Source organism: Salvelinus namaycush, chromosome 31 (genome assembly GCF_016432855.1).
Source record: "Salvelinus namaycush isolate Seneca chromosome 31, SaNama_1.0, whole genome shotgun sequence".
Lineage (NCBI taxonomy): Eukaryota > Metazoa > Chordata > Actinopteri > Salmoniformes > Salmonidae > Salvelinus > Salvelinus namaycush.
Window position 1 is genome coordinate 37,567,100 of NC_052337.1, and position 63,828 is coordinate 37,630,927.

A 63,828-nucleotide genomic window follows, 5' to 3' on the forward strand; every position below is an offset into this window, starting at 1 on the left:
GCAAACGTGCAATCTTGGGACAATAAAATAGATGACCTATGCGGAAGATTAAAATACCAATGGGACATTCAAAACTGTAATATCTTATGCTTCACGGAGTCGTGGCTGAACGACGACACTATCAACATACAGCTGGCTGGTTATACGCTGCACCGGGAGGATAGAACAGCGGTGTCTGGTAAGACAAGGGGCGGCGGACTATGTATTTTTGTAAATAACTGCTCGTGCACGATATCTAAGGAAGTCTCGAGCTATTGCTCACCCGAGGTAGAGTATCTCACGATAAGCTGAAGATCACACTATCTACCTAGAGAGTTTTCATCTGTATATTTCATCTGTATTTTTCGTAGCTGTTTAAATACCACCACAATCAGAGGCTGGCACTAAGACAGCATTGAATGAGCTGTATTCTGCCATAAGTGAACAGGAAAATTCTCACCCAGAGGCAGCACTCCTAGTAGCTGGGGACTTTAATGCATGGAACCTTAAATCCGTTTTACACAATTTCTATCAGCATGTTAAATGTGCAACCAGAGGGAAAAAAACTCTGGAACACCTTCACTCCACACACAGAGACGCATACAAAGCTCTCCCTCGCCCTCCATTTGGCAAATCTGACCATAATTCTATCCTCCTGATTCCTGCTTACAAGCAAAAATTAAAGCAGGAAGCACCAGTGACTCGATCAATAAAAAAGTGCTCAGATGAAGGAGATGCTAAGCTACGGGACTGTTTTGTTAGCACATACTGGAATATGTTCCGGGATTCCTCTGATGGCATTGAGGAGTACACCACATCAGTCATTGGCTTCATCAACAACTGCATCAATGACATTGTCCCCACAATGACCGTACATATATACCCCAACCAGAAGCTATGGATTACAGGCCACATCCGCACTGAGCTAAAGGCTAGAGCTGCTGCTTTCAAGGACCGGGACTCTAACCCGGAAGCTTATAAGAAATCCCACTATGCCCTCCGACGAACCATCAAACAGGCAAAGCGTCAATACAGGACTAAGTTCGAATCGTACTACACCGGCTCTGACGCTCGTCGGATGTGGCAGGGCTTGCAAACCATTACAGACTACAAAGGGAAGCACAGCCGAGAGCTGCCCAGTGACACGAGCATACCAGACGAGCTAAACTACTTTGATGCTCGCTTCGAGGCAAATAACACTGAAACATGCATGAGAGCACCAGCTGTTCTGGAAGACTGTGGGATCACGCTCTCCGCAGCCGATGTGAGTAAGACCTTTAAACAGGTCAACATTCACATGGCCGCAGGGCCAGACGGATTACCAGGACGTGTACTGCGAGCATGCGCTGACCAACTTGCAAGTGTCTTCACTGACATTTTCAACCTCTCCCTGTCCGTGTCTGTAATACCAACATGTTTTAAGCAGACCACCATAGTACCTGTGCCCAATAACACTAAGGTAACCTACCTAAATGACTACCGACCTGTAGCACTCACGTCTGCAGCCATGAAGTGCTTTGAAAGGCTGGTCATGGCTCACATCAACACCATTATCCCAGAAACCCTAGAACCACTCCAATTTGCATACCACCCCAACAGATCCACAGATGATGCAATCTCTATTGCACTCCACACTGCCCTTTCCCACCTGGACAAAATGAACACCTATGTGAGAATGCTAATCATTGACTACGGTTTAGCATTCAACACCATAGTGCCCACAAGCTCACCAATAAGCTAAGGACCCTGGAACTAAACACCTCCCTCTGCAACTGGATCCTGGACTTCCTGACGGGCCACCCCCAAGTGGTAAGGGCAGGTAACAACACATCCGCCATGCTGATCCTCAACATTGGGGCCCCTCAGGGGTGCGTGTTCAGTCCCCGCCTGTACTCCTTGTTCCCTCATGATTGCACGGCCAGGCACGACTCCAACACCATCATTAAGTTTGACGATGACACAACAGTGGTAGACCTGATCACCGACAACGACGAGACAGCCTATAGGGAGGAGGTCAGAGACCTGGCCGTGTGGTGTCAGGACAATAACCTCTTCATCAACGTGATCAAGACAAAGGAGATGATTGTGGACTACAGGAAAAAGAGAACCGAGCACGCCCCTATTCTCATCGACGGGGCTGCAGTGGAGCAGGTTGAGAGCTTCAAGCTCCTTGGTATCCACATCACCAACAAACTAACATGGTCCAAGCACACCAAGACAGTCGTGAAGAGTGCACAACAAAACCTATTCCCCCTCAGGAGACTGAGAAGATTTGGCATGGGTCCTCAGATCCTCAAAAGGTTCTACAGCTGCACCATCGAGAGCATCCTGACTGGTTGCATCACTGCCTGTATGGCAACTGCTCGGCCTCCGACCGCAAGGCACTACAGAGGGTAATGCGAACGGCTCAGTACATCACTGGGGCCAAGCTTCCTGCCATCCAGGACCTCTATACCAGGCAGTGTCAAAGGAAGGCCCTAAAAATGGTCAAAGACTCCAGCCACCCTAGTCATAGACTGTTCTCTCTGCTACTGCAGAGCAAGTGGTACCGGAGCGCTGATTCTAGGTCCAAGAGGCTTCTAAACAGCTTCTACCCCCAAGCCATAAGACTCCTGGACACCTCATCAAATTGCTACCTGACTATTTGCATTGACCCCCCCCCCCCCTCTCTCTTTTACACCATTGCTACTCTCTGTTGTTATCATCTATACATAATCACTTTAATAACTCTACCTTCATGTACATATTACCTCAACTAAACGGTGCCTCCGCACATTGACTCTGTACCGGTACCCCGCTATTGTTATTTTACTGCTGCTCTTTAATTACTTGTTACTTTTATTTTTTATTCTTATCTGTATTTTTAAAAACTGCATTGTTGGTGAGAGGCTCGTAAGTAAGCATTTCACTGTAACACCTGTTGTATTCGGCACATGTGACTCATACAATTTCTTTAGATTTTTTCAGAGATGGATGTTAAAATGAATTTCCTTAGTTCTTGGAAAGGGGAACAGTCAGAGAGATCAGCCAGTAGAATCTACATTCTAGCACACATGTTATAACATATTTTTTACACTTCCTGTACAGATTCAGTTATTCAAGAGGCTGTTTCATGTAATATACAAGTAACCAAGCTCCATTATTGTTACATTACTGATTGTTACAAGGTTGTAAACTTTTCATAACACCCAGTTACAGTTTCTGTGACCCTGATGCTTGGGTCACCAATGGTAACATTGACGTGAAGCACTACCTGTAGTATGCAGAAAAGGGATGTTGTTGTAGGTATGTTTTTACACTCTGCAGTTGTGTGTGTGAAAGAGATAAGCTCAAAGCTCTGTTTGTTTGCACAAGGCTTTGGCACTTTGTGAGATACATGACTGCCATATGCATATGGCGCAGCAAGTCAAATGCATGGCAGCTGTAATTCATAGTAAGTCTACAGTATATAATACAGTCCTATTTTTGTTAATGCAATACCATTTTTTGGGGCCAAACTGTAGAACGGTAATACTGTTGTAATTTAAGTTAGATACATCTGTTTTGATGCATCGCAAAACAAATTCAGAAGTGGATTAGAGTGCAATAAAATTACAAAAAATATGTAATGCAGACTTTCAGAAAAGGATTATTGAAAAAGTTTGTCATAGCTAGCTATATGACCCCTCTCCTATATTCACTTAGTGCCAGTTTCTGACATGTAAAATGTAAATGTAATGTTCTAAGATTTGATATAGTTGGGTGAAAAAATACAATATATCGATGGGGTACATTATTATATTTGGCCACTAGATGTCGGGCTTTACATTCAAACCAGGGTGGAGCAGGTATCAAAGCAGATGAGGATAGCACAGGAACCATAGAGGACCAGATCCATTCAGTGAATGATTTTTACCTGAACCGCTGCCATTGATCATCTCAACAACCCATCTACATTCTCACATCCCAGAAAACGACCACACAAACACAATCCAACATCAGGGACTTGTAGGAGAGGCACCAATGTGTTGCTGCCTCATCTGCTTGTCTGTCTACTAACTAGAGTAGTCTGAATATTATTTTCCTTTTTATGCCTACATACATGTTTTTCAGTGAGGAAGTGAGCTATAGAGACAAACAGAGAAGAGAAGATTGAGGAAGCGGGAGATGGAGATAGAGCGATGCCTGCTGTTAGATTTTATCTAGGTCAACAGGGGGAGTGCTCATTCTCTGATGCACGCCTTTGTACCAAATCTGTGATTGAACATTTTCTGTTACTCAGGCCTGCCACCCACTGCCTCTGCTCTCTGCTCTCATTGTTTCATGTGTCATCCCTGCTCATTAAATACCCATTCATCACCAGTACATCTGTCCTAGCTGCCATGATGTAGAGCATCCAAGCTCTGGTTGGGGATGTATCGCTCTTAACCATTTTATGTGGAAGAATCTTTCTCGCTCTCTCTGTCTAATGAAGGCCAAGGGCACAGGGATGAACTTCTCGAAGGAGAAGCACAATCAGAGTTATACCAATGCAGATCATTTTTGGAGAACTGGTGGGTGATCAAATGTGTTCGTCAAATATGTAATCATCTCACCAACTGCACTGTGCTAATTTCTGTTTCAAAACCCCCCCTGAAGGAAATGAGCAGTGGTTTGAAAATCATCTGAAGAGAGAGCGAGTGAGAGAGGGAGATGTAGAATAAGTTGTGATGGTGGGTCATATCAGATGCTGCACATCCTGTTCACAGCTGGGCGATAGTCTCTCAGGCTGATTCAAAACACCTGATTACATTTCTGAACTGATTATTAAAATGGGGTCTGAACGCAGTGTCAGTATTGTAGTGGATGCAGGGAGAGAGCTCCAGCCCGCCGATCATGTAGAGTAAGGGGAGCGACATCGCTGTTAACACTGACACACCCTATGTTCCTCTGTCTGATATCATTATCCTCTTTTACACCACATATCCCAGACCGTTAACCTTTTATGTTATCGGAAAACATGCATTACCCATTTACAGCAGCATTGGGTGCCTGACAAAAATTTGAGAGATTGGTTTTCTTTTCCATAGTACTAGTACATGCTTATGTTTTATTTATCACAATTCTTATTTACAAAGGCAGCCCACCAGGAATCAGTGGGTAAACTGCCTTGTTCAGGGGGAGAACAACAGATTTTTACCTTGTCAGTTCAGGGATTTGATCCTGCAATCTTTCAGTTACTGGTCCAACACTCTAACCACTATGCTACCTGCCACCCTGTAGACTTTAAACTGAAATGCTTGCTTACTAACCTTTTCCAATGATTCAGAGTGTAAAAAAATATTATAAAAAGTAAATAGTAACTAATACAAGGAATAAAATAAAATACACAAGAATTGAGCTATATACAGGGAGTACCAGTACTTGATCAATGTGCAGAGGTACGAGGTACTTGAGGTTCTTGATAAGGACAGGAGTCCGAGACAGGGAAGAGTGTGGGTGTCAGGGGGAAGCCGTTTGACACAGTACAAGCTGTGCCGTGTCTGGACCTTTCTCTGGTGGATGTCCTTAGCAATCCTGACCTTTACAGGAGTCTAGCTTTCCTGTTCCTGTCACATGTGCCACCTTACCCAACAGGTGTTGGGTGGCATCGCTGCCACGGGGCGGGCAGCAGATATTATCACTGGCTGTGCCACACAATACCAGACACCAGAAACTCATTCTCAGGGACGGGATCGACAACAACAATGGCTGTTTTACGAGATCCATACAGATTTGAGTCACATTGTCTAGGGATGGAAGATCTTCTTCGAAACTGAAAGCCACTGCTTGCCTTAAGTGAAAAAACAATGCAGATATCACGTAGTGAAATGATACAACAGGGTTACTCAGTTGTCACTGATGCCGCTGTGATGATGCAATGTTTGGAAACAGAGGCTGGTGTCCTGGTGCTGTGGCTGAGGTGGCAGTCTGCCTGTCTCCCAGGGCGGGCGGGCTGGGTGGCTGGGTGTGTCCTCTTGCTTGGAGCTCCTCGACTATGCCCTGCTTGGCTCCATACCGCTGGGCTCCAGGGTTCTGTGAGATCCGGGGGAGCCGACACTGTTACCACGTCTGATATGAGAGCCTGATCAAAGCTGCCCCGTTCCGCCTGACCGATTTCCACAGGATTAAGGATTAGAGAGACAGGAAGCTGGGAGAGTGGCATAGAGACCATCTGAGAGAGAAGGGGAGAGACAGAGGAAGGGTGAGACAGAATCAGAGGGATAGAGGGAGAGAGAGAGATGAAGCAATAGTGTTAGAGAGGGTAGACAGAGAGACAGAGGGGAGAGAGGGGATGGGTCACGAGGGACACTGGAAGGGACAATCATTATTATGAATATGTATCTAGTACTTGTATCTGTCCCTAAATGAGAGCAGCGGTGCACAGAAGGGACACAGAGGGTGGTTCATGATGACAAACAGAACAATGATGACAAACAATATTGAGAAGGTTACCTCTAGCTTTTAAATAAACAATACTAGTAAATTCATGTTTCTGACAGTTTGTCATGAAATACGTGAAAAATATGTTTACAGTCTACAAGAGGGCAAGTTGGAAAATACCACTCATTTTTTGTCATTAGCTGGATGTGTGCTTGTGCTTTGCGGTGCTGAAAAATGTTTCTGTCAATGATATGACATTGATAGCTGGTGATCATTTGCCCTTTCAGTTCATCCTCTATTACTGGAGATGATGCTGAGAAAGTGAGAGCTCTGCTAAGAGGATAAACACAAGATATACAGAACTGGTTGCATGACTTAAAGGTTTCTTAACAGATATATTTCCTGTATATGATCAGATATGCTTCTTTGTCAAAATGCTACTTTGTCAAAGACTGTATGTCTCAGTCTTTTTCCCACACACACACACTTTAATTTACTCATAAGGGCAAATATCTAGACATTCTAAATGTAGTTTACAGTAAATCCACAGGAAATCTTTCAATGACAGCCATTTTATCTCAGCAGAATCATCAGCATAACAGAGATTATCCTCTGTAGATTGAAGAAAGCCATGTGACTAACTCACACAGGAAGTCTCTTTAGCTTTACAGCATTGTGTCAGGTTCACTGTTGCCCTCGATACACACTTGAACATAAAACAAGTATGTATGGGCACCAGAGCAAATATTGTATGCCTTGTATTTTCAGGTGAAATCAGAACTAAAGTAACAAAGATAGACCACAATACTGTCTTAGGCATTCTCGGAACCTTTATGTACTTTTGGTCAACATCTGTGTTTTATTTCTCAATGAAAATAACTGTAGGCTATGCACTTTGTACCAGTGGCAATGTGTGATAAATCAGGTCACGTATGTCAAATCAACTGTATGTGTAAATGTAGGGCACTTATCTATTACATCCCATTAGGTATAAGATGACAAGATGCTATACATACATAAAGACTGTCACAAAGACCGGGTTCTATTGTAGGTGAACCACAGGAGGTTGGTGGCACCTTCATTGGGGAGAACGGGGTCATGGTAATGGCTGGAGCCATCCGCCCCTCAGCAGCCTCCTGTAACTGGTGAACGTGTTGTGGTGAAAGTTGCATGATAGTGGCAATGAATTGGGTCAAGAAGACATTGTTTTCATATGAGGTAACCTTGCCTCCAGGCTTGAATTGCTAGCGCGAGCCGACTGGTGCGTGAGATTACTTATGAGGCAACTTCAGAGAGGCTTTTTCATACCAATTTTTCATGTCATTACTCGAGAGATATTGGAATGACAGGACCAATTTTGGTGGCAAACTGTGGATTGGGTATAGAACCAGAAGGCCCACACACTGTTAAAGCTCCCAATTCACCGCTTTATTGACATTTCGAAACGTTGTCATAAAGCGGGGAATTGGGAGTTTTAACAGTGTGCGGTCCTTCTTGTTCTATACTAGTATTCTTTATTAGCCCAGCACCTATGTTTTTTAAAGATGTGCGTATGACCACAAACTTTTCTAAACTGTGGATTGGACCATATGCCCTCTCTATATTTAAGTTTTGCCACATCCCATTGTCTTATTGGAGGTTATAACTTTCTAGTAGAGAGACAAATAGGTTAAGCCCGTCTCATCCTCTTCATTTACATTTTTACATTTTAGTCATTTAGCAGACGCTCTTATCCAGAGCGACTTACAGTAGAGTGCATACATTTTTTTTATATTATTTTTATTTTTTTATTTTTTATAAACTCAAAATAGACATATACAGTATTCATGAAATTTACATTTTTACTTTTTTTTTTTTTTTTTTTTTTACATACTGAGACAAGGATATCCCTACCAGCCAAACCCTCCCTAAACCGGACAACGCTATGCCAATTGTGCGTCGCCCCACGGACCTCCCGGTTGCAACAGATCCTGGGCGCGAACCCAGCCCAGCCTGGGCGCGAACCCAGAGACTCTGGTGGCGCAGCTAGCACTGCGATGCAGTGCCCTAGACCACTGCGCCACCCGGGAGGTCATTTCTAGCTCTATACCGCTTTACCTCTTTTGAACTAAAAAAAAACACTGACAGATTACTGATTCTGAAATTGGAAGGATTATGAAGAACATGAAATTCCTCACTTTCAGTCTTCCTTACAGGGTGAGAGTGAGAGGCAGACAGAAAGAGAGAGAGAGACTAGAGAGAAACTGTCTGATAAGATCGAGTAGCTAGTATTAGCTCATCAATGATCCATAACTCAGCAGCCAACAGGGAGGGAGAGGCTATGGTGGGACAATGGCAAGCTTCCGGTCCCCGTCACAGCATCTGCCTGTCAGGCTGGATTATCAGAAGCTGTGTATTATCATGCCGAAATATGAGGTGATGGCGGCAAATTAATGGCACGACAATGGGCCTGTCATGCCAAATAGTGTCCCCCTCTACGTCACAATGGGATTCCACAGGCCTCAAGATCTCGTCATGGTATCTCGTTACGGAAACCGGGACTTATCCGTGAAGAGTATACTTCTCCAGGGTGGCAGTGGCCTTCGAAGGTGTAGGTGAGTGTTTGCCCACTGAAGTTGGTGACGATGCCGAACTGCAGTCAGGTCAAGACCCTAGTAATGACGACGAGCACGCAGATGAGCTTCCCTGAGACGGTTTCCGATAGTTTGCTCAGAAATTCTTCAGTTGTGCAAACCCACAGTTTCATCAGCTGTCCGGGTTGCTGGTCTCAGACGATCTCGCAGGTGAAGAAGCCAGATGTGGAGGTCCTGGTCTGGCGTGGTTACATGTGGTCTGCGGTTGTGAGGCCGGTTGGACGTACGGCCAAATTCTCTAAAATGACGTTGGAGGTGGCGTATGGTAGAGAAATTAACATTCAATTCTCTGGCCTCTAGTGGACATTCCTGCAGTCAGCATGTCAATTGCACGCTCCCTCAAAACTTGAGACATCTGTGGTATTGTGTTGTGTGACAAAACTGCACATTTTAGTGTGGCTTTTGTTGTCCCCAGCACAAGGTGCACCTGTGTATTGATCATGCTGTTTAATCACCTTCTTGAAATGCTCCTTAACCAAACACATTTGTGCACAACATGGAACATTTCTGGCATCTTTTATTTCAACTCATGCAACCAACACTTTAGGTGTCGCGTTTTATTTTTGTTCATTGTAATAGAATTTATTGACAGCATGGTATAGGTGTTCTAATTACAGTTCTCATTTCCTCACTACACCCCCAGCAATCTGATACTGGGTTTATTTCCCCTAGCCAGGGGGTATGTGTGTGGCGGGAGGAGACTCCTTACACACAACCCATATCCTTAATGATGGATGTGCAGTTAGCTTCATGCAGCGGCTTAACCACTATAACCTGTATGTATGTGTGTGTGTGTGTGTGTGTGCCTGTGCCTGTGCGTGTGCGTGTGTGTGTGTGTGTGCCTGTGTGTGCCTGTGTGTGTTACCTTATTATGGGTATAAGCAGGACACAAAAGGCCCGTTTTTACCAAAGATAGATGAGAGCTGAGGAGAACAGCAAGCCCTACCCCTTCACATCGCATAGTAGGTATGATTTTTTATTTGTCAGCATATCTATTTGTTCTTGGTTAGAGCCAATAGCAGTAAAGGAAGTGGTCCCTCTGTCACAGAAACAGTTGGCACGGAAACAGCACATTACACCATTATCCAATCCCCCTCCCAGCCCCATATCGTCATCACTCCTCTCCCTCCCTTCCTCTCCTCTCTTCTCCCCTTCCCACTCTCTTGCTCTCTCTCTCGTGCATGCTATTTCAGCCATCAATGAAATCACAACCAATCTTGCTGTTGACTTGTCATAGACCAGAGAAAGAGAATAAGCAGGGCTGTTATACATTGAAACACACACATAAGCTGTCCTTTCCATTGCTTCTCATAGGGGTCTCTGTCTGTTTCCCCTTCTCATTGCAGCAGACAGTTTCTATTGTATCCTGTTTTTGTCACAGCCCTGTGTTCTGTTTAGCTTGGTGCCCTTTTACCTCTTTCTCTGTTTCTCTCATGATTTAATCCTGTCCATTTTCCCCTTCTCTCTATCCCTGCTGACTCCTCCCTTCATTTCTCTCTCTCTCCGCTCTCTGACACACTCAAACACGCACACATACACACATGCACACACACCCTCCTCCCCCACCGCTGCAGTGTCTCAACTGCCTTGGAGCAAACAAGAGAGGAAATAGAACACAGACAATAATAAGAAAGGCGAGAAAGAGGGGAATAGAAAGAGAGAGAGTGTGAAAGACAGGAGGATGTTGGACTAAGGGTGGAGTGCACACAGCCTTTCTCTTCCAGCAAGTGTTTGTCTGCAGTATCCCTGGTGAATGGACGCTGGACGGTGAAACGGTAAGCCTGCCTGCTTTATTTTCTCACACACCCTTTTTTTGTCATCACTGCTAAGTTGGCCTCCTTTGGGCCCCCTTTGTTTTTCTGGGGTGGGGTGAGGAATTGCTATGTGACTGTATTCATAATACGGAGGAACAGAACATTTTTCCTCTCAGCTGAGCTCAGGATGGTGATGTTCTGAGATGGAACCAAGGCAAGGCTGCTTCTCCAGTCCCCTCCTCCACCCTCCCTGCTCTCTATGTAGATATAGACATGGACAAGGAGAGCTGGTGTCTGCCTATCTGTGGTGTACATCTCCTCCTTGATACATCCTTGATACATCCTTGATACATATGGTTGTCTGTAATGTTGGGTTTATGTGAAATCGGAAGGATACCTCAAAGGTGTATGTGTGCATGCTCTGTCCATCCCAGCGACCATGGAAGAGAGAGAAGAGAGCCAGTAAAAGCTCTGTCACGTAGGATCTGCTGTATGGCTCTCATGACTGCCTTAGTTAGACAGTGAATGTGACACTGCGGTGGGAGGAGCACACACCCCGTGGAGCGTTGCTCTGCAGGCAGGCACTGGACTGGACATTGGCTTCACATCGGCATTTAGCAGCACTCCGCCTGCCAGCCCACATCAACAATAACATCAGCACTTCGATCGATAACTGTTTTGACCCGGGATGGGTGTGTGTGGAGGTGTATTTGTGATGTGTGTGCATGAGTGTGATTGTGACAAAGTGAGAGAGTGTGTGTGTTCGCTGCTCTCCATCGGCCACAGCACTGAGGGTCATTTGTTTTATTTTAAAAATCCCTCATATCTCTAATGAGGCATTACCGTGGCTTGTGGAGAGGGGTCAGAGTCAGCAGTGCAGTGCCAGGAGTCTTTCTGTGTGTGTTTGTGTGTATGTGTGAGTGAGAGAGAGAGCGATAACCTGCGCAGGGAGGGGTCGAGGGGCTAGGGGGTTTAACAGTGGGGAGGCAGATGAGGTTGATGCAGTGGAGAGAGAGAGAAATGGGGAAAGAGAGAGAGAACGAGATTGGGAAACAGGAGGAAAACAGGACAAGAGAGGAGAGATGGAGAGAATGTAATGAGAAACATTGAGGGGACAGGGCTGTTTAGCCGAGTGTCACCGGAGATGATGGATGATGCAGACTAAAGAACTGGCTGCATGCGATAGTCTGAAAGAATGAAGTGAAACAGCCAACATCCAGGCCCTCAGACATCTAAAAATGGAGGAAGAAAATCCCACAATGCTTTGGGATCTCTGGAGGAAGACAGATCAAATCAAATCAAATTTTATTAGTCACATGCACCGAATACAACAATACAACAATACAATACAAATACAATTTCACCTTACAGTGAAATGCTTACTTACGAGCCCCTAACCAACAATGCAGTTAAAACATTTTTTTTTTAAATAAATATGAATAAGAAATAAAAGTAACAAGTAATTAAAGAGCAGCAGTAAAATAACAATAGCGAGACTATATACAGGAGGAACTGGTACAGAATCAATGTGATGAGGTACCGGTTAGTCGAGGTAATTGAGGTAACATGTACATGTAGGTAGAGTTATTAAAGTGACTATGCAAAGATGATAACAGAGAGTAGCAGTGGTGTAAAGGGGGGGTGGGGGGGGGGGGGGGGGTAGCCATTTGATTAGATGTTCAGGAGTCTTATGGCTTGGGGGTAGAATCTTTTTAGAGCCTCTTGGATCTAGACTTGGCGCTCCGGTACCGCTTGCCATGCGGTAGCAGAGAGAACAGTCTATGACTAGGGTGGCTGGAGTCCTTGACAATTTTTAGGGCCTTCCTCTGACACCGCCTGGTATAGACATCCTGGATGGCAGGAAGCTTGGCACCAGTCATGTACTGGGCCATTCGCATTACCCTCGGAAGTGCCTTGCGGTCGGAGGCCGAGCAAATGCCATACAGGCAGTGATGCAACCAGTCAGGATGCTCTCGATGTTGCTCTTTGAGGATCTGAGGACCCATCCCAAATCTTTTCAGTCTCCTGAGGGGGAATAGGTTTTGTTGTGCTCTCTTCGCGACTGCCTTAGTGTGCTTGAACCATGTTGGTGATGTGGACACCAAGGAACTTGAAGCTTTCAACCGGCTCCACTCCAACCCTGTCGATGAGAATGGGGGCGTGCTTGGTCCTCTTTTTCCTGTAGTCCACAATCATCTCCTTTGTCTTGATCACATTGAGGGAGAGGTTGTTGTCCTGGCACCACATGGCCAGGTCTCTGAACACCCCCCAATAGGCTGTCTCGTCGTTGTTGGTGATCAGGTCTACCACTGTTGTATCATCGGCAAACTTAATGATGGAGTTGGAGTCGTGCCTGGCCGTGCAGTCATGAATGAACAGGGAGTACAGGAGGGGACTGAACACGCACCCCTGAGGGGCCCCTGTGTTGAGGATCAGCGTGGTGGATGTGTTGTTACCTGCCCTTACCACCTGGGGGTGGCCCGTCAGGAAGTCCAGGATCCAGTTGCAGAGGGAGGTGTTTAGTCCCAGGGTCCTTAGCTTATTGTTGAGCTTTGTGGGCACTATGGTGTTGAATGCTGAGCTGTAGTCAATGAATAGCATTCTCACATACTGAAGGTGTTCCTTTTGTCCAGGTGGGAAAGGGCAGTGTGGAGTGCAGTAGAGATTGCATCATCTGTGGATCTGTTAGGGCGGTATGCAAATTGGAGTGGGTCTAGGGTTTCTGGGATAATGGTGTTGATGTGAGCCATGACCAGCCTTTCAAAGCACTTCATGGCTGCAGACGTGAGTGCTACAGGTTGGTAGTCATTTAGGAAGGTTACCTTAGTGTTCTTGGGCACAGGTACTATGGTGGTCTGCTTGAAACATGTTGGTATTACAGACTCAGACAGGGAGAGGTTGAAAATGTCAGTGAAGACACTTGCCAGTTTGTCACAGTACACGTCCTGATAATCCATCTGTCCCTGCGGCCTTGTGAATGTTGACCTGTTTAAAGGTCTTACTCCCATCGGCTGCGGAGAGCGTGATCACACAGTCTTCCGGAACACCTGGTGCTATCATGCATGTTTCATTGTTATTTGCTTCGAAGCGAGCATCAAAGTAGTTTAGCTCGTCTGGTATGCTCGTGTCGCTGGGTATCTTTTGGCTGTGCTTCCCTTTGTAGTCTGTAATGGTTTGCAAGCCCTGCCACATCCGACGAGCGTCAGAGACGGTGTAGTGCATTTTGATCTTAGTCCTGTATTGGTGCTTTGCCTGTTTGATGGTTCGTCGGAGGGCATAGCGGGATTTCTTATAAGCTTCCGGGTTAGAGTCCCGCTCCGTGAAATTGGCAGCTCTTGCCTTTATCCCAGTGTGGATGTTGCCTGTAATCCATGGCTTCTGGTTGGGGTATTCACGTACAGTCACTGTGGGGATGACGTCATCGATGCACTTGTTGATGAAGCCAATGACTAATGTGGTGTACTCTTCAATGCCATCAGAGGAATCCCGGAACATATTCCAGTATGTGCTAGCAAAACAGTCCCGTAGCTTAGCATCTGCTTCATCTCACCACTTTTTCATTGATCGAGTCACTGGTGCTTCCTGCTTTAATTTTAAGCAGGAATCTTGAGGATAGAATTATGGTCAGATTTGCCAAATGGAAGGTGAGGGAGAGCTTTGTATGCGTCTCTGTGTGGGGAGTGAAGGTGGTCCACAGATTTTTTCTCTTTAGTTGCACATTTAACATGCTGATAGAAATTTGGTAAGACCGATTTAAGTTCCCCTGCATTAAAGTCCCCGGCCACTAGGAGCGCCGCCTCTGGGTGAGCGTTTTCCTGTTTGCTTATGGCGGAATACAGCTCATTGAGTGTGGTCTTAGTGCCAGCATCAGTCTGTGGTGGTATGTAGAGAGCTACGAAAAATACAGATGAAAACTCTCTAGATAGATAGTGTGTTCTTCAGCTTATCATGAGATACTCTACCTCAGGTGAGCAAAACCTCGAGACTTCCTTTGAAATTTACAAAAATACATAGTCCGCCGCCCCTTGTCTTAAAAGACGCCGCTGTTCTATCCTGAAGATACAGCATATAACCAGACAGCTGTATGTTGATAATGTTGTCGTTCAGCCACGACTCTGTGAAGCATAAGATATTACAGTTTTGAATGTCCCGTTGGTAGTTTAATCAAGTCAAGCCAAGTCAATATGGAATATTTCAAGAACTTTGAACGTTTCTTCTTTGAACGTTGCAGTCGCAACAACCATCAAGAGCTATGATGAGACTGGCTCTCATGAGGACTGACACAGGAAAGGAAGACCCAGTTACCTCTGCTGCAGAGGATAAGTTCATTAGAGTTACCAGCCTCAGAAATTGCAGGCCAAATAAATGCTTCACAGAATTCAAGTAACTCAACATCAAGTATCTCAACATCAACTGTTCAAAGGAGACTGCGTGAATCAGGCCTTCATGGTCAAATTGCTGCAAAGAAACCACTACTAAAGAACACCAATAAGAAGAGACTTGCTTGGGCCAAGAAACACGAGCAATGGACATTAGACTGGTGGAAATCTGTCCTTTGGTCTGATGAGTTAAAATGTGAGATTTTTGGTTCCAACAGCTGTGTCTTTGTAAGACGCAGAGTAGGTGAACGGATGATCTCCGCATGTGTGGTTCCCACCGTGAAGCATGGAAGAGGAGGTGTGATGGTGTGGGGGTGCTTAGCTGGTGACTCTGTCTGTGATTTATTTAGAATTCAAGGCACACTTAACCAGCATGGCTACCACAGCATTTTGCAGCGATCCCATCTGGTTTTCGCTTAGTGGGACTATCATTTGTTTTTCAACAGGACAATGACACAACACACCTCCAGGCTGTGTAAGGGCTATTTGACCATGAAGGAGAGTGATGGAGTGCTGTATCAGATGACCTGGCCTCCACAATCACCTGACCTCAACCCAATTGAGATTGTTCGGGATGAGTTGGACCGCAAAGTGAAGGAAAAGCAGCCAACAAGTGCTCAGCATATGTGGGAACTCCTTTAAGACTGTTGGAAAAGCCTTCCAGGTGAAGCTGGTTGAGAGAATGCCAAGAGTGTGCAAAGCTGTCATCAAGGCAAAGCGTGCCTACTTTGAAGAATGTAAATATTTGTTTAACAGTTTTTTAGTTTCTACATGATTCCATATGTGTTATTTCATAGTTTTGAGGTCTTCTATTATTCTACAATGTAGAAAATAGTAAGAATAAAGAAAAACCCTTGAATGAGTAGGTGTGTCCAAACTTTTGACTGGTACTGTATGTCTAGTGTAACTTGCAGTTATTCATGGTAAATCTAAATGGCTATCATATGGCTATCACATACTTTCTTACACATTGAAGATGAAACTATCATAAGGTTCAGTTTACACGTAGAAGGTACTAGTACACACAGAAGGACCGGGTAGGGCAAAAATTAGACGTGGACCAAGCAAACGTAACAACGTCAGGTCAGACATTTCACATACTTTAAAATCTTGGTGTGCTTTACGTTATGGAGGTATGTCAACAATTTAAACTGGTAACTCTACAGAGAAGAAATGTGACCCATAGTGATGTCACTGTTTGGAAGGTTGGTGCTGCCATGTCAGACACAGCTCCTTCTGCACTATGGGAGATGTCCACCAAAGACAGAACCACATGCCTAATCAGTCCTACAGTACATTATATCACCTCAAACAAAAACGTCATGTAGCCTAGGACCCAGCATTCTGTGTCTGTATTTTCTGTTACACAATAATAAGTATATCTCAGGAAATAACTACCGGACCACAGGTCAGAGATCTGAAAAATATTTCCTCACATATCCCATTTTCCGACTTCTATTTGCAGACTTGCTTTTCAAGCTAACAGCCTAGATGACACTCTAATATGATGTAGTTTGATAACCCATGCAATTAGAGTGGGATTGAAGCCTGAAGTTGGACTGAGAGGAGAGGGAATTGGAAAGAGCAGTAATAGGGCTTAACACAAAGTCAGAGGTCTCTGGTAACCTTGGCTGTAAGAATGGATGACAGGGATCATATCAAACTAAATCACACCCCTTCATTGAGCGCTCTTTAAGGTTTTGCTGACACACATTGGTTAAACTCACACACTCACATGATGCCATTGCCCATGTGGTGTCATACAAGACACAAACTTATATAATTGCCATATTGGTCTACAATACATCACATGCTTGGAATTTGGGCACAGCAGTACTAGCATAGCACAACACATTTCTGCCATTTTGAATGGGGCTTTTAATAACCTGCCAGTAAAGTTCCCCAAAGAACATATCCAGCAGGAAAAACAATGGTTAAGTTCAATTTGACCCCTCCTAAACCCTCTGTAAGGTTGCCTCTGCCCCTCCATTGTGAGACATAATGGCTTGGGACAGCTGTAGCTTTAAAGTGACAGTGGCCGGTTTGTCTCTATGTTTTTTGGTCTGAGAAGGACACTGGGGTTGTATCATATGCTTCCCTCATCTATGCCCTTGTAGGTTAGAAGACTTGGCTGACTTTACCACTTAAATTGATTATATTATAGTACGGGAAATGATACAATATGTCCATCTCCTCTTACACTTAAGAACAATGATTTATGTGGACACATTTAATGTTATACTGTATCATATTACTCTAGGCCTGCAGGCTGTGGGAATATTCACCAAACCGGCCTCTATGAAATTGTTCTGCTAATTCCTTTAGCAATTGAATAACTCTGATAACCTACTCTGGAATGCAGTAAACACAGAAATAATGACTACTGTGAACCCTTTTTTAGCAGGATGTACCTTTTTTATTTGTTATTCTGCTAGGTCCAATACTGTGCCAAGGCTCTTGTGACCCATCATGCTGACTGGCTTCCTAGATTTCTGACTGTCAATTGGACTGAATCAAATTAGGGTGGGGCTTTATCTGTTTGTAGTAACGTTACAGTAAGTAAGCATTAGGTTATCGTTGAGTTTTATGTAAATCTACATAAATTAATTTATCTTTCTCTCCTTCCCTCCTCCCTTTCTCCCTCGCTAATCTGTGCTGGCGCTCAGAACTAGGACCCTGTGTGTGTGCCTGAGGACGATGGGCCCTCTTCCCAGCACTAATTACTGAGGGCAGAGCAAAGGAACTAACAGAGCATCTTTGTGTTCCATTCCTCACACATAACATCAGTCATATGACAGAGTACAAGGAGGAGGTGGTGGAGGAGGAAGTGGTGGAGGAGGTGGAGGAGGGCAGGAGGTAGTGGAGGAGGGGAGGAGGAGGTGGTGGAGGAGGGGGGAAAGAGGTGGTGGAGGAGAGGAGGAGGTAGTGGAGGAGGTGGTGGAGGAGGGGAGAAGGGGAGGAGTGGAGGAGGTGGTGGCGGAGAAGGTGGTGGCGGAGGAGGAGGAGGTGATGGAGGAGGGGAGGAGTGGAGGAGGGAAGGAGGTGGTGGTGGAGGAGGGGAGGAGGTGGTGGTGGAGGAGGGGAGGAGGTGGTGGTAGAGGAGGAGGAGGTGGTGGAGGAAGAGGGAAGGAGGTGGTGGTGGAGGAGGAGGGGAGGAGGTGGTGGAGGAGGAGGGAAGGAGGTGGTGGTGGAGGGAGGAGGGAAGGAGGTGGTGGTGGAGGAGGGGAGGAGGTGGTGGAGGAAGAGGAGGAGGTGGTGGAGGATGTGGTGGTGGAGGAGGAGGAAGGGAGGGGTGGGGATGCTCTGGACTGGAGGACCATTGAGGGTGTTGGAGAGGGTTTGAGAGGTGACAGTTTTTGAGTGTGTGTGTTTGAGTATGTGTATGTGTATGTGGGTGTGTACACTATGTTTGTGTGTGCTGTGACCATGGCTGCTACTGGCTTTAGGTCAGGAACCTCAACAGCACATCCAAAGTGTCCCAGAGCAGCAAATGAAGCCTGCATACTGATGGAAGGTGGCAAGTCTGCAAGGACACCACTGTCTGCAGGTCTAGTAATGGAATATTAAGTTGATGTGGAGGTCATGGGCCAACAGAAGTCTGTAACTGTGTGTATGTGTGTGTGTTTGTGTGTGTGCACACGTGCATGTGTACAGATACCCTTGAACACTGTTAAATTGGCATCATATCATTCTTTGTCTGAATCAGATTTTTTTTAAACGTCAAGGTTTGGAGGAAACAAAGTATGTCAGATTGCCTTGTTTTATGACTGATAGCCTTGTCTTATGACTGATAGCCTTGTCTTATGACTGATAGCCTTGTCTTATGACTGATAGCCTTGTCTTATGACTGATAGCAACTGCTGTCAGCAAGATCTATGGAAGTACTTATGGATACATTTGACTGAGGGCTTATCCAGTGTGGAATAATACGTTTTTTGTGAGTTGGTGTATATGGTGCAAGGTTTCCCTGTATCTTAACATGCCATAAATTTGATTTATACATATCTGATACTGCTCGTCAGTAACCTCTACTGCACATTGCAGTCTTTTCCAGAGGCTTGCTTGCCAGACTCATGGCGCGGCAGCTGTGTGGAGAGACTGCCCTACACTGACCAGTATTCTTTCAATACGGCACCCATATTGATGACCCTGCTGCTGTACTGGTGTTTCCTATTGCAGTCTATTCCAGCTAAGTTTCCTCATCCTGACCCAATGATGAAAGCACCAACTGCAGGATGTTAACTAACAGTCAGTGGCTTACAGCAGACACAAAATGGCTGTTCCCCCACAGTTTCCCTTCTGTTAAAAAAAAACTGTGGCGGCTGCTGAGGGGAGGACGGCTCATAGTAATAGCTGGAATGGAGTGTAATGGGCTGGTATCAAACACATGGAAACCAGGGAAGTCGTCCTCCCCTCAGCAGCCTCCACTGGTCATGAGAAAAATATAACTGTGTTTGTGCCTGTGTTAGTGGAAAGATAAGTAGCCTGAGCCTTGTCCTGAAATATGATTATGTTAAATAAGAATACTATCAACTGGTTTTAAGCAGGTTGAAGAGTGAATAAGCTACAAAGCAGCCTGACTGAGTGTTTGCTTTGTCACTCAAATAACTATCCCAGTTTTGTTTCACAGACATTGAGACACACACACACACACACACACACACACACACACACACACACACACACACACACACACACACACACACACACACACACACACACACACACACACACACACACACAGGCATAAGTAAATGGACAGACAGACATAGATACAGGCACAACACACGCACACACACACACAGATTGCTGGACTCGCTCCACCTTCTACCATCCTTTCCCTTGAGTGGGCTGGCTCACGGCTCTGTCTGTGCACAAATGTGCCATTGTCAGCGCCGGCTGGCCTTGTGACTCAGTGTGACCCGCTCCATCGGCGGGACGGGAAGGCAGAGGGGCACAGGCAGGCGCTGAGGCAAGGCACACCAAACACAGTCCCTTATCACATAGGATCTGCTAGTAACTACACTGAGCCCCCACCACTACCCTGCTCCCAACCCTCTCTACAGCCCACTGTTTTGGAGGGATGAAAAATGAACACTGCCTTTCATTGTTTACCATGATGTAGGAACAGTGTACCCATGTGACCTACTTGTTGAGTGTATGTACTGACATGTATGTGTAACTGATAGATGCGCACACACACACACACACACTACATGTTAATGTTTTTAAATGTATGGAAAACGTAAAGTATTTTGTCTGTAATGTATTTTTCGTTATGTGTCAGACCCCAGTAAGATTAGCTGTCAACATTGGTGTCGGTTATTGGGGATCCTAATCAATCGAAAACCTAGTGTCTGCCTCCCACCCAGGGCCAGAAAGCGAGAGAGTGAGTGTACCAAATCATGAACAAACACAATGGTCAAGGCCAGATCTTCAGTCTAAATTGTAAGTGGTCCATGCACAAATGTTCTCAAACAACTGAATGATTGTCGGGGTTAAAAACCAAAACATTTATCAAATAATTCAGTTAAATAACTATTATTACGGTTCCTGGGGATATGTGTGGCGCAAAAGCCCCCAGCATGCAGTGGGTGTTTTGAGAGAAGCTGAGCCAGCGTACTGTCTGAGGAAGCATTCCTTTATACTGTGTGCTTTCTGTGTGTGTGTCCATATTTGGGATGTGTGGGGTGAGGCAAGGACAACAAAAGTATTTTTTGTATTCTTAGTTTAAGACATGGGTTTGGTAACACTTTATTTGAATGTTTCATCCTAATCCCTACAGAAGATAATTATAAACATGGTTTAGTTATACTTGAATTGTAAGTCTAACAACAGTTCATGACAACAGTATATCACATTGTTAGTTTGTGCGGTAAACATGTTATGAACAAGTGTTCTGTCATTTCAGCAATGGCCATATTCCCTCCATGATGTTATCCCTGGTAGTAAAGAGTAATTGTGAAGTTGGCCAGAAGTCCTACCCCAGCAGCCTCAATAGGGGAGTAAATGCTCTCACTATGACCCAATCCCACACATCCTACACCCAGCTCCCAGAACACGGGAGGACGCCTGGTATTTCCTCAGGCCAATTAAAAGTTCTGGCACGAGTCAGGAGACAACAGAAAGAAACTTATGGGCGACCTCTGATGTACCCCAGAAGGTTTAGGAAATGAATGATTATAATACATTTATTGAACTTGCTGATTGAACACAAGGTCCCAGATATGGTTGCAGCACTGATTAATTTATCCATATAGAATCCAAGGAGGCTGCCAGAGGCCCCTCCCCTCACCTCATTTGACAGGAATCCTGGGTCATTCTGGGGGGACTTTGTCAGATGACACATCTTGGGGCAGTAAGTTTTATCAGCTAACACACACTCCCCCCTCTCTCCCCCTAATCACTGTCATACACACACTCCCCCCACTCTCCCCCTAATCACTGTCATACACACACCCCCTCTCTCCCCCGAATCACTGTCATGTACACTCTCTCCCCCTAATCACTGTCATGTACACTCTCCCTTCTCTCTCCCCCTAACCACTGTCATACACACACTCCCCTCCCTCTCTCCCTAATCACTGTCATGTACACTCCCCTCTCTCTCCCTCTAATCACTGTCATGTATCAAATCAAATCAAATGTATTTATATAGCCCTTCTTACATCAGCTGATATCTCAAAGTGCTGTACAGAAAATGCTGTACAGAAAATGTACACTCCCCGCTCTCTCCCCCTAATCACTATCATGTACGCCCTCCCCTCTCACTCCCCCTAATCACTGTCATGTGGGAGAGCGAACGCAGACCCAGTGATGATGATGGACTCATTTAGGGCTCTTTGAGAAGTCACTGGTGCTCTAAATGTACAGTCTAGTCAAATTAAGTGTTCTATCTGTACATATTCCACATCTACTGGGTGTCTGACAGTTGCACTAATGTCTGATAATGTGCTCTGATACTGTATATAGAGGCCTGTTTCTAACGGGTTGATCTATTTTAGCAGCATTCCATTCCTCAAGGACAAACGACATTGAGGGCGTCAGGATTGTGAACTGGGATCAGATCTGGGTTATTATGGGAAACCCATAGCTAGTAGGGCACCAACTAACCAGCATATTGAAGCAACAACTCTATTCAGGCCAAACTCTCAATCTTGTATAATGCAACACAAAGTGCTGAGTCCTGAAGATCACTCAGTCTGCGACCTACATCTACTATGGCTCTGACGTAGGATGGTATGAGTGAGCTCACCGGCAGTGACTCACTACAGCGATACAGGAAATTTTTTAGGTTGAAACATTTGCCTCAAGCATGCAAAGCATTCTCATGAAATGTCCATGTTTATTGAACATATGAAGCCAGTCATAATTTTCAGAGGCAGGAGGACATTGTGCTGTCTGTCTGTTTGTGATGGAAGGTTGTAGTGGAGTGACATTGATCTTTTTCTCTGCTGCCTGAGGGATATTAAATTGACTTTCTGGTTGTTGTCCGAGTTTTTTGAAGGCAGCCTGCTGGTATCTGCGTTTTGGTATGTGTGTTTTGCCTCATTTTAAAGCTATATTTTAACACATTTTTGAGTGAGCACTTCCACTTTATTGGATCAAATTCAATACACTTTGAATTATTATACAATCCAACACCAATGAAACCAAAGTTGAATTACGCCTCAGAACATCTAGGGTGGTCATGGGTCATTCCTCCACTAGCTCTTAACCAAATACTGTAAATCAATCATCTCCAGTTACTGAATTGCAGGCTATGCATTGATAATTAGTAATTTCTCAGTGTTCCAGTAACAGCGAGTTTATCATTGAAAGTTTCCACCACAATCTCAATCTCAGTACTTTTGACTCTGAATCAGTTTCAGTTATTATTTTGTGACTTGGTCTTGTTTTCTTGTAGCTACAGATCAAATCAATATTCGGGTTTTGCTCCCTCTAAATTCCCGAGATCCAGCACAGCTCCTAGTCTGTTATTAAACTGTAGTGAGGTTAACCCCCCAAATATTAAATATTAATCTTACCAGCATTATGTTCTTAATAATCCAGACCTTTTGTACCTTTAAAGGGATACTACGAGATTCTGGCAATTAAGCCATTCTCTACTTACCCAGAGTCAGATGAACTCGTGGATACCATTTGAATGTCTGTCTGCAGTATGGAGGAAGCTGAAGGTAGTTTCGCGAGCCAATGCTAGCGCAATGAATGGAAGTCTACAGGTACGGTAGCATATGCTAGAGTAGGCCTGCCTATAGATTTCCAGTCACGCGCAAACGCTAGTTAGCGTTAGCTCGTGAAACTACCACTTACAGTACTTCTCCACTAAACATGATAGGGGGTGATGCAACAATGGAACCCATTCATTTTTAATGGAGGAAAGCGAAGTGGGCGGGGGGACTGTTGGAAGATGCAAGCATGGGCAGGGCAGCGTGAACTGGGTGGGACCTAAATTGGGGAAAGTTGAACTTTACGCAAATACTCAGCGATATCGCTGTGTGATTGACCAGTTTGCTAGAATTGGATAGTGGAAATCCCCTGTAACGCAGGGATTACCTAGCACTTGTATTTCGCATCGCCACGCTAGCTTCACCCTCATGTATGTGCTAGCAAGCTAGCTAGCTGGTGCTTGGTATCAACAGCCAATCCAGTAGGGACTTGACGATAAAGTGAGCTTCGATTAGTCAATCGCTCCGTGATATTGAAGAATATTTGCATAAAGTTCAGCTTTCCCTTACAACAAAATGTATCAACCCTTCTGTCTTTCTCTAAACTCTATATGTATCTTCCTTTGCCTCCCTGTCCCAGAGTGCTTTGCTCTGAGCTGGAGTTATCAGGAACAATTAACTGGCTGATTTAAGTCATGTGTACTGTCTCAATCAGTCAGACGTCACAGTGTGCCTCAGAATCCCTAGCTTGTTGCGAGAAAGATAGAAAACTTGTGTCTTCAATCCAAAAAAGAAATGCTCTATAGACCAGAAAATTCCAGAGCCCTGCTTTTTCAAAGTAATTGAACAACATATACTGTATGTGCCTCAGTAGTATTGCATGGCCTCATCCCATTGTTCACAACTGATTTATCGGAACAAAAGGCCTGTGTTGGCTAAACTGAAGGCCCAGATCCGTCTCATGGGAAATGTCTTGATTTACATTTTTTATTGTATTACTAGTTTGTTAACAATGGTTTCATTGGTCAGTTGGTTGGTCACAAGGCTGGCAAGCCATCATCTCTGTGTCCTTTAGAGGTGTTAAACATTTAAATTAAATTGGGATCGTTAACATCTAGAAAATTTTGTTTTTTGGTGGGGTTTTACACAAAATGTAAATCAGAGTGCAGGGAGGTACTGTGAGACCCAAACCGTTGCTGGCAGCAGCACAGGCCCCCAACAACAGACATTAGACAGGCTTTTCACACAAAAAATGTGTGAGTGAGAAAATCACAGTGCTGATTACAGAAATGATTGCAGTTCAAATGCAGCCATTGTCATTGGTAGAGGATGTCGGCTTCAATGCCCTGATGGCATACCTAGAACCAGACTGCAAGATGCTATGTCGAAAAAAACTGTGACGGCCCAGATGGAGAAGTCCTCTTCTGGCTGTGCCGGGTGGAGATTATAACAGTACATGGCCAAGATGTTCAAACGTTCATAGATGACCTGCAAGGTCAAATAATAATAATCACAGTGGTTGTAGAGGGTGCAACAGGTCAGCACATCAGGAGTAAACGTCAGTTGGCTTTTCATAGCCGATCATTCAGAGTTAGAGACAGCAGGTGTGGTAGAGACAGAGAGTTGAAAACAGCAGGTCTGCGATAAGGTAGCGCACATCCGGTGAACAGGTCAGGGTTCCATAGCCACAGGCAGAACAGTTGAAACTGGAGCAGCAGCACGACCAGGTGGACTGGGGACAGCAAGGAGTCATCAGGCCAGGTAGTCCTGAGGCATGGTCCTTAGGCTCAGGTCCACTGAGAGAAGAGAAAGAAAGAGAGAGCGAAAGAAAGAAAGAGAGAGAGAATTAGAGGAAGCATACTTAAATTCACACAGGACACCGGATAAGACAGGGGAAATACTCCAGATATAACAGACTGACCCTAGCCCCCCGACACATAAACTATTGCAGCATAATTACTGGAGGCTGAGACAGGAGGGGTACCATGTACTGACTGACCACTTAGAACATGGAGGAGAGGCACACAGAAGAGAACGTAAAAACGGCATTAACTACTATCGTTGCTGAGTGGGAGGGGGACAGCAGTAAGGTGAGCGCCATCTGGTAGGCAGCCAGGACTGCGGTAGATTTGAACTGCATCGCCCCCTAGTGGTCATATGCATGACTATATCTGAATTGTCAATTCACATGTAATTAACGATTAAACGATAAAATAATTCTGTTTAAACGTTGAGAAAATGTGTACATTTGTCACTCAGCTCTCTCCCATCTAACCAGCTAGAATTCACAGGAATATTAGATACAGATTTAGTTCACTCTAACACAGGTCCTTGAATTTCTTGGTCGCCTAAGAGAAAAAAGATGATATGATTTTTGACTCTCAACATTTATTTATTTTACAGTGGTCTAATTCAATCACTTTATTCAATATGAAAACAATCTGATTGGCATCCTACTTTTAGTTTGACGATGACGACAAAGAATAGATTAAAGGACACGCTAAGCTGCTTGGATCTCATTTCTAAGTACAACTGCACCAGGGCAGTCATTGATTCACATGCCGCTGTATAAACGTCAAAGCCAGGTAAAGGCAGTTTGGACAGCCTCACACACACCAACATTTATCTGTCTAAATGATCACGAGTCCCATCAGGTCAGCTCTTCTCACTCTCAACTTTCTGTTCCCGTAATGTCGTTCACCAAGCCAAGCCTACTCACAACCTATTTAGGTTGCGCTGCTTTTCTTATTACGGTATTTTGGTATTTTATTAGGATCCCCATTAGCTGTTGTAAAAGCAGCAGTTACTCTTCCTGGGATCCACACAAAATATGGAACATGGCATACTACAGAACATTAATAGACAACAACAGCTCAAGGACAGAACTACATAAAACATGTTTTTTAAAAGGCACATGTAGCCTACATATCAATACATACACACAAACTATCTAGGTCAAATAGGGGAGAGACGTTGTGCCGTGAGGTGTTGCTTTATCTGTTTTATGGGGACTGTGAAAAGACCCCTTCGGGCATGTCTGGTGGGGTAAGTGTGTGTGTCAGAGCTGTGTGTAAGTTGACTATGCAAACAATTTGGGATTTTCAACACATTAATGTTTCTTATAAAAAGAAGAAGTGATGCAGTCAGTCTCTCCTCAACTCTTAGCCAAGAGAGACTGGCATGCATAGTATTTATATCAGCCCTCTGATTACAATGAAGAGCAAGACGTGCCGCTCTGTTTTGGGCGAGCTGCAGCTTAACTAGGTCTTTCCTTGCGGCACTCGACCACACGACTGGACAATAATCAAGATAAGACAAAACTAGAGCCTGCAGGACTTGCTTTGTGGAGTGTGGTGTCAAAAAAGCAGAGCATCTCTTTATTACAGACAGACCTCTCCCCATCTTTACAACCATTGCATCTATACGTTTTGACCATGACAGTTTATAATCTAAGGTGATGCCAAGTCATTTAGTCTACTCAACTTGTTCAACAGCCATACCATTCATTACCAGATTCAGCTGAGGTCTTGAACTTAGGGAATGATTTGTACCAAATACAATGCTCTAAGTTTTGGAGATGTTCAGGAACAGTTTACTACTGGCCATCCATTCCAAAACAGACTGCAACTCTTTGTTAAGGGTTTCAGTGATTTCATTAGTTGTGGTTGCTGATGTGTACATCAGCATACACGGACACACGTGCTTTGTTTAATGCCAGTAGCAGGTCAATGGTAAAAATAGAAAAGAATAGAGGGCCTAGAGAGCTGCCCTGCAGTACACCACACTTTACATGTTTGACATTAGAGAAGCTTCTATTTAAGAAAACCCTTTGAGTTCTATTTGATAGATAGCTCTGAATCCACGATATGGCAGAGGTCGAAAAGCCATAACACAAGTTCTCAACAACAGGTTATGGTCAATAATATCAAAGGCTGCACTGAAATCTAACAGAACAGCTCCCACAAATGTCTTATTATCAATTTCTTTCAACCAATCATCAGTCATTTGTGTCAGTACAATACATTTTGAGTGCCCTTCTCTATAAGCATGCTGAAAGTCTGTTAATTTGTTTACAGAGAAATAGTATTGTATTTGGCCAAACAATTCTTTCCTATAGTTTGCTAAGTGCTGGTAGCAAGCTTATAGGTCTGCTATTAGAAAGAGTAAAGGCCGCTTTACCACTCTTGGGTAGCGGAATTACTTTGGCTTTCCTCCAGGCCTGAGGACAAAGACTTTCTTCTAGGCTCAGATAAAAGATATGACATATATAATAGTGGCTATAGAGTCAGCTACAATCCTCAGTAGCTTTCCATTGAAGTTGTCAATGCCAGGAAGTTGGTCATTATTGTTCGTTAACAATCATTTTGTTGGTTGAAAACAGTGGAGGCTGCTGATGGGAGGACAGTTCATAATATTGTGTGGATTGGAGTCTATGGAATGGTATCAACCATATGGAAACCACATCGTTGATGTGTTTGATACCATTCCATAGACTCCAATCCACCCAATATTATGAACTGTCCTCCCCTCAGCAGCCTTCACTGGTTGAAAACACTATAGGCTAATGTGTCACACAGCTCAACCGTCTTCATGTCTACTGGGGGAGCCAGGTCAGGGAGGGCAACGGTTACTGACTGACTATTTAGTCTGGTGTCCTCAGTACCCTCAGTCTGCCAGGCTGCTCTGCTACCACAGGAACCCCAGCCTCCAGCAGGTAGTAAACCCTCTACCCTCCCTCTCTCCCAAAACCACTGTCCCTGTCCCTGCACTGTCATGGACCAATGGGTAAATGGAACATTAGAACCATAAGCGTTGTGCAAAACGATCCCTATTTCACAGTTTACTGTCTGTGAGGTTCACGGAGGACCGTTGGCAGAGAGAGAGAGATGGGAGAGAGAAAGGGAGTGAGAAAGAGAGAGTGTGAGAGAAAAAGAGACAGAGAGGAGGGAGAGGAAAGAGAGGGAGAGGGGGGGAAGTAACCTCAGCGTGATGTAAAGTAACCAGTGACTGTGATTGTTGGGAAGAGGCCTGGGGTGTTCATGTGTGTTCATGTGGTATGCGCGTGTGAGGAGGGGGGCATGCATGTGTGTAGACATGAGTGAAGAGGGACTGGGGCATATCGCACAATGCAACTGCTGGTGAGATGCTTTACGTAACAATAGTATTCATCAATAAGACAGAGATGCCATTGTGCTTTTTGTCAGGACTTACATAATCTATTTATTGCCAGAGCCAGGCCTGTTCAGTGGCAGGAGAGATGGAGCAGTGGCATACAAGGTAGGCATGGTAACCCTCGGCCTGGGGGAGCTGCTGCATACTCTCGGAACAACTAGTATGCAGAGTTTATCATATCTAAAACAACACACCTCTTCAGGTGTATTTTTGAATTTGAAAATCATACTACTGTATACCTGTATTTCTACTTGATTACTTATGTTTATTTCAACACATGTCAAGCTGGCTGTTGTGTCAGAAACCTTTGGACAATGGACAGTACAGTATGTTTGCTCTACTTTGAACACCTAACATGATCCCTCTTCAAATACAAAACATGAACACACACCTGTTCACCTCATTTTTAAACCATTGGTAGTTAACAAAAACCATACTCATCACACACTCCGCTATGAAAACATAATGACCTGAGAACAACATTACTTCTCTGTCTAGCAACTCTATCATCACTAAACATGACACTAGCACAAAACAGCACCTGCCTGTTCCTCAATTCTTAAATTGTCTGGCTTGGCTTTCATTGTCTCGCTCTACAATCTGTATGTGCCTCTCGATTAATTCTATTTAATTCAGCCCAGCCCATTGGATAAATGTCACGCCCTGACCTTAGAGATCCTTTTTATGTCTCTATTTTGGTTTGGTCAGGGCGTGAGTTGGGGTGGGAATTCTATGTTTTGTGTTTCTATGATTTTCTATTTCTATGTTTTGGCTGGGTATGGTTCTCAATCAGGGACAGCTGTCTATCATTGTCTCTGATTGAGAACCATACTTAGGTAGCTCTTTTTTCCACCTGTGTTTGTGGGAAGTTGACTTTGTTTAGGGCACATAGCCTTTGAGCTTCACGGTTTGTTTGTCGTGTTTATGGTTTTGTTCTGCGTCTTGTTTAATAAAGGAACATGTACGCTCACCACGCTGCACCTTGGTCCTCTTTTGTCGACAGCCGTGACAATAAAGGAAGGCTAGCAGACTGACCCCATTGCAACCTCTTTCATAGTCCTATTTTATTTATTAATTGTAAGGAAAAGATAATGTCCATACTACATGTGAAAAAGAGTGGTGATGTGTGGATAGTCCTGGTATCATATAACGTTACTGAACAAAAATATAAACACAACATGCAACAATTTGTTACAGTTCATATCAGGAAATCAGCCAATTGAAATAAATAAATTAGGTCCTAATCTATGGATTTCACATGACTGGGAATATAGATATGCGTCTGCTGGTCACAGAACATGGGCCTCACAATTGGCCTCGGGATCTCGTCACGGTATCTCTGTGCATTCAAACTGCTATTGTTAAAATGCAATTGTGTTCGTTGTCCGTAGCTTATGCCTGCCCATACCATAGGCCCACCGCCACCATGGGGCACTCTGTTCACAACGTTGACATCAGCAAACCGCTCGCCCACACAACGCCATACACGTGGTCTGGTCTGCGGTTGTGAGGCCAGCTGGACGTACTACCAAATTCTCTAAAACAACGTTGGAGGCAGCTTATGGTAGAGAAATTAACATAAAATTCTCTGGCAACAGCTCTGGTGGACATCCTTGCAGTTAGCATGCCAATTGCAAGCTCCCTCAAAACTTGACACATCTGTGGCATTGTGTTGTGTGACAAAACTGCACATTTTAGTGGCCTTTTATTTTCCCTGCACAAGGTGCACCTGTGTAATGATCACGCTGTTTAATCAGCTTCTTGATATGCCACACCTGTCAGGTGGATTATCTTGGCAAAGGAGAAATGCTCACTGACAGGGATGTAAACACATTTGTGCACAACATTTGAGAGAAATAATATCTTTGTGCGTATGGAACATTTTTGGGATCTTTTATTTCAGCTCATGAAACATGGGACCAACACTTCACACGCTGCATTTTTATTTTTGTTCAGTGTATATCCACAGTACATTAGGACATGGGACACAAATAACACAATTGCTTCAAGAACATCATACATAACATTTTCCATTTCCATTTGAACACCTACACATGCTGATGCAATGTCATGCATGTGTGGGTTTTACACAATTTGCACATAATGTACATTTTAACTAATTGTTCATGCAGGTAATAAAGACCTGTGCATGCATTCTGTCCGTTAACCAGGAATCTTCTATTACCCAACCCTCTGAGGATTACCATCACCTCCCAAACTAATATGATTGACCTTTTTCTGATGGCAAATTGGTGCTTTCCACTATCATGACAGAAATAGCCCATTACACTACCGTGACAGTAGTACATCTGCTCATTTCTAATAATGATTAGATATTGTAATTGTTCGCGGCACGGTCGAATTAGAAATAGGAGGTGCGCTCAGGGAGAGGAAGCCATTTGTGTCGTGTAGTGAACGAGAGGTGAGAGAGTGACGGAGCTGGTCTCACCCTGACTATCACATTACCTCAGTGCTCACCATTAAACATGAGTCTGGCCTGGCCTCTTTCCACGGCACCTTCCGCGCTCCCTCTCCCTCCTCTCGCGTACTCTTAAAAGGGACACGCCCTCACTACGTCACACAACTCCATTATTCTCCACATCACAACTACTGTCCTTGATTCAGTGAACTGGTGAAGTGTGCTCCGGGTAACCAGGTTTAAAGTGCATCCAGTTATACGGTTTCAAAAAGTACGGTTTCATTTGGACACAAAAAGGGTGGGGTATGGTAGTTGACTGAAATAATATTTGTGAAGTGATACTAACCCCATATGCCCCCCTCTCACTTAGCACGTGCCTTACGAGAAAGAGTGCAAGCAGTTCTGTAGTTCCGTAAGCAGAGGAGGCACTCCACTGTGCCCATTATACCTGACTTTCTGCGTGTTCAGAGTGGAAGGCCTGCCGACCGACCTCGTGCCTTATCTTGCCCCTGGTGTTTGTGCTTCCACACTAACATAATGCATACATTGTCATGCCATCAAGTCAGTGGCCTACATGTAGAATTAACTGGTCAACTGAACAACCGAAACAAGCCAAAATGTAGCGACAGGGAGTAAAGTGATAGTTGAACTGATCAAAATAATTTGCCCATTGGTGTATTTCAGCTTTGATCATTTAGCTCAGTTGCATGTTTGCCTTTAAATGCTTGCAAAAGTGTAATGTTAACACCAAAAGACAAATACCATGCTCGTTCGCCATTCAACTAATACCTAAACCGTCAATCTATCTAATCTAACTGAACAAATAAACCCACCATTAAGTGTACGACAGTCTGTACATTCAGAGAGGGAAATGGGTAATATCATACACAAGAGCCTGCGGTAAATGTGGGGATATTGTTGCGTAATCATGAAGAAATACACATCCCACCACCTCCTCAGCAATTATCTAAAGAAGCATTACCTCTGAGGCAGTATGGCAATGCTGAAGAACGCTGAAATTGCACATTGAAATGAGCTCATGCACCGTTCGTTGTAATAACTCCTTTTATGGCCTCTGAAAATCAGTGATGTGCAGCTTTCTAACTGGTTTGGCTGGCTCCGCCATTTTGAGAGCTTGGGCAATCAGGTGCCTGAAACAGAAGAACAATACTGTCTTTCCTGTTTGCGTTGTGTGGTGCTTCTGCTGTGTCAGACAGTCCTCCTAGTCTTTCCAAGAGTGGACCTCACTAACTTTGGGGAATGCTCTCTCTGTCTCCCTCTCGGTCTCTCCCTCTCAGTCTCTCCCTCGCCGTCTGTCTGTCTCTCTTTCTGTGTGTGACAGGTCTGAAGAGGGTAGTCTGGCCAACAAAACTAGGCCACAGCGTGATTTCACATTTGTTACACAACCAATAGCATACGGTCTGTCCTGTCACAATGTGCATCTATTTATCAGAGTCCCAGAGTCCGAGCTCATAATGCAGCCCATTCACTGTAATATACAGTCAGGTCCAAAATGATTGGCACCCCTTGGTTCTGATTAGCAAAAAAGACTGCATAAAATAAATAATACAAATACTGAGCTACACTGAGTGTACAAAACATTAGGAACACTTGCTCTTTCCATGACCTAGACTGACTAGGTGGATCTTTGAGAACGCCTTGATCCCTTATTGATGTCACTTCAATCAGTGTAGATGAAGGGGAGGAGACCGGTTAAAGAAGGATTTTAAAGCCTTGAGACAATTGAGACATGGATTTTATATGAGTGCCATTCAGAGGGTGAATGGGCAAGACAAAATATTTAAGCGGGGTATGTGTGTCAAGAACTGCAACGCTGCTGGGTTTTCACGCTCAACAGTTTCCTGTGTGTATCAAGAATGGTCTATCATCCAAAGGACATTCAGCCAACTTGACACAACTGTAGAAAACATTAGGAACTGTTTCCTAATATTAAGTTGCACCCCATTTTGTCCTCGGAACAGCCTCAATTCGTCGTGGCATGGACTCTACAAAGTGTTGAAAGCATTCCACAGGGATACTGGCCCATGTTGACTCCAATGCTTCCCACAGTTGTGTCAAATTGGCTGGATAGCCTTTGGGTGGTGGACCATTCTTGATACTCACGGGAAACTGTTGAGTGTGAAAAACCTAGCAGCATTGCAGTCCTGGACTCACTCAAACCGGTGTGCCTGGCACCTACAACCATATCCCATTCAAAGGCACTTACATCTTTTGTCTTTCCCATTCACCCTCTGAATGGCACACACACACAATCCATGTCTCAATTGTCTCAAGGCTTAAATATCCTTACTTAACATGTCTCCTCCCCTTCATCTACACTGAGTGAAGTGGATTTAATAAGTGACATCAATAAGGGATCATAGCTTTCACCTGGTCAGGCTATGTCATGGAAAGAGCAAATGTTCCTAGTGTTTTGTTCACTCAGTGTCGTTATTATTTATTTGATACAGTATTTTTTTGCTCATCTTTATCAAGGGTGCCAATCATTTTGGGCCAGACTACCTGCAGTATTCCAGCACATAAAATGCAGTGTATTCACACGGTGATTATATGATGTAAGAACATTTTAATCATCCAGAAAAATCCACATGGTGCAAAATGTTTTCAGCATTTTTGTAGACAGTATTTTTGTAAGGCAATCTGTTTGTTTTCTGCTTGATATCCAAAGCTGCAAAAAAAAAATCCTGACTGTTTTGAACCATGCACCTGCAGGATCACAAATTGGAGGTTGAGGCAGAGATCAGGCTTTGCAGTGGAATGAAAGAGTGAGAGGCACCTGTCGGCTTGAGGCAGTTATTTTCCACTGTGATAGTAAATAAACAGCACACATGACATCAGCTTGCAGAGCCTTAGGTAGACAGGAGAGCGGGAGAGTCCAGGGGCGAAGTGAGGGGAGAGCGGCTAGGGGGAGATTCATTCATCTTGCATGTGTTTCCGTTTCACACCCTGGATATCTTTTGGGTTTGCTTTAGTGTGTGTGGATGCGTGTGTGTGTGGATGCGTGTTTGTGTGTATATGTGTGTGTGTGTGTGTGTTTTCTTTTGTATGACTCAGCTCTGACTAGGTCTATGGTAACACAGGGCTGCAGATGGAGATAGATAGGAGAAACGCCTGTTAGAAAGAAACAGTAAAGAGGAAGTGAGCACTGAGAGGGACAGTATGGCGACACAGCTGAGGATCCGAGATACAGGTCTGGGCTTTGACCAAGAGAACGAGTGCTGTGTGCTCCACATGCATTGCAGTGGAAATACACTGTCAGTTTTGGGGGTATGATATTTTGTGTTCCTTGTGTGTCTCTCTCTACATGTTTGTTTGAGTGTGTATTTTAGTATCTGCATTTTGTGTGTTTTGTGTTTTGTGAGACGTAAATGAAGCAGCTCAGCTCCACTTCTCGGTTTCCTCTCGGGCTCCTATGCTCTGATTCATCAGGACTGTGTTCATTGATCATGTCTCTCCTCTCCCTCTTTTGTTGGCAGAAACGGGGGCCTTCAGTTTCCTGAGACGCACCACTGCGAGGAGGAAACGGAGCAGAATATAGCCCAGAGAGGAGGTAGACAAGGCGTGAAGGACTGCCCTGGATGACTGCTGTCACCAAGATAGGGAGCGGTGACGTGAGAGCCATGAGGGAGGAGAGCGAGGGGGATTTGCTGCACCTACACATCATCCCCGAACACTGTCTTCACTAACACCTCCATCTCCATTCCTGCTCTGTAAGTTTCCTCAGGGGGTGACCCCTGATATGACCCCCAGCATCCGTGGAATTAGGCAGTCCAGCCCAAGCCCCAGCTCCAGGCTCTGTGTGGGCATCCCACCATGTCCTGGTAGAGCTCTGTGCCAACGTCAGTCCCAAATCCTGGGATGAACCCACAGAGGACCAACGCACAGCCTCTAGATCACGAGGAGAATGAAATATTCCTGAGTCATTCCTGCTCTATGGTTCTTGTTTCTCTTTGTTTGCTCTGACTGGAAGGTGTCTCTCTTGCTTCCCATCAAGCCCCTGCAGCTTTGAAGATTCAAACGTAATCCTATTCCTGCTCTGACATCCATCCCTCTCTTCGTTAGTCTCTTATCTCTGTTCCTTTTGATCTTCCAGATTATTTTAGTTTGACCCCGGACGCGCCCCTTTTGCCACCCGGCACGTTCTCCTCTGTGATCACCACGTTTTCCTCGGTGTTCACCGCGTGGCAGACGACCATGGGTTGCCGGCAGAGTTCGGAGGAGAAGGAAGCGGCGCGGCGCTCCCGGCGGATCGACCGCCACCTGCGCTCGGAGAGCCAGCGGCAGCGACGTGAGATCAAGCTCCTTCTGCTGGGCACCAGCAACTCTGGCAAGAGCACCATCGTCAAGCAGATGAAGATCATCCACAGCGGAGGCTTTAATCTGGATGCCTGCAAGGAGTACAAGCCCCTCATCCTTTACAACGCCATCGACTCGCTCACACGCATCATCCGTGCCCTGGCCACGCTCAAGATCGACTTCCACAACCCCGACCGCGCCTATGACGCCGTGCAGCTCTTTGCTCTAACCGGGCCGGCCGAGAGCAAAGGGGAGATCACAGAGGAGCTGCAGGGAGTCATGAAGCGCCTGTGGGCCGACTCAGGCGTGCAGGAGTGCTTCTGCCGCTCCAACGAGTACCACCTGGAGGATAACACTGCCTACTATCTGAACGACCTGGACCGCATCTCCTCCAACGAGTTCATCCCCACCGTGGAGGACATCCTGTGCTCCCGCGACATGACTACGGGCATCGTGGAGAACAAGTTCACCTTCAAGGAGCTCACCTTCAAGATGGTGGACGTGGGGGGGCAGCGCTCGGAGAGGAAGAAGTGGATTCATTGCTTCGAGGGCGTGACCGCCATCATTTTCTGTGTGGAGCTAAGCGGCTATGACCTCAAGCTATACGAGGACAACCAGACGGTAAGGGAAGCCATTGGGCAACACATGCAACATTTGCCATTACACAACCAGCCAGTTCCTGTCCACACTCTGTCATCACACCCTTGGGGCCTGCTGTTAGATATGGCACTGTGGTGTTCTCCTTTTCACACTTCTCAGGGTGCATTACATCTAGGCCCACTACTCATTTCTGCAGAGTTTAATAGACAACATGTGACTTAAAATGGCAGGGGCCCAAGTTGACCTCTAGCATGTGTCCTCAGAATGTTGGAGTTAAAAACAGGTAAATGATCAAGTAACAAACCCTAACTAATCCTTCAAAGAGGAATATACTGTATATCTGACATTCTGTGTGGATATGATAGCTTTACCCCGTGAAAGCATGAAAAGGGAAGACTGTATTCCTAGATAGAGGGCTAAAAGTTTATTTATTTTACTATTTATTTGCACAAAAAAGGGCTACCTTTTGTGAGAAGCATTAGGAGCAGATTACACATGCAAGAGCACGAGCCTGATTTTATCTCTGCTGCGTCAACACTACTCTATACCGCTCTTTACAACCTTCTGCATCTAAGGATGAGTCGGACCACAGAGTGAAGGAAAAGCAGCCAACAATTGCTCAGCATATGTGGTAACTCCTTCAAGACTGTTGGAAAAGCATTCCAGGTGAAGCTGGTTGAGAGAATGACAAGCGTGTGCAAAGCTGTCATCAAGGCAAAGGGTGGCTATTTCAAGAATCACTTTTCTGGTGACTACATAATTCCATGTGTTATTTCATAGTTTTGATGTCGTCACTATTATTCTACAATGTAGAAAATAGTAAAAATAAAGAAAAACCCTTGAATGAGTAGATGTTCTAAAACTTTTGACCGGTAGTGTATACTTCCTGTGGCCTGATAATTCACATATAACATAAATAAGACAAGATGTATTAGGCACTCGACGATTTAGTACATGAAATCAATTAGTTTACATTGTAGTCATCTTATACAGAGCGACTCACAGGCTCAATTGCCTTGATCAAGGGCAGATTTTTCACCCACTCTGCCCCGGGATTCAAACCAGCGTCCTTTCAGTTACTGGCCCAACGCTCTTAACCGCAAAGCTACCGGCTGCCCTTTTTAGCGAGTTATAAATACCTTCTTGAGAGGATAATGCAGTTAGGTGTTAATTGAGTTCATAGTGTAAGGTGTGAGGGTGTACCTGTGAGAATTAGCAGCTTGCGATGGCACTGTTTAGCAGTAGGACGTCACAGGTGCAGGAACAATTGACTGAGTGGGGGGTGAAGAGAGAGAAGGAGAGGAAGTGAGGAATGGAGAAGGAGAAAAGGGGATTGTTTGGAGGAAATCAGAGGCCCCACCCTTTTCCTCCCCTTGTCTGTCTATGAGGCTTATTTCTGAACTCCGGGTGTGGTTGGCAGGCACGGCTGATTTGGGCCCTTATTAGTGAAATGTCTGTTGGAACAGTTTCCACAGCTTTCCACATTATTGCAAGAGGCTTTGTCAACCCAAAGTGGTATGAATAATATTATGAATACTATTTCATTGTTAATTAGATGCTATGTAATAGGCCTACACAGTGGCCTATACAGTGGCCTACACAGTGGCCTACACAGTGGCCTACACAGTGGCCTACACAGTGGCCTACACAGTGGCCTACACAGTGGCCTAGTGCTCCAATCAGCGTCATGAAGTATTCTGTTTAAAGAAACATTTGGTTCTGGTGCAAACTAAGTTCTGGTGTATTTCAAGCCTTCAAGCACATACTATGTTAGAAATGACAAAAACAGCTCTAGAAGTATTAGTGTCTGACTCAATGTAGTATTATGTCTCAATGTGTCTCATAAATCCTCAGAGGAAGATGAGAATGCATCTGAAGACAGGGAGACAGGCAGAGAGCCAGGGAGTCAGAGAGGGAATCAGAGAGGCAGGGAGTCAGAGAGGGAATCAGAGAGGCAGGGAGTCAGAGAGGGAATCAGAGAGTCAGAGAGGCAGGGAGTCAGAGATGGAATCAGGGATTCAGAGAGGGAATCAGAGAGGCAGGGAGTCAGAGATGGAATCAGAGAGGCAGGGAGTCAGAGAGGGAATCAGAGAGGCAGGGAGTCAGAGATGGAATCAGAGAGGCAGGGAGTCAGAGATGGAATCAGAGAGGCAGGGAGTCAGAGATGGAATCAGAGAGGCAGGGAGTCAGAGAGGGAATCAGAGAGGCAGGGAGTCAGAGAGGGAATCAGAGAGGCAGGGAGTCAGAGAGGAATCAGAGAGGCAGGGAGTCAGAGAGGGAATCAGAGAGGCAGGGAGTCAGAGAGGGAATCAGAGAGTCAGAGAGGCAGGGAGTCAGAGATGGAATCAGGGATTCAGAGAGGGAATCAGAGAGGCAGGGAGTCAGAGAGGGAATCAGAGAGGCAGGGAGTCAGAGATGGAATCAGAGAGGCAGGGAGTCAGAGAGGGAATCAGAGAGGCAGGGAGTCAGAGAGGGAATCAGAGAGGCATGGAGTCAGAGAGGGAATCAGAGAGGCAGGGAGTCAGAGAGGGAATCAGAGAGGCAGGGAGTCAGAGGGGGAATCAGAGAGGCAGGGAGGGAGACATGGAGAAAGGGGCTGTGGTGAGCCTCTGAATTAGATTACTCAATGAGCTCTCAACTTGATGCCGCTCAGTCTCAAATGGAGCTCTCTCTCTCTCCTCTCTCTCTCTCTCTCTCGACTCTCATGCATGACAATAGAAAGGGGAGGGATCAGAGCGGGCCTGAATAATTTAGTCTTAAACATGAAAATATTTTAGGTACTCTTTTTTGTGTGTATCTTTGATGGACTGTCTGAGACAAGAAGAGACACCTGAGGCCCTGACACTATCTCTAGGCAGTTTACTGATTCCATTTTTTTGTTGTCAGTGTACGTGTATGTTTTATGGTTTAGGTTTTGGGACTGTTACTAATCAAAAGAGATGGGTTGAGGTTGAAAGACCATGGCAAATAGAATGGGACTGATAATTACTTTCACAGACATTTTAAATTAAGTATTCAGATATGTTTTATTTTAAAAGTAGTTGAATATTGGAATGTACTTGGAAAGTATTGGCATGTATTTGAAAATGCTCAAATACACTCCCATTCATTTAATCCAGGTATTTGAAAATACTTCCAAAGAGTAGGCTATTTTATATAACAATTAATCAAATACACATGTATTTGAAACCCGGACTGATTAGGTGAGCGATAGGGAAAGAGAGGGACACAAAGGAGCAAGATACAGCTTCCTAGAGAGTGTAGCACAACTGGGAGAAGAGTGCTGAGGTTTCTCCACTGAGAAAAAGCTCTGGATCTACAATTACTTAATTAATGGAGCTCGTACGGCCCTATAGTACAACCTCCATAACTCACTAACCACAGTCATCATTCAACCATGCTCTATAACAAAATGGACCCAGTTGCAATGGTGGCCTTAAACTGCAATATTTCACATCTGTTTTAACATGCGCAATTGGCTGATGTTAAATGTAAAAAATACAGGAGGCTAGGGGAACACATGATGACCTCAGATTATGATATACTAACATGGAATAGAAGGCTGAATTACATCGCCACCTGAGAAACCAGCAGGAAATGAATGTGCAGAATCAAGAGTACTGTAACCAAAGAACTAGGAAAAGAGACTCGGCTCTCTCTTATTCCATCACATGGAGTGTAGTACTGGATCACTGGTAGGACATGCTACACAGGGTTTTTAGAGAGGATGGCTGTCTTTGCGGGGAAAAATTAAAGTCTTGCAATTCTTTCCCCACCCACCCATTCCCTGATGCATTTTGTCCTGTCCCATCCCTGTCTTCATAATGAATTGGTTGCCATGGCTTCAGTTGCCTAGTAACAGACCAGTCAAATGCTCCTAATAATCCTGGGCTGTTGACAGTGAGCTGTGATTTAGGGAGGGTGTGTGTGCGCGTGCAACCACATGTGTGTGTTCTGCCTACGTGCGTGTGTGTACTGTAAACGAATACATGTTTGTATTCACATAGTGTGTATGTGAGGAGAAAACAAAGTACAAGGGCTTTCTGGTTGGAGTGGTGTACAGTGGACATACATTTTACAGAGAGCTGCTACAGCGACATGTGATTGCACTCAAAGCCCCATAGACATAGTAGAGGTGTTAAATTAAAGTGTCCAGTGACTCCAGAGGATCCAAAATAGGACCACACTTCTACACTTCTAAAATCTCCTAAGGAGCGTAAGCATACTTTCTCACGCTGTTAATATGAAAGTCATAATTGAAAAAGTTAAGCTAATACAATTTCATGTTAATGAATGGGGAATTGTGTCTAATTGGAAACTGGGTTTCACAGCAGATAGGATGACAGAGTAGGACCATTCTTGGGTTAGCTACTGAAACACTCACCAACTATGAGGTGTTTAAACAGAATTTAAGATCCGAATTTAAGATCTCAATAATGCTCTTGTGGCAACGAGCAGGTGTCCACATACTTTTGGTCATGCAGTGTATGTTATGAATTGTAGCTAGGTGTTAGGGGTAAGGGGTTAGGGTTAAGTCTTGGAGTTAGGTTAAAGGGTTAAAGTTAGGGTTTGGGAAGGGTTAGCTAACATATTAAGTGGTTGCACAGTAGCTAAAAAGTAGTAAGTAGTTGAAAAATTGCTAATTAGCAAAAATGCTAAAGTTGTCCGTGATGAGATTTGAACTCACAACATTTGGGTTGCTAGACATTTGCATTATACGACCACCTATCCACCCCGACCAACCACTGCCTTAACTAACCACATGTCTTATGTTACCATACCAAACATAACACATCATACTAATTTGGGTGTCTTGAATTTACATTTGCTATGTTAAGTCTAGTCTATGAGACCAGGCTGCCGTGAGAGTAAAGCATAAATCATAGTCCACAGACACTGAGACGCGACAGTCCGGCGTCCCATTGTGACATAGCACTCAGACCACCATCGAATGTGCACCTTGCAGTAAACCAACGCGACTCTGGAACGCGTACTCTATTAATTTGAATGTGTTGACAGTTGGAGAAATTGCTTGAGCTGCGCTGAGAATTCGAAAAGTTTGAAAGCCAGCAGTGCAATATTCTAGAAAACTGGTGTGTGTAAGCATACACATTTTGGACTATGATAGACACTTTAGAGTCCTTGAGGAATGTATACATTGTAAATCACAATTGTTATGGTATGGGGGTGTATTGGGGAAATCAATCACAGTAAAATGTTGAATCCATTCAAATTAATCATGGAAGCTTCTTGAATTGAATTTATCCTGGAATTAAATGTTGTTTATAGGCTGCACATTTAATTGAATCTTGCAGAGCCCAGAGCTTTTGATTGAATGAGGCTGCAGTGAGCAGCAGCACAGCGTACAGACACAGAGAGAGGAGAGAGGGATGGGGTGGAGTAACAAGCGCTAAAGACAGCTACAGAGCATCGGGTGAAAAAACGTGAGGTAATGCTAGCTCAAAATATTCAGGTAGCATTACAAAACAGAGAAAGAGCGATAAACTACCTTGATTAATAAAAGTGTAGTGTGTATAGAGATACCTTTTTTTGAGGCTCTGGCAATTATAATGAAAAATAATAATGGAAAAGGTTGTGTATGATATTCTTGAGGCAATTGTATTATTTGTGTCCCATGTCTTAATGTACAGTGGATATACAGTACCAGTCAAATGTTTGGACACACCTACTCATTCAAGGGTTTTTCTTTATAAAGGGTGGCTACTTTGAAGAATCTAAAATCTATTTTGATTTGTTTTTGTTTTTGTTTTGTTTGTTTTTGTTTTTTGGTTACTACATGATTCTATGTGTTATTTCATAGTTTTGATGTCTTCACTATTATTCTACAATGTAGAAAATAGTTTAAAAATAAAGAAATACCCTTGAATGAGTAGGTGTGTCCAGATTTTAGACTTTTGAAATATAAACTCAACATGTAAAGCGTTGGTCCTATGTTCCATGAGCTGAAATAAAAGACCCAGACAGTTTCCATACGCACAAAAAGCATATTTCTCTCAAATTGTTTACATCCCCGTTTTTGAGCATTTCTCATTTGACAAGATAATCCATCCACCTGATAGGTGTGGCATATCAAGAAGTTGATTAAACGGCATGATCCTTACACAGGTGCACCTTGTGCTGGGAACAATAAAAGGCCACTCTAAAAAGTGCAGTTTTGTCACACAACACAATGCCACAGATGTCTCAAGTTTTTAGGGAATCCATAGATTAGGGCCTAATGAATTTATTTCAATTGATTGATTTCCTTATATGTACTGTAACTCAGTAATATCATTGAAATTGTTGCATGTTGAGTTTATATGTTTCTTCAGTATATAAGGTAGTGCCAATCGAATCGAACCTTAATTGAATTATGTAGGGGTGGCTCCTCACTCACTCCAGAGATTTGTATTTACTTGAAACAAAGCATTAACACAGGATTGAACCTCCTCATTAATACTTCATCTTAATTAAGGCCTGTGTGTGCTCAGGGAGAGGGCGGGGGCTCTGCCTATAGGCCACGGGGAGGGATGGTGTGTTCAGGGTCTAGGGGAGGGGAAGCGTCCTGCTGTGTGCTGCTACCCTAGTATCTACTCTGCTTTCCCCTCTTCCCTCCTCTCTCCCTCTGTAACTCTAACGATGACGGAGTGAACAGGTAAGGAGGGTAGAGAGTCCCAAAGCACAGTGGGTGTGCTGCTGCCTTCCTCTCCACGCAGCAGGGTTCTGGTGTAGACACCATGAGAACAAATGGAGGGGGAGCGTCTGGCTCTGACCTTATTTAGTGTACACTGCTTAGGGTCCTAAGCTCAGTCCCTAAGGATGCCTACTTATGCCAGAGAAAAGAGGCTTGCGTCTCGCGCCACAGCACCGGATTCATAACAAGTCTGTATGTTCAGATGATTGGTTCATAGAACTTATATAGAACATAGAACTTACAGTATACAAATGAGTTAATTTGCCTAGTCCCTTGTTTAACATTGCAAAACACTACATATTGTACGCAACAACAAATAAGTGTGGATGGTTTATAGTTCAAGTAAATGAGACAACAGAGACTTTATACGCTACAACCCTCTTGTTGTTAAACTATGTTTAATTGCACTTGCCCACCTATCGCTCTCTCTCCTTCTATCGCTCTCTCTTTCTCTCTCTCTCTGAGCATATCTTGTGATGTGCTCAGAGCACCATGATGTTTTGTGTAACCTTTTAAACAGCCACCCAGTCTTCAAACTGAACTCCTCACTCAGTCACAAGCTACTGGATTCACACCACATGCCTGCAGCCTCCCATATCTCTCTCTCTTACACACACACACACACACACACACACACACACACACACACACACACACACACACACACACACACACACACACACACACACACACACACACACACACACACACACACACACACACACACTTGCAGTATGTCTAGTGTTAGTCATTTTAGTACCGGGGACTTTTAATGGGATATGAAATCTATCAGTCCACAGATTTTTGTTAATCTCATAGATATTGTACATCTTGGGGAAAGCCTCATGCATGACAGAGCTCTACTTGCTGCATCTGTACTGATGTCAGTCAGACTGTTCTTTTCACATTTGGCTTCACCAACTGCCCAGCACTCCCTTGTGCTCAAACTATGATTCACTGCATGACCAACAACTGTTTCCTTGTTCTTCTTTGATATATAACAACTCCTCTCCCCAGTAATATGTGAATATATATTTCAGTATGCCAGTGATTTTAGGGAGCTGTTAACTCTTTACACGCATGGGAATTGGCCTACTGTATATGCATAGGGCTAAATTGAAATGTTTCTTACAGAAGAAATATGAAAAGCATATGCATAACCATGGTAGCAATTGAAAGGGAACAGTTTGGAGATTATGGGGAAATGATTAGACCAAAGGTGAGGACACAACAGTTGACCTGACACAAGACTGAATGTGTACAGGTTTGGATAGATTTTAGCCATGTTTTCAATTTAAATGTAAAAGTACAATAATCAGTGCAGCTTCTCAAGTCCATGGGCGTTGCATTCCAGTATATTGTAGCTCTAACAGAGAAGGCCGATTGACCGGTTTTACTGTGTCGAAAAGGGACAACGCAATCCCCTCTAGTTACTGCCCTTGTTATCCTGGAGGTGCTTTCATTGAGCATGATATGCCGGCATAGGGGTGGAGGGGCAAGACCATGCAGGATCTTAAAGACAAGGCTTGCATCTACATTCTGCTTAAAGCAATCTAGACTAAATAAATTATGTTTGTAAATGATATGACAATGGTGGTAACTGTTTGGTTTGTTATCAAAAATCTTAAGTGTTTGTTTGTAAAGTGATTCAATTGGTTTCAGGATAGTAACTCCTGCTTGTGACCAGCATGTGAGGCAACATCTCAGATGTGAGAGGATCATAGCATACATATATAGTTTGGCGGCCTCCAGAGGAAGGAAAGGTCTTGACCGTGTTAACCACCTTCATAAAACTTCATAAAAATGACATGGGTTTGAGTGAGAGGACTAACTGAGGTCTCCAAGTGGCCACACTCCTCTCCAAAGTGTGCACAGTTCCTGAGTTATTTCAATGCACTTGTATGACTCAAAGAAGAGTCTTCAACTATAAGGTGCTTTTTTGAGCTCTCCTAGCTGTGCCGTTGAGGAACTAGAGCAAGCACACTTGTAGTTGTTTTGTTTGGAACACAGACCTGCATCCCCGTCATCACACAATTACTGTTGTTGTTTACACAATCCAAAAACGGCCCAATATTAATTATCAATCTGGGTCAGGTGAGCATAATTTGAAAGCTTGTTCTACTGCCAACATGACGAGATAAATTCTAAAATACGATCTTACAGTGTTAGGCTTTCACAAGGCAATTCAGAGAAACAGAACGGAATTGTGATGCGCATAGAAAGGAGTCATGAGTGCATTCAGGCGTACGTTCCGAGACAAATTTTCTTCAAAACAGACAAACATAGGCTCATTGTGTTCAGAACAACCCAGGCTATGACACCATGTCATGTTGTAACTGTATATCAAACAAAGTGATCATAAACATTGACACTGTATATGACATTAGTTTCATGATATGGAAATGTCAAGTGCACATTTGGACTCATGGCTGTTTGGCTTGCTTGTATGACTGCGATCTGGACTCAGGGGTAGACATAACATAGTAAACGAAAATCCAGCACACTCAAATTGGTATGATATGTTACGTTTGGTATGGTATGTATTAAATTTGTGGATGTGCATCATCCATTTGGTATGATATGTTACAAATTCCAATTCGTATGATAGAGTATGTTACGAATTGCAACTCGTACAGTATTTACGAATTTACAATACGCAAATGATATGCTACGAATTCCAATTTATTGTGGCTAAAGTTAGCTAGATGGCTAACACTAACGTTAGCTAGGTGGCTAACGCTAACGTTAGCTAGGCTAGGGGTTAGGGTTGGGGGTAAGGTTAGAGTTGAGTTTAGGAGTTAGGTTGAAGGGAAGGGTTAGCTAACATGCTAAGTAGTTTAAGGTAGCTAAAAAGTAGTAAGTAGTTGTAAGGTTACAAATGAGCTAAAATGCTGAAGCTGTCTGTAATGAGATTGGAACACTCAACCTTTGGGTTGTTAGACGTTCGTGTTTTTCTCCTTAAGTTAAATTCTGTCTTATGTAGCCATACCAAACATAACATATCATACTAATTTTAGTGTCCCGGATATTTGTTTATGTCTAATCTGAGACTAGCCTGTTGTATGACATCAAAGCAGTATTTATTATATTCCTTAACGTCTCAATAATTTACAGCATTTCCCTCACTCAGATGACAAAAATGTCCAAAAGTTGCTCAATTAGCGGGAGTGATGGGGCAACTTGTCTCGTGTGGTGCTCATGTTCAGAACGGCTGTCAGTCAAAATCCTACAGCGCTGTGAAGCGCAGAGCCTGAGCTCTGACGTGATTTATAGCATTTTACTGTACAGCCACTGCATTCCAATTTAGGCAATTATCAGGGCCCACATCTGCCATTTTCAACACGTAAATGGGTACAAGTGTAAAGGGCTACAGTCCTCTTTGGTTTTGCAATTTGTATTTCATGTGTTTTAGAGGTTTGAAACACAAACCTTCACAACAAAATGCATTTTTGGGAGCATGTGATCTTGACAGTTATGACTGTGGCCCTCATGGCTACACATTTTAACAGAACTGGCTCCCATTCATGAATTTGGAAAGCATCCTAGGAGGAAAATAAAATGTATCCTAGGGGTTTGGATAATACACAGCTGACATCTCCGAGGCAGCACAAACAAATGGGTCTTGGTCTGGTAGCAGAAAACTAAGAACCACAAGATTGTATATTGTTTAATTTAATATGCCTCCAAAAACACAATCTTGCAATCATAGAAAGAAAACAGACAGTGAAGTTGTGCTTTGGGCAAAGCCAATGTAAGGCAGGCTATGCTTTTGCTCCCATGGCTAAAGCTCAAAGGTAGAGTAAATATGTCATGCCTGGGATGGGCTTAAGAGATGTACTCAACCTATCAAGTTTATTCTGTCGCTTAGTCCATCTGTCCACACTGAGAATTGTTCCTGTTCATGGTTATGTTCAGTGTAAAATACCATGAAAATTCCCTGAAATGTAATACCGTTGATTTGAAATACATTTCATACTCATTTCAACCATTTGTCTTACGTCAGAGAAGGCAAGGCTATCTGTACATCTGTACATCATCTGACCTCAAAAACAAGACTTTGATGTGTTTTTTAACTGTGCACAGTTCCAGTAACTCATTTAGTGCTCACCATGTGGGCAGTAACAGTTCTTTACTCATGCTAAGCTTGAAGTGAGAGAGAAGACCTGCTCTGTTTTTTCCCAGGATGAGAGTTCAAGTGCAGGTCTTTGACCAAGTCTCCAGTCCATGTTTACACAACATATAAACCACACCTTTGGCTGCTCGAGTGGAGATCTGAACAACTGCCACAAAGATTTTTAATCTACACTACAGGGTCAAATCGTGTTCTCATTTTCAATGACTTTTTGGAAACATATTTTATTTTTGGGAAGATTTAGCAGTTACAGCAAATCATATTCACAATCACTAAAAATGACTAATTTATAACCATCTTCAGCTTTGGCCCAACATCAGCCTCTTTCTCTTACATGTCAATAGGCTGTGTCACACGTGAGGGAACAACAATTTTCTCATGATTGCCTCTTCTCTCTCCCTTTCCATCCCTTCTCTCTACAGAGTCGTATGGCAGAGAGCCTGCGTCTGTTTGACTCCATCTGCAACAACAACTGGTTCACCAACACCTCACTCATCCTCTTCCTCAACAAGAAGGACCTGTTGGCCGAGAAGATCAAGCGCATCCCTCTGACTGTGTGCTTCGCCGACTACAGAGGTCAGAACACCTACGAGGAAGCGGCAGTCTACGTGCAGCGGCAGTTCGAGGACCTCAACCGCAACAAGGAGACCAAGGAGATTTACTCGCACTTCACCTGCGCCACAGACACCAGCAACATCCAGTTTGTGTTTGACGCCGTCACGGACGTGATCATCCAGAACAATCTCAAGTACATTGGGCTGTGCTAGGACTGGGGATAGGGTGGGGAGGGGAGAGAGGGCTGCATGGCAGCAGTAGACCTATTCGCTACCAGGCCCATTACACACAAAGCCTGTCTGTCAGTCTCTTTGAGGAAGTGTAGGAAAGAGAGAACCTGCAAGGTGGAGCGAGGGGGTTGGGATTGTCAGGGACGGCTATAGGATCAACTGATCTGCTTGAAATATTAGAGTTGAGGGTCAAAGGTCAAGATGGGATTTACCCAAGGTCAGCATAAATGTGTTTGCACTGAATATATGAGTATGTAGAGACACACACACACACACACACACACATGCTTATGTTTGCTCACACACAAGGACTTGGGATCAACTGTCAAGCACTTGTTTGGCGTGGAAACAATGGATACTGAAGACAGCTACCCCTACCCTCTGCCTGCCAAACCTGGTATTGAGCAGGAGTTCTTGACTGGCAGTTTCAGAGTTACGTTTGTCATTTTAGGTTGTTTTATTTGCCTCAGTCAATTAATGCTGCTTTGCGAAAATCAATAAATTCCTGTGGATTTTCCCCTAAAAAGCTGGACAGCGGGTTTACCTGGCAAGGTATAGGGAGATGGTGAGTCACAGGTGTCCTGGGAAAATAGTTGGAGGACATGACTTATGTCACAGGGTTTCTATCCAAAGGAGAAAACTGCCACAGTTGAAAGCTGAAGTAAAGGGTATTTTCTACACACACTGTATCTCATTTATTGAGGGCTAAATGGCTCTTTAAGGTTATCTGTTTGTCCCTCTTCATTATATTTTCAGTTTTTTTTGTTTAAAAAAAATGTTTGTCAAACCTGCCCCTTAGAGCAGGTCTCTGACCTACCAGGAGAGTGTTACACTCCATAGAGTGGATGGTGTTCTCTAAGATCATTCCAGTTTCCAGCAACAAAGACATCAAAAACAGTGCCAATTTTAGTGTAAATAAAAACAGATCCCATCAATAATGTTGGTTTTATTGACAGAAACATTAAAACATGCATGATTTTGTTAATTGGGATATTGATCATTTTTTATTTTGGATTTGTTTTCTGTTATTTTAGGTTTAACTAATATATTCCCTAAAATATATATACAAGTCAAACACTGTGTACGATTGTACAGCTGTTGTCTAAGAGGAATTTATTGAAAAGAGTACTATAACTTGAGATGATGATGATGACAATGATGAAGATGGTGACGATGATGACGCCAATGACAAGCTCATTACAAACCCAGCATGAGATGATAGAGTGGGTCGGGGAGGGTTAAAGGGAAAAAAGTTTGAAGACTGCAAAAAATATGAATGCGAAAAAACAAACACTTCAGTTTAATCCTCCTTGCGCTATCTACATGGTAATTGTTATACAGTGGGTATGATGTGTAAATATACTGTAAGGTTCACTCTGTTAAAACAATAAATAAAAGGTTGAGTTGGAATACTGTAAGTGAGAGAGAATGTGAGAGAGAGAGAATGTGTGAGAGAGAGATAATGTGAAAGAGAGAGAGAGATAATGTGAAAGAGAGAGAGAATGTGAAAGAGAGAGATAATGTGAAAGAGAGAGAGAAAGCCCTGCTCTACTTCTCTCCTCCAACCCTCACCTTTTCAGCAGAGGAAACAACTCAGCTAAGGGCTTCAGGCTTGACAGGATGTTCACTTCAACAAAAAACAACCAATTTAGCCAAACAATAAAAAATAATAATAAATAAAATGAATTATGCAAATTCTGGTTGTGCAGAGAATGTGTTTTTGGGTGGTGGTCATGGGTAGGATGGGAGTAGACAGGGAAATACAGTACACACTACTGTTTCAGATCTTTATGAGAACAGGCTCTACACCATGTGGATGAAGCACTGGTATTATGTTTTGCTGTCTCTTATGCCTTTAATTCTAATCTAACAATACACCCGCCAACAAAAAAATATATTTTCGAAATTTTGAGTGGGACATCCTGTTCCTAAGCCATCTCTCTTTCTCTCTCTCTCCTAAATCACCATTAAAAGAGCTTGTTCTTATCTGAGCCACCATGCTACATGGTGGGGAGGGACAAATAACTAACACACAATTAGAGTAGGCAATTAAATTACGAGTAAATTGATTTAAGTGATAAATTGTTGCAGCAGAGATTTGACAGGGTGGCAGAGGCGGTTGGGATAGCCACAAATTCAACTCAGAGCACAAACCCTGATTGACCCCCTTCCTACTGCTAATGGTTCCACGGGTCATTGTTTGGCCATCCACAGCGCCTGCTTCTTATGGTTGGTTTACAGTCTGTCTATCGACATGTCTGTAGACAATTGTCGTAGCGACATCCTGAACATTCCATTGTCGTCCGACATCAAACTTGTCATTGTTATTATGAATGGCCAGTTTAACGACACGTCTGTAGACAAGTGTCGCTGGTCAAAACAAAGTTTAGTTTATACTCCGGTGGAATGTCTGTAGATTGTCGCTGTGACTGTCAGCTTCCTTGCCGCACAGACATGAAAAAAGTCTCTGCGACTTGTCGCAACGTCCATTGTCGTGGTTACCGGACTGCCACAGTTCTAAAATTATCAGATAGAATGAGCTACTTTTATTTCGTCACACTGTGGCAGTAAGAGATTTTCTGTAAGCTCGCCATTACCTTGCAAATAATAATGTTGTTGGGTTTACTTTCTTGTAATAATGAATAAAAAGATGCTAAAGTTAAGACATTGTCAGCTACCCCCTGGTCATTATTTGAACTGGCTAGCCAGCTAGCTAACTAGTATTTAACGAACCAAAACATTGTTTAAAAATTGATTTTAGTTGCCTGGCTTGCTGATTGGTTGACATTTACCAAATTCATTTTTAAAACAGATGGGTTTATTGGTGTTAAAATAGAGAAAGTATGCTATCTGGAGCACCTGGCTGCTTATACTTTTTCATAACGTTCATAAGTTTGGTGTCGGATGACAATAGAATGTTCATGATGTCGCTACAACAATTGTCAACATGTCGAGAGACGGACTGTAAACCAGCCATTTAACTTTTTTCATGTCAGTGCTACAAGGAAACTGACAGTTGCAGCGACAATCTAGTCATTCCACCAGAGTATAAATTAAATGTTGTTTTGACCAGCGACACTTGTCGCATTCTAATTGTCTACAAACATGTCGCTAGACCAAGTATTAACCGGCGATTACATAAAATGTATAGCAGCAGAATCGATGCATTATTGCTTCATGAAGTAAGCTCACATGGAATGATAGAAGTTGCTGAAAAAGAAAAGTCATTTCTCTTCCAGCTCATCAAATAACAATGCATTAAAATGTGTTAAAATGCAATGCATTTTAGTCAATAATGTATCAAGGTTCAAGTGTAATTATTAGTTGTATGTGCAGGATACGCATGGCAGACATCTTTCAATGAAATGCTCACTTGCAGGTTCCTTCTCAAACAAATCAAAAATCAAATCAAATTGTATTAGTCACATGCGCCGAATACAACAGGTGTAGATCTTACAGTGAAATGCTTACTTATACGCCCCTAACCAACAATGCAGTTTAAAAAATATGAATAAGAAATAAAAGTTACCAGAGGTTAAAGAGCAGCAGTAAGATAACAATAGCGAGACTATATACAGTGGGTACCGGTACAGGGTCAATGTGCGTGGGCACCGGTTAGTCGAGGTAATATGTACAGAGAGTAGAGGCGGTGTAAAAGGGGGAGGACACACACTATGCAAATAGTCTGGGTAGCCATTTGATTATATGTTCAGGAGCCTTATGGCTTGGGGGTAGAAGATGTTTAGAAGCCTCTTGACCTAGACTTGAAGCTCCGGTACCACTTGCCGTGCGATAGCAGAGAAAACAGTCTATGACTAGGGTGGCTAGAGTCTTTGACCATTTTTAGGGCCTTCCTCTGACACCGCCTGGTATAGAGGTCCTGGATGGCAGGAAGCTTGGCCCCAGTCATGTACTGGGCCTTATGCACTACTCTCTGTAGTGTCTTGCGGTCGGAGGCCGAGCAGTTGCCATACCAGGCAGTGATGCAACCAGTCGGAATGCCCTCGATGGTGCAGCTGTAGAACCTTTTGAGGATCTGATGACCGATGCCAAATCTTTTTAGTCTCCTGAGGGGGAATAGGTTTTGTCGTGCCCTCTTCACAACTGTCTTGGTGTGCTTGGACCATGTTAGTTTGTTGGTGATGTGGACACCAAAGAACATGAAGTTCTCAACCTGCTCCACTGCAGCCCCGTCAATGAGAATGGGGACGTGCTCGGTTCTCCTTTTCCTGTAGTCCACAATCATGTTCGTTGTCTTGATCACATTGAGGGAGAGGTTGTTGTCCTGGCACCACATGGCCAGGTCTCTGTCCTCCTCCCTATAGGCTGTCTCGTCGTTGTCGGTGATCAGGCCTACCACTGTTGTGTCATCGTCAAACTTAATGATGGTGTTGGAGTCGTGCAGTCATGAGTGAACAGGGAGTACAGGAGGGACTGAGCACGCATCCCTGACAGGCCCCTGTGTTGAGGATCAGTGTGGCGGATGTGTTGTTACCTACCCTTACCACCTGGAGACGGCCCATCAGGAAATCCATGATCCAGTTGCAGAGGGACGTGTTAGTCCCAGGGTCCTTAGCTTATTGATGAGGTTTGAGGGCACTATGGTGTTGAAAGCTGAGCTGTAGTCAATGAATAGCATTCTCACATAGGTGTTCCTTTTGTCCAGGTGGGAAAGGGCAGTGTGGAGTGCAATAGAGATTGCATCATCTGTGGATCTGTTGGGGTGGTATGCAAATTGGAGTGGGTCTAGGGTTTCTGGGATAATGGTGTTGATGTGAGCCATGACCAGCCTTTCAAAGCACTTCATGGCTGCAGACGTGAGTGCTACAGGTCAGTAGTCATTTAGGTAGGTTACCTTAGTGTTCTTGGGCACAGGCACTATGGTGGTCTGCTTAAAACATGTTGGTATTACAGACTCGGACAGGGAGAGGTTGAAAATGTCAGTGAAGACACTTGCCAGTTGGTCACCGCATGCTCGCAGTACATGTCCTGGTAATCCGTCTGGCCCTGCGGCTTTGTGAATGTTGACCTGTTTAAAGGTCTTACTCACATTGGCCGCGGAGAGTGTGATCACCCTGTCGTCCGGAACAGCTGGTGCTGTCATGCATGTTTCAGTGTTATTTGCCTCGAAGCGAGCATAGAAGTAGTTTAGCTCGTCTGGTAGGCTCGTGTCACTGGGCAGCTCTCAGCTGTGCTTCCCTTTGTAGTCTGTAATCGTTTGCAAGCCTTGCCACATCCGACGAGCATCGGAGCCGGTGTAGTACGATATGATCTTAGTCCTGTATTGACACTTTGCCTGTTTGATGGTTCGCAGGAGGGCATAGCAGGATATCTTATTAGCTTCCGGGTTAGAGTCCCGTTCTACCCTTTAGCTCAGTGTGGATGTTGCCTGTAATCCATGGCTTCTGGTTGGGCTATGTACGTACGGTCACTGTGGGGACGACGTCATCGATGCACTTATTGATGAAGCCCGTGACTGATGTGGTGTACTCATCAATGCCATAGGAAGAATCCTGGAACATATTCCAGTCTATGCTAGCAAAACAGTCTTGTAGCTTAGCATTTGCTTCATCTGACCACTTTTTTATTGACCGAGTCACTGGTGCTTCCTGCTTTAATTTTTGCTTGTAAGCAGGAATCAGGAGGATAGAATTATGGTCAGATTTGCCAAATGGAAGGCGAGGGAGAGCTTTGTATGCGTCTCTGTGTGTGGAGTAAAGGTGGTCTAGAGTCTTTTCCCCTCTGGTTGCACATTTAACATGCTGATAGAAATTTGGTAAGACCGATTTAAGTTTCCCTGCATTAAAGTCCCCGGCCACTAGGAGCGCCGCTTCTGGGTGAGCGTTTTCCTGTTTGCTTATGGCGGAATACAGCTCATTGAGTGTGGTCTTAGTGCCAGCATCGGTCTGTGGGAGTATTTAGACAGCTATGAAAAATACAGATGAAAACTCTCTAGGTAGATAGTGTGGTCTACAGCTTATCATGAGATACTTTACTTCAGGTGAGCAAAACCTAAAAACTGGTGGGGTTTATTCGATCGCCTACGAATTCTCAGAAAGCAGCCCGACCTCCGTCCTCTTTTTCTCCGACGTCTTTTCACGCAAATGACGGGGATTTGGGCCTGTTCCCGGGAAAGCAGTACGGCGTTCACGTTCGGCTCGTCGGACTCGTTAAAGGAAAAAAAAAACTTCTGCCAGTTCGTGTTGAGTAATCGCTGTCCAGAAGTTATTTTCGGTCATAAGAGACGGTAGCAGCAACATTATGTACAAAATAAGTAAAAAAACAAGTTAGAAACAACGCAAAAAAACGAACATAAAAACACAATCAGTTAGAAACACGTAAAATGTCAGCCATCTTCTCTGGCGCCGTCACTGATTACAACAGCAATAAGACAACAATAAGAAATAACAAAAGAGTACAAACATAAAATAAATGGCTCAGTAGAACAGAATAAACATTTTAGCATAAGTATAATACAGGAAGGAACAATTTATAGTCCAATATTTACATGTGTATTGGGGAAGGGGGGGATGGGGGCCAGTGTACTGATCAATATAATAAGAGTCTGGTAGCAGCAGTTGTGATGTGTGTGTAGCATGAATGTATATGTGTGTGTGTATATGTCTGTGTAGGTGTGTGCATGAGTGAGTGCATGTGTGCTCAGGTGCGTAGAATCAGAGCAGTTGGTCAGTCCAGTTCAAGTGTTCCACCATCTGATGGCTTGTAGATAGAAACTGTCTCTGAGCCTGTTGGCATCACACCTCATTCTCCGATACCGTCTGCCCGACGGTAAGGGAGTGAACAGCTCGTGGCTGGGGTGTGTAGGGTCTATGATGATGCTGCGTGCCTTCCTCAAGCACCCGTTTCGAGTAGATGTCCTGGATGGGTGGGAGCACGATATATATCCATCCCTAATTTCTACATCTCAAATTATGCTGATTGAGCTATGCAGCTCTGAGGGGGAGGATGCTCAGTCTGACCCTCAGCAGGTGACCAGAAATTACTATTCCAGACTGGGGACTGGACAGTGGCTGTCAGAATCATGCCTGATTACTTCATCTCAACCCTGACCTAATGACCCTGTAGCCGCACATGGTTTTAACCTTGTTGAGATCAAAGCCTCATCTATAGTGAGAGAGAGAGAGAGAGAGAGAGAGAGAGAGAGAGAGAGAGAGAGAGAGAGAGAGAGAGTCTCCATCAATACTTCTATTTTGTGAGTATGGTTATGGACAAATAGTAATAGTGGCCATTTGTTTGAGATGAGATGTTTCTACAACTTTATTGGAGTCCACCTGTGGTAAATTCAATTGATTGGACATGATTTGGAAAGGCACAACCTGTCTATTTAAGGTCCCGCAATTGACAGTGGATGTCAGAGTAAAAACCAAGCCATGAGGTCGAAGGAATTGTACGTAGAGCTCCGAGACAGGATTGTGTCGAAGGCACAGATCTGGGGAAGGGTACCAAAACATTTCTGCAGCATTGAAGGTCCCCAAGAACAAGGTGGCCTCCATCATTCTTAAATGGAAGAAGTTTTAAACCACCAAGACTCTTCCTAGAGCGGGCCACCCGGCCAAACTGAGCAATCGGGGGAGAAGGGCCTTGGTCAGAGAGGTGACCAAGAACCCGATGGTCACTCTGACAGAGATCCAGAGTTTCTCTGTGGAGATGGGAGAACCTTCCAGAAGGACAACCATCTCTGCAGCACTCCACCAATCAGGCCTTTATGGTAGAGTGGCCAGACGGAAGCCACTCCTCAGTAAAAGGCACATGACAGCCCACTTGGAGTTTGCCAAAATGCACCTAAAGGACTCTCAGACCATGAGAAACAAGATTCTCTGGTCTGATGAAACCAAGATTCAACTCTTTGGCTTGAATGCCAAGCATCACGTCTGGAGGAAACCTGGCACCATCCCTACAGTGAAGCACGGTCGTGGCAGCATCATGCTGTGGAGATATTTTTCAGTGGCAGGGACTGGGAGACGAGTCAGGATGGAGACACATATGAACGGAGCAAAGTACAGAGAGATCCTTGATGAAAACCTGCTCCAGAGTGCTCAGGACCTCAGACTGGGGCGACGGGTCACCTTCCAACAGGACAACGACCCCAAGCACACAGCCAAGACAACACAGGAGTGGCTTCGGGACAAGTCTATGTATGTCCTTGATTGGCCCAGCCAAAGCCCAGACTTGAACCCATTCTAACATCTCTGGAGAGAGCTGATAATAGCTGTGCAGCAACTCTCCCCATCCAACCTGACAGAGTTTGAGTGGATCTGCAGAGAAGAATTGTAGAAACTCCCCAAATACAGGTGTGCCAAGCTTGTAGCGTCATACCGAAAAACACTCAAGGTTGTAATCACTGCCAAAGGTTCTTCAACAAAGTACTGATAAAGGGTCTGAATACTTACATAAATGTTATGTTTCAGTTTTCTATTTTGTATAAATTAGCAAAAATTTCTAAAAACCTGTTTTTGCTTTGTTATTATGGGGTATTGTGTGTAGATTGATGAGGGGAAGTTTAAAAAAATAAATTTTAGTATAAGGCTGTAACGTAACAAAATGTGGAGAAAGTGAAGGGGTCTGAATACTTCCGAATGCACTTTTTATTTCAGGATGTGTATATTCCTTGGTAGCAGGTAGCCTAGTGGTTAAGTACGTTGGGCCAAAAACCAAAATGTCGCTGGTTCAAATCCCCAAGCTGACTAGTTGAAAATCTGTTGATGTGCCGTTGAGCCAGGCACCCCAATTGTTCCTGTTAGTTGCTCTGGATAAGAGTGTCTGCTAAATGACTAAAATGTAACCCAGAAAATAATCTGAATTAATTTACACATCACAGTTTTGAAAACATAGCTTGTCCAAAACAAGTGGTCTCTTGGTACAACTTACCCCGGGTATTGGATAAGTTAAGCTGCCTACAAATGTATGTACCAAAGGAAATATTACCACTACCTTTTTTAAAGCATGTGTATCTTTATTTCCCAAACACAATTCAATACTATCACAATTGCTTTTTTGTCTTTTAAGCATTTTAAACATATTTAACACAGGCTTAACACCTAACAAAGACTTTGTACTTTCTTTTTTTTTTACACTTTTAACATAGGTAACTGTTGTTACCTCATATCCCAGCAATAAGTCTGAGAAGAAAACACTTCAATTTGATCAACTTGCTATTGGCTCAACTTACACAAAGGCAAACATTTTGACTATATTAGCACACACAACTACAAGGATGCACTTTCATTCGAGGTTCAGGACCTCATATTGAAGCTTAAACAGATAAATGAATAAATAAATAAATTTGACTTGGTGGAAATCTTTTATTTTAATTTTATTTTTTTACCTTACTTGCTTACCACTTTTTCCATGTGGTTTCTTCCTTCACAGACTCCATGAAATGACGGCCTCTCCCTAAACATTTGGTCAAATTGTGAATTTTTGGTATGGTTTCCTAGAAACAAGGGTGGCTCAACTTACCCTTTTGGTTCAACTTACCCCACTCTCCCCTACAGAAAACATTTCAGTTAATGGATGATAGGAGAGCTGGTTATGGGTGTATAATTGAAAGTGTATGGAGAACTAACAGACTGGACCGTCTATGTTCAATATTATCCATCCATCAAGGAAATATAATTTAAAAAACTCAAAATATGTCTTACAGTAGATCCCATTGCAAAGGCAAGAACCACTGTGGTGTCCACAGCAGACTGACCATCTATAGGATGAATGTTCACAATGTTGTTGGTGGGTAAATTGGAAACAATGCGGAACAAACCGAGCAGCCACACATGGAAACAAGTTTTGCACTCACAAATTGTTAGGAATTATAACATTGAGAGTCTAGAGCAATGTTTCTGGAGCATGCTTAGTGTTTCCACCAGTAATGCTCTTAAGGCATCTACTGGTGTTGAAAAGCAAATGGCTTCATATCTTTATATGCTTTGTATCTTGTTGTTGTAACTCCATGGGATCACAACTACATTTATATTGATTTCTGTGCAATTTGCAGCTTATGACAGACACCTCAAAAGACTCTGTGCTCAAATGATCACAGTAAAGCGTAGTAGAAATAGAAAATGACTGAAAATGCCATTTTTCAACAGAGGGGTTGAACATACACAATATTTTCATGAAACAAACACAATAACAGGCCCAAGTTCTATGCTGAAAATCAGAGAGGACACATGAATGTCTATTGAAAAGTCATCTTCCAGACGGTGTGATATTGTCCTCTACTAAATTGCCTATCTGCCACCTGTCTGTCCTGTCTCTGTCACTGATAGGCCCAAATGGCTTTGCAACAGGATAGCCTTAACGTTAGGGAGGTAAGGTGTGCAATTAAGCCTCATACACTGCCTTACAGTCCATTATTATTGATCAGTGATGAAATGGAATTACACCTTGGGTGAAAGGGAGCTATTGTCCCACATGCATTTGTGTTAGTGGACATAAAGAGGACATTAGTTGGCACTGACAACACTTTGGCACAGATCCTGTTAAGGCTCCAGGCCTGGGACCTACTTGACAGTTGGACAATCCTTTATAATAATAAGATAGGAAGATAATGTAGGTAGTAAGTGGGGTAAAATCAAACCTGTTTTGCATGACACAGCCAGCAGTATGCATGGGTGGCTCTGTATCTAGACCTCTGCTGCCTCCCAGTGGCTAAGAATGGAACTTGCAGCAGTGACGGATTCACGGCATACTGAGAAGACACCTGTCTGAGAACAGAGGTGGGATATTATTTAATAAATGTATGTAACATTGCCCACCCCCCACCAGCCAGATAATTGCCTAACTGTGCCCACTTAGAAAAAGTGCTTAGCAGTGAGTGGCCTCTACATGTCTCCCCACTGAGACTCTTCCAGCTGATGAGCCAATACATTCTTAATGAGAGAGGGAAATTAAACCTCTCAGAGCTATGGATCATTTCAATGATTGATCTTATTAACTGCCTTCTCACAGACAGTTTCATCTGCAGTCACCTGGAGGTCCAAAACGATCAATTACATTTTTCTCTGTGTCGTTTTGAGAGCTTGTGTGTTCAAACATGCTGACGAGAGAAGAGGGGGGAGAAAGAGATAGACCACTATTCTTATTACAGGAAGTGCATAATACTAGCAACAAAATCAAACACATACTTCAGTTTCTTTAGTGTACTTGCCAGGATTTCTTATCAATGAGAATAGATGGAATAGACTGCAGCTAGCTGCACACGGCCCTTGTATTCACAGGAGCAGATACAGCATACCCGCGTTGACCTAACGTCATTTAGAATTCTACATGATTCTAGCTACTGGAACATCCAAAACATGTCGTTTGTTAGAATGGCCACATTCCACTCGATACATGTGACATTTTAATAGCCTAACAATCGTTGAATTTACGCGTTTCTGCCTGGCTGCCATGCTTTTATCACATGACAAATATCCCTGTAGAGCGCTGAAAGGTAGTTGTCATGGAGATGCGAGGTAGATCTGACGCTTCCAGCTCGAGATTCAAGTGAACGATTTTTTTAGCAGCAACGACGGAACAGTTGTCAAGAATCCGTGAGTAGTTTACACATCATTCTTGATTTCAAGGTACACGGTACTATGTTGCGGATACTTTCATTGGCCAAATGTGGCCATTTCATTGCGTCTTGCTATATTGTAGCGTAGCCACTTTGTGTTCTAGAATATAGAAGATTAAACAGTCATCATAGCTAACGTTAGTTTCCACCGCAGTACTTGCACACACAAGTCTAGATTCTCCACACTTAATAGTGTTTTTTATTATCACTGTCGCTGAACATAGCTTTTTTGTTCATCTGAGAAATGTTATCGTTGAGTCATCTTCAGAGCTTTATGTAGGCTATCTAAATATTATATGGACACTGGAGTTTAAACCTTAGGCCACTGAAGCGTAATTTGTGCACGGCCTACATAATAATGAATGTGAACCCCCTTCCCTAAAACACTCCAGTATGGTTATTCACACATCATACTGCAGTGTTTTAGAGAAGGGGGTGCACCCTTCACAGGAGTCTGCACACTTATGGCATGGGAATTAATATAGCTAATCAGTACATTGCACTGGTCATGGCCAGGATTCTCGTTCACAGGCAGACCACCACACAGCCTTACCATAATGCAGGAGATGAGGAACGGGATGATGCACTTCCCACCACCTGTGAGCAGAGACAGGGTCATATCCAAGTTCCCAAAGGTACCTGAGCACACACCAGCAACCTGCTACCAGCCTGCTAGCCATCTGGATCAACTCAAACCTACCATAATGTTTTAGTGGCTCTGGTGTACCGTTTGTTAAAAGTCACAAGTGCTGTCATTCAAAACAGGTTGGAATGGAGGGGTCAACAGTATGTGGTTGATGTTATTGAAACTGTGTGACATCCACACAGGAGCTTACAGTTGTCTGAGTGTGTGTGATCACAGGGCTGGCTATTTCTGAAAACAGCACTAATAAAGTTAATGTTGTATAGTAACCTACTGTACCCAATGAAGTCTCTGTCAGCTGTTGCTGAGTAGGCCCAACTCATAAGTTCTAACAGCATGCAGTGACACCTAAACTCTCCTTGGTCAGGACAGTATTCTGAGTAGATAATATAGGACCACAATAGAAACAAGTGTCTTGACTTTTTTTGTATATGTATCCTCGACAATTTTGGCATATGTATCCGTTGCCTGATGTAACATTTGATGTATTTTAAATTGTCTCGTCAAATAAGTAGTGAAGATGTAAATTGCCAGGGCTGTAAAAGCTTCAGAGGATGTTGCACACATACAGTATTCCTAATACGCAAGGATTTAGCTATTTTACCCCACAGTCTCCTGGTGCCGTTTCAAAAGTAGATTCAATTAAAAGGTCAGGGGAGTTTGAGTGACATTTTTCAAGCCTGGATATGAGAAGAGCTTTTACAGTAATGTCAGCAGGAATAACTGGAACAGCAAGACTTTGTAGACAGCTGGTATTTTCATGACACACCATTAAAAAAGGCCTTCAGTATGTCAGATGGAAGCGCATAACAAAATAAACATCAGTGCTGCATTATTGTTTTCATTACAGATACCAAACAATGCATTTAAACTCTTCTGTGTGATTGTACATCAGAGAGTGATGTCTGTTAACGTTGATGTGACTGTTGTTTCCAGTGTTATACTCCACAGGCCTGTCTGCAGATGAAGGAGGACTGGGATACCCAGGCCAAGGCTACCTGCAAAGAAAGAGCTGACAGGCATCAGGGGTGAGTTGCCTGGTTAGATGAATTGATTTATTAATGTCTGACTGATTCACTTATTGATTGGTATTGGATTTATCTGGAAAAGCAACACTGGATTTAGCTGTTGAATATTTCCTTTGAAGATGGGACAGACTGAAGATGTCTAAAGCAGTGGTTGTTGGTGACCTTAATGTGGGCAAGACCTGCCTAATAAACCGGTAAAGTATTCAGCTTGCGACCTGGCTGCTATATCATGTTCCTTTTAGGTGGAAAACAGCCTTCTAACATGTTTGTATATTCTGTTCTGCATTTTCAGGTTCTGCAAAGATGTATTTGACAGAGACTACAAGGCTACCATAGGAGTGGACTTTGAGATTGAGAGGTTTGAGCTTTCAGGAGCTCCATTCTCCCTTCAGATGTGAGTGAGGGTCATGCTCTGGTTTCTTTGATTATGTGCTTTATTATTTTATTAGAAACTTGTGATTCTTTACTTGTATTCAAAGGTGATTTTTCCCCCCCCTTCTCTTTCTCTACATAGCTGGGACACAGCTGGCCAGGAAAAATTCAAATGCATCGCTTCAGCATACTACAGAGGAGCTCAGGGTAAGACAGAGACAGCCAGTGAGATGCCTTTGGCTGCGTTTACACAGGGAGCCCGATTTTGATCTTTTTTTCACTAGTTTCACAGCTCTGAAAAAGATCTGATATGATTGGTAAAAAGACTAAAAGATCAGCTTTTGACTGCCTGTGTAAAAAGCAGCCATTGTAGACTATGGAAACCCTGAGGAGTTCACTGTTGCTGTATCTAAGCCTCTGTGTTTTTATTACAGTGATAATCACAGTATTTGACATGGCAGACATTAAGAGCTTGGAGCACTCATGGTAGGTTTATTTAATATAATATGAAATCAAGAGTGAGCACAAAGATAAATCAGAACAATCAAAGTAAAATGTCCTCTCAAATGAAATGTCTCTTTATCTCTCACAGGCAGTGGTTAGATGAGGCCATGAGGGAGAATGAACCTGGCTCCTGTTCTGTTTTCCTGGTCGGAACCAAGAGTGACCTACTTGTGAGTGCACAAACATGTACATGGTTCTTGACAGATAGATATATATTGTAGATAGGCACACATAGGTGTATAATATGCTTTTTCCCCCCCGTATCCGTAATGAAGAACCATATCCATTAGCTCTGTCTTTTGGCTCCTTTCTATGCTTTCAAATACAATTTATTAATATTTTCTCTCTGTGCACAAGGCTCCAGAGGAGCGCCAGAGGACTGAGAGAGACGCCATCAAGATAGCAACTAAAATGAAAGCTGAGTTTTGGTCTGTTTCGGCCAAGACAGGTACAGACCGGAGCAAAAAACCCTATTATAACATGACACCATGACTTCATTGCGATGTTCATGTTGACGTTAGCATATCAAATCAAATGTTATTCGCCACATACACATGGTTAGCAGCTGTTAATGCGAGTGTAGCGAAATGCTTGTGCTTCTAGTTCCGACAGTGCAGTAATATCGAACAATTCCCCAACAACGACCTAATACACACAAGCATAGCTGTGGTTTTAGAGACCACAGGATAATTACATAGAGATGGTCTCCAGGTGTGCAATGTGCTTATTGTGTAATCAGAGGTTAAGCTGTTTCACTGTATGGAGTGTGTCTGGGCCAAGTGCATTCAATGCAGCTGCCGGTCTTGTTACTGTAAATAAGCATTTTGATGATATGGTAATGACACTCACTATCGGTGTGACTGTGTAGGGGAGAACGTGCAGGGGTTCTTCTTCCGGGTGGCATCTCTGGCCTTTGAAGACTCTGTACTGAAGGACATGGAGAGAGGGATCACCTCCACTCGAATAGGAGGAGGAGACAGCATCAGTAAGAGACAACTCAAAGGGCAACAGAGGGGTTTGGGTCGGAGAGTGTAGGTGGAGGGACATACAGTATATAGAGAGGAAAATAGTGGATGTTTATTTAAACATTTGGGAATAAATATGTTGTCAGATGCTCATCTCTCAGATTGGACTTGAATTGAGGTTGTAAATTCCAATACTCTGTATTGATGTTCTTGGTATCTTTCCCTTTAGAATCTGACAGAGCCAACCTGGAGGAGCCCCAGTCCAAAGCAGTGAATACGAATTGCTGCTGAGAAAAGAGAAGAGGACTTGAAGTAGGAGTCAAGAGAAGGAAGGGGAGTGATATGTCTAGAAAGATGTTGAAATAGTGGATTTTAAAAGTGGAAAGAGCTGTGACTGACATGTGCCTCTATTTCTCAGTCTTCACTGGTATCATTCGTACGTGGACACACAAGTGTCTACAGCCTTTATAATCATCATTTAGTACTGCCATTTTGGGATGTAATGTATCAACTTCCTTGATTTTAATCCAGTCATCAATGACCTTTATTATATGCATTGTAAAGTATTTTATGAATTCAGTATTTTGTCGAATTTTGGAAATTAGGGTGCATTTCAGACTTATTTGTAGAAGAAGTGGTTTGATAGTTTATGTAATATACTGTATTATCGTTATGTATTGTGTAGCCCTAACATTCTGCAGTTACATTTCCAATAATTTTATTGCATATTTTTGTTTTTACTGCTAACCTCGTTGTTAGGCTGAATTGTTTCTGCACAGAGACAGAGCTGGCTGGTGATGACATTACCCCTAATCAAAATAAAGTTTCATATTTTTGTATGGGTCTTCACAACATCTAAATATCTCAGTTCCTTTCACTGGATGACTCTCACTTTGTAAAGTGCTACAGAGCTAGTTACTGACCGAGTTCACAACTGACCAAGAACAGTGACAAAACATTTCAGCATTAAAGAAAAGAAAGAACAGTTAGCCACTGCATTTACACAAACAGTAAATTCAAGAAATACAAATGCAAAGAATTAAAGAATCACCTCAATGGAGGACAAGTTCAATAAGCTACAACATTGTGTAACAAGATATGTGATGCTGTTCAACTAACCCTGTGCTTGGGGATACTTTCTTCTATCTCCATTCAGAAAGAAAAGTGTATCTTATAAATGTCCGTGTCCAGTTGCAGGTGGTTCTCCAAAAACCAGACACAATTCAGAATTATATTAAATCCATGTTTTGCCTCTTGCATGTGTGTAGATCTTTGTTTTGGTCGCTGTCATCTACTTCTTAATTTGGCCGTGGCCGCAGCGCATGAAA

The 63,828-nt window shown here is 43.6% G+C and overlaps 2 protein-coding genes across 3 annotated transcripts; both read left to right on the plus strand.

The window, feature by feature from the left end:
• Window positions 1-10,575: 10,575 nt before the first annotated feature.
• Window positions 10,576-49,083, plus strand: LOC120026400 (guanine nucleotide-binding protein G(z) subunit alpha-like). 2 transcript variants are annotated; one of them, XM_038971259.1, is made up of 4 exons: window positions 10,576-10,768; window positions 34,383-34,616; window positions 35,000-35,823; window positions 47,051-49,083. In XM_038971259.1, exons 3-4 carry the CDS (start codon window positions 35,101-35,103, stop codon window positions 47,393-47,395), a joined length of 1,068 nt encoding a protein of 355 aa, XP_038827187.1. In that variant the 5' UTR covers window positions 10,576-10,768; window positions 34,383-34,616; window positions 35,000-35,100; the 3' UTR covers window positions 47,396-49,083. The 2 variants fall into 2 exon arrangements, with proteins under 2 accessions (XP_038827187.1, XP_038827188.1); XM_038971260.1 differs by having other exon boundaries at window positions 34,383-35,823.
• Window positions 49,084-59,569: 10,486 nt separating this feature from the next.
• rab36 (RAB36, member RAS oncogene family) lies at window positions 59,570-62,791 on the plus strand. The gene is made up of 10 exons (XM_038970147.1): window positions 59,570-59,623; window positions 60,568-60,659; window positions 60,779-60,853; window positions 60,952-61,053; window positions 61,174-61,238; window positions 61,466-61,517; window positions 61,624-61,705; window positions 61,893-61,983; window positions 62,404-62,520; window positions 62,730-62,791. The coding sequence occupies exons 1-10, from the start codon at window positions 59,570-59,572 to the stop codon at window positions 62,789-62,791; spliced, it is 792 nt and encodes a 263-aa protein (XP_038826075.1).
• The last annotated feature ends 1,037 nt before the right edge of the window (window positions 62,792-63,828 follow it).

Coding starts and splice junctions, on each gene's coding strand:
- LOC120026400 (XM_038971260.1), top strand. CDS start 35,101: ATGGGTTGCCGGCAGAGTTCGGAGGAGAAGGAAGCGGCGCGGCGCTCC. Junction 35,824..47,050: donor TATACGAGGACAACCAGACG/GTAAGGGAAGCC, acceptor TTCTCTCTACAG/AGTCGTATGGCAGAGAGCCT.
- rab36 (XM_038970147.1), top strand. CDS start 59,570: ATGCACTTCCCACCACCTGTGAGCAGAGACAGGGTCATATCCAAGTTC. Junction 61,518..61,623: donor AAGAGCTTGGAGCACTCATG/GTAGGTTTATTT, acceptor TATCTCTCACAG/GCAGTGGTTAGATGAGGCCA. Junction 61,706..61,892: donor GAACCAAGAGTGACCTACTT/GTGAGTGCACAA, acceptor TCTGTGCACAAG/GCTCCAGAGGAGCGCCAGAG.